Source organism: Carlito syrichta, unplaced genomic scaffold (assembly GCF_000164805.1).
Source record: "Carlito syrichta isolate Samal-C Ts95f unplaced genomic scaffold, Tarsius_syrichta-2.0.1 Scaffold120683, whole genome shotgun sequence".
In the NCBI taxonomy this organism is placed as follows: domain Eukaryota; kingdom Metazoa; phylum Chordata; class Mammalia; order Primates; family Tarsiidae; genus Carlito; species Carlito syrichta.
In genome coordinates this window covers 1-56,648 of record NW_007064779.1, presented here as the reverse complement: position 1 = coordinate 56,648, position 56,648 = coordinate 1, and the positions used below count along the sequence as shown (strand labels likewise).

General features: G+C 36.0%; 1 protein-coding gene across 1 annotated transcript; it reads right to left on the bottom strand.

The window, feature by feature from the left end:
- Positions 1–12,857: 12,857 nt before the first annotated feature.
- On the bottom strand, positions 12,858–46,717 carry LOC103249533 (serine/threonine-protein kinase 3-like; the record flags this gene model as incomplete). The annotated part of the gene is made up of 3 exons (XM_008048160.1): positions 12,858–13,050; positions 39,226–39,351; positions 46,580–46,717. Coding segments are annotated over 3 exons (457 nt in total), but the record flags the coding sequence as incomplete, so codon positions are not given.
- Positions 46,718–56,648: the final 9,931 nt, after the last annotated feature.

Sequence of the window (56,648 nt, the reverse complement as noted above, 5' to 3'; positions counted from 1 at the left end):
TGACTTTGCAGAAACTTGTCAGTTTAATGAGGTCCCACTTGTCTATCTTATCTCTTATGGTCCATGCATTTTGGGTTTTGCTCAGGAATTGGAAGCCAGTTCCAACTTCCATAAGGGTGTGCCCTGCATTTTCTAAAGTTCTTATGTTTTGAGGTTTTACATTTAGGTCTCTGATCCATTTAGAGTTAATTTTTGTGTACGGGGATAGATAGGGGTCTTGTTTGAATCTTCTGCATGTGGTCAGTTTTCCTAGCACCATTGTTGAGAACTGAATAGGTTCTCCTCTCCCCAGTGGTGGGTGGTGGAGGCTTTGTCGAAGATGAGTTGGTTGAGAAATTGAGGTTTTGCTTCTGGAATCTCAATTCTATTCCATTGGTCTATATGCCTGTTTTTGTACCAATACCAAGCTGTTTTGATTATTGTAGCTTTATAGTAAAGTTTAAAGTCTGGTATTGTGATACCTCCTGCTTTGTTTTTTTTTTTGCTGAGGATTGTTCTGGCTATTCTTGGTCATTTGTGTTTCCATATGAATTCCTGTATTGTTTTTTCTAGATCTCAGAAGAATGTTGCTGGTAATTTGATGGGTATTGCGTTAAATCTGTAGATTGCCTTAGGTAAGATGGACATCTTCACAATGCTGATTCTTCCAATCTATGGGATATTTTTCCACTTGTTTGTGTCATCTTTGATTTCTTTGAGCAGTGTTTTGTAGTTTTCATTATAAAGGTCTTTCATGTCTCTGGTTAGGAAGATGCCAAGGTATTTCATTTTTTGGTGGCTATTGTGAATGGGATTGTGCTTTTTTGGGGGTTTCTGTTTATTATTGGTGTAAAGAAATGTGATTGTCATTTGCACATTTATTTTATACCCTGAGACTTTGCCAAAGTCCTTTATCAGTGCAAGGAGGCTTTTGACAGATTCTCTTGGGTTTTCAAGGTACACAATCATGTTGTCTACAAAGAGAGATAACTTGACTTCCTCTTTTCCTATTTGGATACCCGTGATTGCCTTCTCTTCTCTGATTGCTCTAGCTAGGTTTCCAAAACTATGTTGAACATGAGGGGTAAGAGTGGACATCCCTGTCTTGTTCCAGTTTTCAGGGGAAATGTTTCCAATTTCTGTCTGTTTAGCAGTATGCTGGCTACGGGTTTCTCATAGATGGCGCTTACTATTTTGAGGTATATTCCATCTGTGCCTAGATGTTTGAGAGCTTTTATCAAGAAGGGTGCTGAATTTTATCAAAAGCTTTTTCTGCATCTAATGATATAGTCATGTGGTTTTTGTTTTACATTTGTTGATGTATTTAATTACGTTTATTGTCTTATGAATGTTGAACCAGCCTTGCATCCCAGGGATGAAGCCTACTTGGTCATGGTGAATGATTTTTGAGATGTGTTGTTGAATCCAGTTTGCTAGGATCTTGTTGAGGATTTTAGCATCTATTTTCATCAAGTATATAGCCTGTAGTTCTCTTTCTTTGTTAAGTCTTTACCAGACTTGGGTATCAATGTGATGTTAGCTTCATAAAATGATTTGGGGATAGTTCCATCTTTCTCAATCACCTGAAATACTTTCAATAGGATTGGTATTATATATATTCAGTAGGATTGGTATTATATTGGTATTATATTCAATAGGATTGATATATATACTTTCAATAGGATTTCAATAGTATAGGTTTGTTTTAAAAGTTAATGGGAGGGGGCAGCTACAAATGACCAGTAATATTTAAACTACACAACATGGAGCAACCCCTCGGGTCCCCTCCCACTCTGGGAGTTTTTCTGTCCTCTCAATAAATCCTACTTTAAAAATTAAAAAAATAAAAATAAAAACCCTATACAATATGAAACACATGCTTCAGTGTGCAGTTGTCCCTCCAGGGGAATATATACAGGAATGGGACAGAAAAGATGATGCTTCTGACTTATAATTAAAAGGAAAAAAAGAAATACTGGGCTCTTCAATGAGAAAATAAAGTAGAAAACTCAAGACAGTGACCACCGTCATATGTGATTATGGTTGCTATGGGAAATACTTTTTTTAAGCACAGAAAAAACAATCACATAAAATTGACATCAATTTCTCCAGTTGCAGCTGAATTCTGACCATAGCTTACAAGAATATATTTTATTTTAATGATAAACTTAATGTTTAAAATAACCTAGTTCCTCAGTTTTGGCCCCAATTCCTTCAACTACTTGCTCATGGAACTAAAAACTCATTAGCAATAAAGAATAAAATAACCACCACTCATTTCCTTTGTGCATATGAAATTTTAAATAAGGTAACAACCATCTCTTTCATGCATTCCTCAAAACATTTACAAGGAAACTAAATTGTGAGAATTATAATGCCTTAGAAAATATGACAGTCTACCCACAATTATTCATTAACTTTCCTAATTTGCACATGTATTTTAAACAGGTTAAAAATTCTCATGAAAATCTAAATATAAGCCGGGCTCGGTGGCTCAGCCTATAATCCCGTGACTTTGGGAGGCTGAGGTGAGTGGATTGCCTGAGCCTGCGGGTTCGAGACCCGCCTGGGCAGCAAGACCTCATCTCTACAATAAATCAAAAAATCAGCCGGGCGTGGTAGCGCATGCCTGTAATTCCGGCTACTTGGAAGGCTGAGGCGGAAGGATCGCTGGAGCCCAGCAGGTTGAGGCTGCAGTGGCCAGGAGCGGCCACTGCACTCCCAGTCTGGGCGACAGAGTGAGACTCCAACTTAAAAAAAAAAAAAGAAAATCTAAATAAATATAGAATTTTTAAAATACTTTTAAAAATGTAATTTGCTTAATTTTTAATTTATTAGCATGATTATGACAAAGACACACTAAGTGTAGAGAATGAAATAATAATCGATCATAACTTTAGCAAAGTATGTGTCAACATCAAAGGGATTTATGAAGATTGCCTAATTTGTTCTTCTAAAATATTTTAAAATATGGATGTTCCACCCGATTAATGACTTTGGGAATCTGTCCTTTAATTTGTTGCCAAAAGTACAGTGAATATATGTAAAAACCAGGATGTTAATACAGAAGCTACTGATACAAGTTTTTTCCTTAACTTCATTATACTGTATTTTAAAATATAGGAGGATACACAAAACATGGAGAAGGCCCAGGGACTATTCATAAAAGAGATTAAAGGCTCACAAAATAATACCTGCACAAAGGTTAAAGGGACTGAAACTGTTCAGCTAGGAAAAGAAAAGTCTGAGGGAGAATTTAGGAAGTATCTAAGTATATATGAAGGGTTCTTGCACAGAAATAGTGACCAGCTGTTTTCCATCACCAATGAGGGCAGAACAGAAGGAAACAGACAAATTGAAGTCCAAAGATTTTAGTTAAATATAAGGAAGGATTTCCTGCGTGAGTAATGAATATTGCAATGGCCACTGTGTGTGTCTATGAAAACCTTTCTCCAGAGGCTTTTACATGAAAGAGATTTTCATTTGTGCAAGAATGGCTAACATTAACATGCCTGTGCTTTGCACTAATAACTGGTATCCTACAACCAAAATGCATATACCAATAGGTCTGGGCTGTGTCATACTTCATTAAACATCCCACAGACCTAAAAGTACACAGAAGAGCAGACCATATTCAGTATGCACAGGGAACTCCAAACCACTATAGCCACACCTTAGGTGGATACCTACTACTTGTTCAGGTAAAAAGGGTTTCTAGTTGCCAGGAAATATGGGTATTTGCATCATGCTGCAAAAGCAACCTGTAGTTTAATGTTGTCACCTTTACTGCCACGTCCTGGGCAAGATTAACCTTACCTGTTAAAGAGGAATACAACCATGAAAGAATCTCTGGTGAAGAGGGAAAGTCACTATACATTCTTCTACCCTTGTTAATTATTTCTTGGCATCTGAAATTCCATCCTTAGTGATTTAGTCCTTCTTTGGCTCAAGGCTTTGTAAAATGGGGGAAATGTATTTCATAAACGTTAAACATTATTAGGCATGTTACTCCTGTGCATCTGATCCTTTTCTAGAGCAGGTTTTAGGAGAAAGAAAGAGAGAAAGGATATGAATCAGAACTTAGAGAAAGATGTTACTAAGCAAAGAATGGGGCATGGAAGTGGATGCTCAGAGCAAACAGTTTCATACTTACAATCTTGTCTAGGGATGATGGATGAACCAGGGACTGGGGAAACCTAATGTTCAGTCTCCCTTTCTTGGTATCCCTCCTAAACCTTTTCTAAATCAATCTAGTTCTGTTTCTAGGATAAACTCCTAAAAATCTAAAGCAGAACCTCATCTGCTTTCTCTTACTAATTAAGTAAAACTGCATATATGTGCTGTCCAACATAAACTGTAATATATTTTTCAAAATCATTATATACTATAAGCATATACAAAGAAGAAATTTTTAAAATATATATTCAAATAATATTTAACCTGGCATTTAATAATTGATAAACAGTTATAAAAGGGTAATATAAGTAAATAATATAAAACCTAAACATGATCAATTTTTCTCCACCCATTCTTAATACAACACAGTCTCTACTTATGTCATCAGATCCAGCTGCCTCTCTACTGAATGTGCTTCAGTGTGTCTCTATCTTCCTTAAATACTCCCAGTAAATTGTAAACATAATATTCTAGATGAGTTCTGGCCCCTGACAGTAAAGCTGTTTATTTCCTTGTTCTACAAAGTGGTTATTAGTCCTAGCTGCACTTTGAAAACACAGAGTTTAAAAGGTGTTTTAAAATATAATTTTTATATGCTGCTATCTTCAACTGGTTCTGAAACACATCAAAAAAACAAGATGGACAGACATGTGATGAGGCAAATACAGTAATCTATCTATTGCAGAATGTAAGTAGTGAATTAATAGGTGTTCACTGCAATTTTTCCCACCATTTCTATATGTTTCAACTGTTTTATAATACAATGCTAGGATAAAAAAGGGCCCTTTCCCACCACCACATTTCCTGGTATGAAATGGACGAGGGGGCTACTGATGCGCATGCCCCAGGTGGTCTCTAAGCCAGTTCCTGCCTTGGTGGTCAGCTCCAAACAAAGCATCCTGGATGGATGGCCTACTGTGCTGCAGGTGTATCTGATAAGAGTCTAGCAGCTGATGGAGTAGAGCAAAAGGATGTCTCAACAAATGAAACACTCAGTGAGATATCTGAGCCCCCGAGAGGGTTTTATGTGGAAACCATTGTCACATATCGAGAAGATTTTGCTCTAGTTACTGAAAAGATCCTCAACTATTTGAATTCATGACTAGTGGCCCTGGTGCAGAATCATGGTTGACAACTGAATTCTGAAAACCAGGAATTTGGTTCAGCATTTAAATTCGATATATGCCTTGATTTCCATTTTATCTTGTGAAAGGTATGTATTTAATTTTGCTGTAAAATAATATCACTGATAATATGCAATAAATATTTTCTTGAAGGAAAAAAATATATATATATAATTTTTAGGCCAGGCATGGTGGTTGATACCTGTAATCCCAGCTCTTTGGCAGGCTGAGGGAGGGCAACACAGATCCCACCTCTACAAAATGACATAAATACATATTTTTTAAAAAAATAGAGATGTCCAAGCCCTGATCAAGCCTGTAGAACCAGCATCTCTGAAGAGCTACTGCTATGATGTATACTTATAAGGTTATATGAACCCCAAAGCAGGGCATATACTATAAATCAAACCCACTAATCCAGTCTGTAGAGATCTGTTAAGATCTTGATTCTATCTCAGAATGTATTTTTATTTTGTTACACTTCACATATTTGTAATTCTGATGCATTTTCACTCTATAGCTGCACCCAGTTTCTATGAAAAATGAGCTAGTAGTGTTGAGGCCTAAATCCTATATCACATAATGAGAAATCTTCTTGGTAAAACAACAATTTATTATTCAGCAACCACTGCCACCTGACTCTGGTGAGCCTTTGTATCATAGAGGTTGGAGAGCTAAACACACTGTTTCCCAAAACTCCTTGCAACTAGAGTTCCAGATAAGTGCATTCTTTCATGAGTGGCTAAAAGAAAAAATAAGCAAAGGCCATGTACCTGCTACTTTAGTCACTTCTTTATGGCAAGAACAGTCATCATGGAGAACTGAAGGATGCTTACAGCAGCATTCTAGCAAAGTCACCAGTTTCACAGGTGCTGAGGAGTGGTTATAGTAATATTAGTGGCTTTTAAACTCTGAATAGCAATGAAGCTTGATTTCAATCTGTATGACTAAACTCAACAGTGCCAATCACAGTCTCAGGATTGCTGTTCCTGAATGTGGCAGTAGCAGTAGCTCTGTACATGCTCACTTTTGTGTTGTGAGAGTCACTCCTGGAGGCCTAGTCTAGGCAACCTTCTATTCTGGCCTTTCCACTGATTTTGTTAACATCTACATCTCTGACTTAAATTATTTGTATTTAAAATACCTGGAGTATTTCTGTTTCTTCCAATAAACTCTTATTGATGTAATTACATTTGGGTGTAACTATTCCACCCTCATAACAGGACTATTGGCTAGGTCATACAGGGTCTGTATGTCTACTAGTGTCTACAGGGATATCATTAAAGACCTAATCAAATTCTTTTCCAACATTCTAAGATATGACACCTAATCCTTGCGTTTTCTCTGATCTAGAAGTTTAGCAATGCTGTCCAAAAAAGGAAATCATATTATTCTGACACGATTTGTTCCTAGTAACCTATGCCGACTTTTAATGATCCTGATCTTTACTAAAGGACTCACAGGTGTTCTAGAATCCTGCCCAAGAGAGCCATTGAGCTCACCAGTCCCAGAATAGTGATATGATTTTGGTGTCAAACCTGGGTCTGTATCATTTACTTGCCATGAAATTTTGGACAACATTCCCAAGTCTTATTTTCCGTATGGTAAATGTTAGTGAAGTGCTATTTTATGTGCTATTTTTTTGAGGAATAAATAAGATAATATAAACAAAGTCCTGAGCACAATGTCTGCCCCTCGGTAAGACCTCAATTAATGACAGCTATAACCTGAGAAATTTGTCTTTTTCTTCTTTTCTGAAAATAAAAACAATAAAGTGAAATTTAAATTTACTTTCATGTTTCCATGACACTTGCTGCATTTACTCAAAGACATATCAAATTTCACAAATAGTGAGAAACAGTTCTCTCATCTCAAGTTATCTCCACATGCATTAGCAAACATACTCCTGGTCAGAAGATGCTAGATCAGCTAAGTACTCCCTCAGGATTTGCTTATCTTTTCATTTAAGTCCCTCTTATTCATGCTCATGCTACCCAGTTCATTTTGGAGATCGTCACTCTCTACAGAAGCTCCTCTGTCTATCTTATTGAATAAAGAGAGATGGAACAAGGTCTAGGATGAGGCAGGGAAAGATGGAAGCAAGAACTTACTGTGGGAAGGAAAAGAATAGAGCTAGAAATTGGTTCAGTATCCCTGGTCCCAGGCACATCAGGCCTTCCTCGATGCATGGGAAGCAGGCTGGGCAAAACCCAAGGCTCTCCATGGGTTCTAGCTTCCCAGACTGTTGAAAGGACAAACTAATAAAAAGGACAGATGGAGACTGCACTTTACTAATTATCTACTATTTATAACACTTACTAGAGACTTGTTGAATTACCTAAATTAATATATACACATGTACAAACACAAAGGCAAATATACATCACTGAATTTCAGAAAAAATTAAGTAACATAATTAATGAATGGTCTGACTTCAGATTCCATACACTCTTCACTACACCACATCATTTGTTTAGAGCATATTTACTACAGTCTTCCTATGTGCTAGGTACTGTATTAGATATTGGAAACACAATGGGCAATAAATAGAAGCAAGTATTTATAATACAGTGTGACAAGTGCAATACAAGTAAAAGTTTAGGGTGAGACAGGAGCATATGGGAAGGGCACCCTGCCCTAACCTGGGGTCAGTAGAGGGAGCAACCTCTTAACTGAGTCAGAGCAGATGAATATGATTTAGCAGAGAAAGCAGGAATCCAAACAGAAGGATCTGGGCTGTGCAAATGCCCAAAGGGAAGAAAGAGCATTGTAAGGGCTGTGGAGCTGTATAAGAATGAAGAGGGTATAGTGAGCCATGAGAGCAGAAAGGTAAGCAGGGACCCAAACACAGACCACCTTTCAGCCCATGTTGAGCTTTAGCCTAAGAGCAATAGGGAGCCACTGTGAAGCCATACGCAGAAGAATGAAGTGCTGAAATATGTATAGAGGGTAGGGGACCAACACTGGAGGCAGAGAACCAATTAGGAAGAAGTCTTACAAGTGAGAAACTATGAGGACTTGCAATAGAGTAATGCATGCAGAGATCGTAAGAAGAGGACAGAAATATTTGGGGACAGAATTGATAAGATATGCCAACACCATGAAGGGTGAAGCAAAAGAAGTTAAGAATGACTCCAATGTTTCTATCTTATGCCAAAAGACCATGTTTGAAACACCTATGCAGCTCCTCTGGATTCTTGCATGATAACATTTAATTTTTTTTTCTATGAATTTGGAAGTAAGGTCATCTACTGAAACTGAGATGGAAGTTAGCAGGAAGACATTTAGTGAAGGTCAAAAACAGCCTAAGAAAGTGCTAAGCAGAGAAACAGAGGCCTCCAAGGAAAGTTCTGAGGACCCAAATAGTGCTAAGGGCCTTGAACTCTTAAGGGTAGCTCTTACCTGTGCAGATAGATGTAGGATTTTCTCCAGCAACACTCAGCAGCCAGGGTGGCAATGCAGAGAAGCTTGACAAATGGACTGATCCACAGTTAGTGTTTTCCAGGAGAGGCAGAAAAGACATTAGGAGTTAAGGAAGTATGTAACAGAGTGGCTGGAGTGATGAAAACACAGTCTTTAAGCTGAATACAGAAGTAAAGAGTAGATGTGCTAATAAAAAAAAAGCAGACTAGGAACTAGGGTCAAGAAACTGGAGGGCTCTCACGACAACACTTCCCAAGTTGTGTTTCTCAGACACTAGTAAAATAGGATGTTCATCACTGATATGTTCCTCATTAAAAGCTTTTACTGGTCACACAAGTTAAGGAAAGCCTGGCTAATGTAACTTTCCTTCCTATACTACTTGCAGAGCATTTAGTAAGCTAATAATAAATACTGTAGTTCTTGAATAATTTGTCTCCAGGATAAATATGCATTTCCCAAACACTTGTGATTATTATATATTGTCTTCTATTTTTATCAGAGAATTCCACTGAATGCATATCTCAAGGAACACATTTTCAGAAGGTCTGCTCTGTGAAATGAAAGTAGGGATGGTAGAACACTTGAAAAGAAAGTAGCTTACTAAGGCATGAGTTTTACCTGATAGCTCTGTAATTAGTATTCATTCATAAAACTAAAATTCTAAGAACATCTATTATTATATGGCATAATAGATGTATACAGCATTCTTCCCAGAACAAACCTCACGGCTTGTATGCGCACACATACATATGTCAAATAAAAACCTTGGAGAGTATTCCTCTTCCTCAGATAAGATTTAGTTTTCCTTCAAGGCAACTATAGCTACCAACCCATCCTCAGCTCTGAAAGACCAGAAAGTTCCTCCAGAGACAGAGCTAACTGAGTAGATATGAGCTGAACAAGGTAAAAAAGCTACTGCACTCCCGCCTTACCCACAATGAAATAATCTCTACTATGCCATAAATCTGATGACAATAGATTCTTGACTTTTGTTCTAATCTCCTTCAGGATAACAAGTCCTAAAAGTTGATTTCCTTAAATGACAACCAACCTGCTTATCCATTGGATTCAAAAATCCAATTGACCTGAATTAGCATGGACAAAGCATAAAACATAAGGAAGAAGTAGAGATTCACATGTAAATATTGGCTGGTGCCAGGTTGTGAAGGATCTTGATTTTACGGCTGAAGCCCAGACATTACATGAGTAATGAGGAGGAACCAGAGATATGTGAATAGGAGGAGTGGAAGTGGGAAGGTAAATGTAATATCATCATGATTAAAAACAGATTTGAGAAGTTCATGGGACATTCACACAAGGTCCATGTCCATTTTTTAAAAAACAGATCAAATTTTGAAATATTTCTTTTCATTTTTCTCCACTTCCCTTCAAAAGGTCTTTAAATAATTTTGCTTCCTAGAGGTAAGGAAAACAGGTCTATAATTTCTAGCATCATGGCTAAAGGTATAAAAGAGAAAAGTGTACACATAATTTAAACTGACAACAATGTTAAATCAGGCAACTCACTTGAAACTCCAATAGTAAAGGAGATGGAAATCAGAATCTTCAGTATACATTCTAGAGACTTTAGAAACCAAAAATAACAGACTGCTATGCTCTTTAAAGAACAAAACGCTTGACACATTAGCAAATGAGGCGGTGACAGAAGTAACAAAAGCTGAGACCTCATACCAACTAATCTAATAAAAGAAAATTTAGATCATGAGGAAAAACAAAACTAAAAATACATGGTTTCAGGAGAAGTCTTCCCTTAATAACTTCTTCACATTCTACACGCCTGCTACACTACAGCATGACAATCCCCATGGGTTATACCAACACCACTTAATTAGATTTTGGGGAACATCAAAGTCCCACATTACAGAATGATGTCTAATTTGCAGAAACTTAAAATACACAGAAAGTTGGCTCATGGAATTTAAAACTTACTGAGGCAGACAGCGGTCTATATATAGACCGCTATCTGCCCAACTTAAAAATAGGTTTTCTCACCTACTGGGTACCATGCTCACTATTTGAGTGACGAGTTCAACAGAAACCCAAACATCACCATCATGCAATATGCCCATGTAACAAACCTGATATGTGTCCCCTGAATCTAAAATTAAAAATAAAGCACAGAATTTTTAAAAAATGGGCTTTCAATAAAATTTCTGTAACAAAGTCTTATACGTATAACTTGTTATAAGAAAAGTACATATATTGATTTTTGTGGTTGTCAAAGTAAAAGTCACTACAAAAAGTATGTGGAAATCTGTGGTGTAATTTTAAAGTATGATGCTTGATAAACCATCATTACTCTCTCTTCCTTGAAATGTAATATCCCGCAATCTACCACGAATTAAATGACATAAAGACTCATTTTTGGACCACTGTTTATATGCTGATGTTCAACTGTATGATTGCATAAAAAAGTTGTTTATAGTTTCATAGGTGCTCAGTAGCTCACTAAAGATACAACAAAGCACTCAATGATCTTCTAACTGATCTGTTAAGAGTCATAAAATTGAGTAAAAGATTTTTTATCAGCTGTGGAAATGTGATGTACATACAGATGGGAAATGTGTTAACCATTTTAGCACAGGGTCTTTTTAATCTACAGGGCATATAAATTAAATGATCTAACACTACCTGGCTTTGGAGGCCATAAGACTACCCTATGCAGTTGAGTAAGGCATGCTGTAAGTTCAAAAAATCTATTCCAGTCAGAAGCCCAGCTAGGAATTTCAGGAAATCCAAGATTTAGGCTGCTTTCCAGGACAAAGGCTGAGGAGGCCCACCAGTGGAAGGAGATAGAAAATTCATACCTCACCCCAAGGAGAAATGAGATAGCAATCTGTTTGCATTTTGTGCTTCATGACACTGCCTTTTCAAAGTAACCATGATGGGCTACATAGTATAAGGAAATGTGAAGAAAGCAGCACTAGTGAGCCAAGGAACTTGAAGCTAGGTGGTAAGACTTCACAGTGGGAGTCTCCAAAAAAAAATGTCAGAGAGGAAATTCTGATATTCACTTTGCAGCACCATCAAATCACTTGAATATTTACAACTTTCTAGGTTTTACAATGGTGGAAGTCATGTAATCCTGCTTTTCTGCCATTTAGAAGGTATACTGTGTCATGAAAATAGTCCTTAGACTTTGAGATTAACTAGATAGGACTATGGCAGTAGCAGGAAGGGAAGAGAAAGGTCAGTGATATGAAAGATAATTAATTCATTTTTGCCTATCACTGTGAAATCACAAGTTCTACAATGTTAACTGTAGTATCTTAAACAAAAAAAAGACTAAAAAAAAGAAATGCTAGTATGTGAAAGTATTCCTATAGTTATCACTCTGTAAGCAACAGGAATGAGAGAGAATATCTTAATCGTCATTTTAGCCCCTTCAGCATCCTGGCACTGTGCCTTACACATGATTAGCATCAGTAAATACGAATGAAACAGAACCTTCTACGTGAGTATCCCTGCCTCTTAATCCCTCTCTCTAGTGTTTCTTTTTCCCACCTCAGCCCTTATGTCTTCCCATAGCTTGCATCACTGTCTCTTAGGCTTAACTGATAATTTGGATGACATAAAATAATATTATGTTATGAACACTAGAACAGAATTTTGGGTTCACTTTTGTAATTGGGAAAGTAAATGTTAGAACAACTATCTTTTTCTAAAATACTTTACAAATTAAAGTTATGGGTTAGCAGTCTTCAACAGAAAAAAAGTTTTGTAACTCTAAGTTGAAGATATGCTACTTTCTAGTCTATTAAACTAAAAATTTTTTTTAAATGTGAAAGGGATTGGCCATAGTGGGACACTGTCAGAGGAGGGGATTGGGTACACAATATCAATAAGGGTAACTGATCTCAAACCAGGAGAAGTGGGGACCAAAGGGAGGTCCAAACTTGACCTGTATGATGACGACTTGTACACCTAATCCTGAATTGTACCCCACGTCTTTAAAAAAAAATTTTTTTTAATTTACTTGTGCTATACTCTTTCTCTGCTGTTACATAAAGCCAAGAAACAAAATTTTCTACAAATGGCTACATTAAATGACACAAAACTCACCTGTGAAGAACTCTCTATAGAGAAATACTTTCAAAATAGAAAACTAATGTTCAATGGAAAAAAGCCACATACTTTTCATAGTTCCATCTTCTTCTTCCTCATCCTCACTGTTTATAACCATGGTCCCCAAGTCGGATTCTAACATCGTGCTATTATGTTCAATCATGGTCTGGGCCCCTTCACTCATTGTGCTTGTGGCCCGCATTGTGCCCACACTCTCCGAACTAGTCTTCACCATTGTGTGGGAATCCAGCTCATCTTCATCCTGCAAGCAAAATACTGCAATGAAGGAAGATTTTTCTAAGACAGCTGGATATCTTAATTCTTAACAATAATATGGCTATATTATACTTTAAATAGTGATAAAAATACACTATTACTACTCATTTTAATATAAGGACACACATACACGTGTTATCATAAGAGTCAAAATTATCCAAAATAGCCTTTAAGTAATTAAAGATAGAGCAACTGAAACCATTTGATGAACCAGAAGGCTGCTACTTGCTTTTAAAATAAAGATAAGTAAATTATTAATGCATAACAAGGGATATAGTGACAAAATAATTAAACATACAAAAAAGAACAACTTTAAGATAGAACATGTTGGTTCTACTTTTCATTATAACAGGCATAACAATGTTTACAACCTGTACAACAGTCATTAGCTTATACACAACAAAATTTACCATTTTAATCATGTTTAAGTGTATAGTTCTGTGGCATTAAGTACATTCATAAAGTTGTGCGACCAGCAACACTACACATTTCTAGAACTTTTCCATCACCCCAAAAACAAATTCTGTACCCAATAAACAATAACTCCTCTCCTTCTCCCCAGCCCCTGGTAATCTCTAGTCTACTTACTATGTTATTATGAATTTGTTTATTCTAGGTACCTCATGTTAAGAGGAATCACATAATATATGGTCTTTTGTATCTGGTTTATTTCACTTAGCATAATGCTTTCAAGGTTCATCCATGTTGTAGTATGTATTGAAATTCCATTTCTTTTTAAGGCTGAATTTTTCATTTTACAATGATATTTTACATTTTACAATGATATTCCATTGTATGTATACATTTTGTTTTTCCATTCATTTATTGGCAGACATTTGGGTCATTCATACTTTTTGGCTATTATGAATAATACTGCTGTGAATGCTGACCTACAAGTATCTGAATCCCTGCTTTCAATTTTTAGGGGTATATATCTAGGAGTGCTATTGCTAGATCACATACTCTATGTTTAATTTTTTGAGTTCCTAAACTGTTTTCACAGTAGCTATACCATTTTACATTCCTACCAGTAATACACAGGACACCAATTTCCACATCCTTAGCAATACTTATTTTCTACTTTTAAAAATAATAGTCACCTTAATAAATATAAAGTAGCATCTAATTGTGGTTTGATTTGCATTTCCCTAATGACTAGTGATGTTGAACCATCCTTTCATATGCTTATTGGCCATTGTTTATCTTCTTTGGAGAAATATCTATTTGGCCATTTTGTAATGGGTATTTTTTGTTGTTGTTGTCATTGAGTTGTTAGGCATTCTGGATAATAATCCCTTATCAGATATAAGGTTTGCAAATATTTTCTCCCATTCTGTAGGTTGTGTTTTCACTCTGTTGACACTGTCTTTCAATGTACAAAAGTTTTTAATTTTGATGAAAATTTATTTTTTTCTTCTGCTATTTTTTTCTTCTGCTGCCTGTATTTTGCTGTCATATCTCAGCTTTCAAATTTTTCACAGAATAATCAAGTCAGTAATATAAATACAAATAGAAAATGCTCTTAGAACATTCACTAAAAGAGGTACTGGAATAAAGTAATAAAAATAAACCAGCAGCTGGGTGTGGTGGCTCAAGCCTGTAATCCCAGCACTCTGGGAGGCCGAGGCAAGAGGATTGCCTGAGCCCAGGGGTTCAAGACCAGCCTGGGCAATTTGGTGAGACCTCATCTCTACAATATATCAAAAAATTAGCTGGTGTGGTAGCACACGCCTGTAATTCCGGCTACATGAAAGGCAGAGGTGGAAGGATCACCTGAGCCCAGTGGGTTGATGCTGGGGGTGGGGAGACGGTGGCTGTGAGCATGTCGCTGCACACCATTCAGCCTGGGCGACAAAGTGAAGTTCTGACTCAAATAAATAAATACATAAATAAACTAATCCTATTTAAAAGACCAAAGAATTTGCTATTTAGAAAAATTTGATCATGCAGTGAAATTCATTTACAACTATTTCACTTTCAGTAGAAACATATAAGCAAAATCTAGTTCAGCCAGAAGTCAAATGCAAACTGAAGAATAGGAACATCAACGCTGTATCTCAGCAACTTAGGGGGTTTGACATAATAGTTGGACAGCTATTTTGACACTTCTTCTAAACCTACATGATGAGCTTTGACACTGTATCTCAAAGCCGCGGCTCTTCTTTTCATGACCCTCACCTCAAGGCTGTATTCTCATGCCTTCAACTATCTATTGAGGACTCCTAAATCCAGGTATCTTCCTATTTCTTTACTTCTTAGATGCTCAAGGACATCTAAAACTTGACAGTCCTAAATAGATATTATTTCACCCATCTCTCTAGTTAGGGGTCCTCAAACTTTTAAAACAGGGGGCCAGTTCACTGTCCCTCAGACCGTTGGAGGGGCGGACTATAGTTTAAAAAACCATTTGCATTAGCACTGAGCACTGACTATTTGCGTTATCACTGTGATGCAACCCCCCTAGAAACCACCCCCAACCAACTAACCAACTTCAAAAAAAAAGGCTCTCCTATCTCCAAAAAAAAAATAGACCTCCTAACTTCAGAAAAAAAAGGCCCCCCTTAACCGCAAAAAAAGGCCCTACTAACCGCAAAATTAAAAAAAAAAAAACAGACCTCCTAACTTCCAAAAAAAAAAAAATCCTAATTTGTTCTTACCTCGGTCCTCAGGCAGCAGCAGGCTCTGCACTGGCAAGCTTGTGACTCGCCCGATCACACCCGAGACTGAGAGGAGTCGAGAGACAGAGAAGGAGGGGAGTCGGGGAGTGCGATGCACATTCCACACATGCGCACTGCGGGCCGGACAGTCGGCTGCTAGGCAGGACAGGCAGCGGAGGCAAAAATACTCGGTGGGCCGGATAAATGTCCTCGGCGGGCCGCATGTGGCCCGCGGGCCGTAGTTTGAGGACCCCTGCTCTAGTCCCTCCTGTCTGCCTCAATCCCCAAGAACCAGCACAAAGCACAGTAATCTTCACTAGCTAGCTACCCAGGGAGAAGCTTCAGTGTCTTCTTACATTTATTTTCTCTTTCATTTCCCAGATATTATTGGTCAACAAGTTCTTTAAAAAACAAACAAACAGAAAACTCTCTTAGCTTCACCTCTTCTTTTTCATTCCCACCACTACTGGGTATATTCCTCATTATCTTAAACCTGGGTTACTGCATGCAATGCTCCTGATTGAAGACGCTAGCATCTAGCCTTCTGGAATCACACAAATGTTATTGGTAAAAATCCTGGCTCAAATCACTTACTAGGCATAAGACCCTTAGCAACCTATTTAAACTCTCCAAATTTTAGTACTTGCCATTGGTGTTAGGATGATTAAATGAGTAAAGGTATGCACAATGCCTACATGCTACCTAGAACAAGGTGGTTTCACACCTTACTCAAAGTACATAGCACTACACTAATCATCCTTAAATACTATTTGTAACACATTATTCTTCTACTGAAGAATCTACAGTGTCTTCTAGTTCTTGCCTATGTTAAAGCTAAACATCTCTGCCTAAATTTTAATGTCTTCTATGGGTCAATCCTATTTTCCCATTATTCACATATCCTTCAATGCAGGCAAGCTGTCTTAACTTAATCTCTCTCTGCTATAATGCCATATGATAATTCCATATAATACTATGCTCTTCTTTTTTTTAAGTTGGAGTTTCACTCTGTCACCCAGACTGGAATGCAGCGGCTGCTCCCGGCCACCACAGCCTTGACCTGCTGGGCTCCGGCGATCCTTCCGCCTCAGCCTTCCAAGTAGCTGGAATTACAGGCACGTGCTACCACACCCGACTGATTTTTGATTTATTGTAGAGATGAGCTCTGGCCAAGTTGCCCAGGCGGGTCTCGAACCCGCAGGCTCAGGCAATTCACTCACCTCAGCCTCCCAAAGGCGCGGGATTACAGGCTGAGCCACCGAGCCTGGCTATTCTTAAGACTTTCTCTTTGCTCACATCTTCTTCTCTACCCAGAGTGCCCTCTCCTTCTATTCATTTATCTAAATCCTACCTAGTCCCAAATCAGGTATCTATTATATTCATGGCTAATTCTATCTTTGCTAATTGTCCTCTTTTCCAAACCTCCACAGAATTTACAACCTGTGTCATGTACTTCTGCATTAAATTTATGATCTCATATTGTAAGCAATTGTTTTGTAAAATATTTTATAAATTGAAGTACCTCATCTCCCAGTGATATGCTAAAAAATAAATAAATAAATAAATGTAAGTACCTTATGGACAAGAACGTATTAGAGTACTTCTAAATCACAGAAGTGTTTACTTCAGTATTCAAAATATAGTAAGCATTTGTGAAAGTTGTCAGAACCAAACTGGAGTTGGGGAAGGTCATGAAGAGAGGGTTCTCATGCATAAATGTGTGATAACAAAAGCTATTACAAAAGATTCTGCAAAAATCACAACCTTCTACTAAGGTTATCACAATCTTACACAAAAAATACTTCTGCAAGGTCATCTGTCCAGCAACTGCCTGTACAGCCTCAGAATGGTGCCACCTTTGTTACCAAATCTTGTAGTCAAAGATACTTATCTCAAAACAATTATGTAAACCTCCCAGTTTTTCTTTTAAAATCCTTTGCCCTCCTTTACCTCCCTGAATGTATATAGTGTACTACAATACCTATATTCCCAAATAAATATCCTTTTCTTTCAAAGAGCCCTCTCTTTGTCTGTTATTTAGGTTGACACATTCAATACATACTAACTTTTTCATGGAATTATAAAATTACAGACCTTCACAGTTAGAAAGAAACTAATTCAATCCCTCATTTTATATGCGAAAACACTGAAGTTCACAAAAAATGAGAGACTTCCCTAAAATCACACACCTACTTAAAAGCAAAGCTGGGACTAAGAAACAAGTTCTTTTATTTCTTAGCCCATTATTTCACTACATATATTTACCTTTGAATTTTTTATCTACTTAAGTTCTTATGTTTGAGGTATAGGCTTACAATTTTTTTTTTTTTTTTTTTTTTTTGAGTCAGAGTCTCTGTCACCCAGGCTGGAGTGCAGTGGCATACTCACAGCCACCACAGTCTCAACCAGTTGGGCTCAGGTGATCCTTCTGCCTCAGGCTTCCAGGAAGCTGGAACTACAGATGTGTACTACCACGCCCAGCTAATTTTTCTTGATTTATTGTAGAGACAAGGTCTCACCAATTTGCCTAGGCTGGTCTCAAATCCCTGAGCTCAGGCAATCCTCTCGCCTCGGCCTCCCAAAATTACAGGCTTGAGCCACCACGCCCGGCCCAAACTTATAATTTTAAAAGCTTATATCACCAGTTCCTGTTCCCAAAGAGTCCTATACAAATTATTTGGTCCATTCCACTCTATACCATCTTCTCTCACTTGGGCTATTAAAACAGCCTACAACGGTTTTCACTGTTTCCATTCTTACCCCTTTTAATCTCACACACACAGACAGATTGATCCTCTCAAAAGATAAATCACATGTTACTCCGACTGAAAACTCTGTATTTGGCCTCTTATCACACTTAGAATAAAATCCAACACCTTTATCATGGCCATATGTGATCTGGTTTAGTAATGTCTGCCCATCTCATCTCTTATCACATTCCTTCTTGCTCACCAAGCTCTATCTAGCCTGGCTGGCCTCCCTTGCTGTTTCTAGAGCATTCTAAGCATGTTCTTCCTTGAGCCTTTAAACTAGCTGATCTCTAAGACTGAATGCTGTTTCACAAGCCAGATGGGCCATTTTTTTAAACTCAGGGCTCTACTTAGATGTCACCTCCTTAGTGAGGCTTCTTCTGACCACCAATCTGGATGGAAGACTCCACCATTCTCTATTCTCCTGCATTCTTTATAGCCTGCACCTGGCCTTCTCCACCACTAGAAAGTAAACTGGATGAAGGCAAGAGACTTCTTTTTAACTTCTGAATCTCTACTGCTACAACACCTGGCACATAGTAGATGCCTGATAAATATTTATCTAATAAGTGAATCAATGTGTGTTTCCATTTATTAATTCATTCAACAAACAATTATTGTACTTTTGTAATATGTTAAGTAGTGGACCAGGCATTGGAGATACAAAGATGAATAAGACATAGCTTCATTCCATTTTGTTTCTTAGGGAGTTTGAGGTCTAGGAGAAATCTTCTGATATTTGAACAATAAGGTACAAGACAATCTGTTAAGTGCTATGAGAGTGTTGATAGTACAACGGGAATACCAGAAGCAGTCTCTAACTCTGTCTTTAACAAGTGAAGAAGGCCTCAGAGGGAAGGCTACCCTGAGTTAGATCTTAAAGGATAAGTACAATATATATGTAACACAGATACATAAATTTACATCAGGTGCCTTCTATTACAATTTCTTTTTACATCAGAACTATACTCGGACATATCCCTTCTCAGCTCAGACACCACAAGATTGAATTAGGTGTTGTGTCTCTGTATTCCCACAGCACCTTATGCTTATGCTGATTGTATACTTATTATACAATACTGTAATTGTCTGTATACTTGCCTTGTCTAAATTGCTAAAATCTGTAAGTTCAGTAAGCAGATCTTGTTAACAGTTATAGTCCTGGTATCTGGTACAAAGCATTGTTCTTATGATGTAATCTACTGTACGAATGTTAAATCCCCCATTATGAGGTAATGCCAAATAACAGAACTAAGGATAGTGTTATGTGAGGTTCTAATAACACAATGATATTATAAAACATAGAATGGCTATTGAAGACACCTTGAAATGGGAAAAAAATGCTATTAACTGTTCAGTTGGTCTTTCACCTAGTAATGAAAAGATAGTTCTCATCAACGAGTTGGAAGCACTATGCTAAGGTTTTTTGGTTTGTTTTTTCTGAGTTGGAGTCTCACTCCATTGCCCAGGCTGGAGTGTAGTGGCATGCTCATGGCCACCCCAGCATCAATCTGCTGGGCTCAGGTGATCCTTCCACCTCAGCCTTCCAAGTTGCCAGAACTACAGGCACACGTTACCACGCCTGGCTAATTTTTTGATTTATTGTAGAGATGAGGACTTGCCAAGTTGCCCAGGCTCTCCTTGAACCTGTGGGCTCAGACAATCCTCTCACCTCAGCCTCCCAAAGGAGGGATTACAAACTTGGGATTACAAGCTTGAACCCCTGCACCTGGCCAAGGTTTTTGTTTGCTTGTTTATTTGTTTGTTTTATCATTTCATCCTCTTATTAACTGTCAGAGGTGTTATTAACCTTCTTGTGCAAAGGAACCTGAAGCTTGTATAACTTTAATAATTTGTCCAAGGTCATATAATGAATAAGTAAAGAAGTAAGAATTCTAACCAGGTCTATCTGATTCTTAAACTTCAAGACCTAAGCATTTCTCAAGTCCACTTTCACTTATACTACAAGTTCACTAGAGCATGTTCCATTTCACTAAGTTAAGAGATAAAGAAAATAACATACTCATAAACAGACAGATTTGCACTTGAACAAAAGCAAATTTTTTAACGTTGGGATTTATTCTGTCTAATAGGCCCCACTGAGGATGGAGAGAAAAGTTGCTTTCCTATCAGTTTCTTTCTAAAATCTGCTAGTTGAATATCTTTTATCATGGTTGCAACCAGTTTATTCCCAAAACATCAAATCTATTTTTATATATGTGAGTCATTTGTCTCCTATCCTTGTAAGATTCAATGCTGTGATCATTAAATTTAATGAGAAACATAACATCTGGCTGGTATAAAACAGCACTTTTAGCCTTTCTATATTCTATATTGGAGTTGAACCTACAAAGAGATAATGAGATTTGCACCTCTGGATTCACACAATTGGCTTAGACAGTCTATAAAATTGTAAAAACACTGAAGCAAGTTAGGAAGGGATTGGTCTCACTGCATAATATTTTTACTTACACAGTCAATTTGCTGAAGAATGCTAATCTAATTTGCAAATTGACAGTAGAAAAAAAACAATAAAATATAGCATGAACACTCAATTCACTAATGAGAGGGTGACACTCAAACAGAAATTAACAAAGTACAGATGGAATGAGAATGAGTTTATATTAAATTAGAAAACTCAAACACTTACTATTTGGTAATGGTGTTGAAAACTTTTCAACACAGTTTTTGCTTTTTAAAAATCATTAACTATAAACTTATTCTTGATATTTTAGATTGGTATTAAAATTTCATTTGATACTTTTTTACATTTGTATAATGAAACAATTGTTTATAATGTTTTTTTCAAAGTTACACTTCACTTACATATACTGTTACTCCTCACAAAAGCAGAAGAAAAACATGTTGATACTTTATAGAAAAAGGTCTGCAGAACAGATGCTTCCCCACTGTAGAAAGCAGCCAATTCCAGTAAGGAATACAATAGCATTTTCAATCAGTGGCCATCATGTGCCAGGAATGCAAAACAGAGTACTGATAATAACCAGTTCATGAATCATAAAATCCACATGGAATACAAATATTTGAAAACATTATTAGGAAATCTGAACTCCAATGGTAAGACATATTTATACTAAAACAGTCTGAGAAATAATCAGAGGTTTTGCATTAAGTATCATTATACTGGCAATATCTACTATCTTAAAATTTTTTCTAAATATTCAGTTAATAATGAAATGATTTTAAGGATACCTATGGAAACATTTTAGAAAGTATTTATCACTTGTAACACTCATGAGATAGACCACACTTTAGTTAAATAGGTGTCCTAACTGGGATATATTATAATTTTATTTCTCTTCATAAAGTGATATTAAACACCCTTTATTGCAAAGGCATTCATATAATAGTACAGTATCAGTATAAGCACAGTGACTTTAATGGTGTTCATTCAACTAGACAATTCTAATGAGTACGCATTCTGCTATAATATGAAAAAATTATTTTTCAGGAAAAAAATGAATGTGTAAGACATATAATTGAACCAAATATACAAAAAGCTGCAATATTACAGTGGTCTAGATATTTTTATAACCTCCTTAAGATGCTAATGAAATAGCAAACAGTAAACATAACAAACATACCACAAGTGCATAGCTGAGCTTTCAATATTGTAAGGGAAATCCCCAGCGGCCCAAAACAGAGCACAATAATAAGCTAACTCTGACTTTCAGCCTGTCCTACAGGTATGTGATGATGAAGGTGGGGGATTAGTGGTTAAATAAGGTTTATATTTAGTGAACAGGAGGAAAAAGAGAAGTCTTTGGGTTCTCTGAAGTAGAATTAAATCTCTGCATAAAAGTGGGAATCTTGAAGGTCTACATCCTCAGTGTAAGAGTAGACAAGAATAAATATACCCACAGGCAAAGGAGATAACAAGTCTCACCTGGGCTATAGGTAAGGGGGCCAGGGATTGGAAAGCCTCCTTTTAGGTTTATAACCATGGATTTAGCTTTCAATTTCACATTACCCACATGGTCCAGGAAAACTTATACAGAGAAATTAACCTAATACAATCCTAGTATGGTAGCCCCTAGATGACTGATGTAAACAAATGCAAATTCATCCTAGGAGGACTCATATTCAACCTTCAACTCACATCCTCTAAAAGATAAAACCAGCTAAACATGAACTCAAAGTCCCAAAGATAAACACATGAATAAACAAGCTACTGAGAATGGGTAGAAACAACAAACAATTAGAATTAAGATGCCCTCGCTCCCTAAAATTAAGGTAGTCCCCTAAGAAAGCTGGATCTTAGCATAAAAATTAGGAAAGATTAGACAGTGGCATTCTAGATTGGGGGAAAAAACACAAAAAGAAATATTCTGGCTAGAACAGAAAGCAGTGAGTGAGTCTGACTGCATTAAGGGAGGTTCTACAGCTATGGAATGCTTTGAACACTGGGAGCTAGCATAAGTGGCTTGGCAAGGAGTGATAGGAACCCGTGAAACTAAGTGATGAATTGGAGAAGGGCAAGAGCACAGAAAGACTAGAATCAGAAGGTTATTACTGCATAAACCAAAAATAAAATTCCACACCCCTAGCCAGCTGAACAGACCCCTTCTGGGACACGGGAAATCTGAAAAACTAAATTTCAGGTTATGATGGAAAAGGAGACTGGACACAAGCCTCTTTACAACCCCTCCCTTGTAGAGTTTAGGTACAACCCTAGTGCTAAGATTGACAAAACAGATTCAGTGGTCATAAGATACCAAATCCCAACCTGACTCTCATAGAGCACGACATTTCAGAGAACAGGCACAAAAGGAAATAAAAATATTATACTCCAGATATGTTTCTTTGACATAGGAAATAACCCAGCAAAGCCATCTCCTAGAGAAATTTGCATCCTTAGAGAACCTCTTTCTGAAGGAAAAGTCAGACACCTTTTAATGCACTTACCGCCTATTCTCTCTGAAGTCAGCTACTTTTGTTGTTGTTGAGTCAGGGTCTTGCTCTGTTGCTTAGGCTAGAGTGCAGTGATATGATCATGATTGTGGCTTACTACAGCCTCAACTTTCTCAGGTGATCCTTCTGCTCCAGCCTCCCAAGAAGCTGCAACTACACACATGCACCACCATGCTCAGCATTTTTTTTTTTTTTGTAGTGATGAGGTCTGGCTATGTTGCCTAGGCTGGTCTCCAACTCCTGAGCTCAAGCAATCCTTTTGCCATGTCCTCCCCAAGTGCGAGGATTATAGGCGTGAAGCCTGCTACCTAAAGGTTTCAGCTACATAATATGAACCTTGATTTCCACAACCTTCCTTATCCTAACTCGAGCATTTCTTTCTACTATTTCAAATTCTTTAGTCACAGTTTAACACTTTGAACCAAAATCTTTGAATCCACCTATGACCTATAACCCCTGACTCCCTTCAAAATGTCCCACCTTTCATGGCCAAACCAATGTAAACCTCACAGGTACTGATTTATGTCCTTGCCTGTAAACTTCTGTCTTCCTAAATGTATAAAGCCAAGCATAACCCAACTACTTTGGTCATGTGTTCTCAGGATCTCTTAGGACTATGCCTTGGGCATATTTGGCTCAGAATAAACCTCTTTCAATATTTTACAGAATTTCACCTTTTGTCAACACTAGAATCCAGACTGGAAGATAATTAGAGCCTGTACTAAAATTTCTACAGTAACAGAAATGACAAGTTGAATCTGAGAAAAATCAAAGAAAAACCAACGTTTTCTAGAACTTTCTGGGCAAATATAATAGATAAACAATAACTCCAATATTCTGACCCTAAAGAGATCAAACTAACTCTAAAAATAAGGTTGTGAAGGATACCAATTTGAATAAATGAAGGTGGAAAACAAAGTAGATAATGCCATTTATTTGTAACCAAAAAGTGACTGAATGGACTTTGCACATGTCAGCACATAACAAAGGAACTGAACTGAAACCTATTTATTTATTTGTGGTGAAAGAGTCAAATACGAAATCAACAAGGCATCTACCTGTAGTACAACTTCAAGAAGATGAGCATAAAACTGGGGAAAACTGTGGCGGGAATCTTGCACTTCTCTTTCTGTGCATAATTGAATTCAGGGACTGATGCTAACATGCTAATCTCTGTCAATAAATTTTAATCATCTGTTGAGTTAAAAAAGGCAAAAAAAATCAAAGGGTATTGTTGTACATTTGTTTGGATGTCTCAAATCACCTAAGTCCTACTAAACTAAACATAATCTCTCCTATAGCAAGGTGAAACTATTTATGTGATCTAATAGAGAATTATCTTTAAATTGCACTTCCAAATGTGATAAAGGATAGCATTTATCCCACTGTCCCTGTTATCAATACACAAGGTTGTTTATGCCTGTTTGTTGTTTCAGTGAAGTGAAATGACCCATGGTAGGTCAACTGGTTAGGTCTAGCCTCATTGTTCATGTTCAACCCAACTGAGTTAAGAATTCTTTTTTTTTTTTTTTTGAGTTGGAGTCTCACTCTGTCTCCCAGACTGGAGTGCAGTGGCTGCTCCTGGCCACCGCAGCCTCAACCTGCTGGGCTCCGGCGATCCTTCCACCTCAGCCTTCCAAGTAGCTGAAACTACAGGCGCGCGCTACCACGCCTGGATAATTTTTTGATTTATTGTAGAGATGAGGTCTCGCCAAGTTGCCCGGGCAGGTCTCGAACCCACGGGTTTAGGCATTCCACTCACCTCAGTATTCTCCTTATATAGCTGCCCTTAAGCACTACTTCAATACCTGATAGGCTAAAAAAAAATTAATAAATTGGTATTTGCCCATTAAAAATTACTAAGATTTGTAGTATTTGAAAATTTGTGCAAAGAATTAACTTTCTTACTATTGCTATTAGTAGGTGGTCCTTGTCTTTCAGTACAAAACCAGCATAATAGCTTATACAGCTGCTGTCTTTGACATACCCGTCTTTAGCAAACAGAAACTTCACGGATCCTAACTTTTTGCATGTTCACAGGCATGTTTTAAAGTTACATCAAAGCTTTCAGGATCTCCAAAAGTCATAAAAGACTTGTTCATCAGTACAACACGCCTAAATGGTGAAAAGGCGTGTGGGCAGGACTTCAGAGGCTCCATGATGCAAGACTGCACAAGTTTTTGGCATTATATGAGAAGTTTCCAAACAAAAGATTATCTTACATCCCCTGTGCACAATACTGATATACAATAGAGTAAATTAAAAAATAAAAGCAACTTTAACCATGACTTTTCTTTTTCTCTCACAGCCAAAGGCATGTCAAAAGATTAACAAAATAAAAAGCTTATAAAACCAAATATTTTAAAATAAGAATAACACCTTTAAAAACTGTGTTCTTACAAGGAGTTTATAAAGAATCCACAAGAGGGCACCAAAGACAAAAGACTAAAATTCCATTAATGGGAAATGTACACAAATACAGTCATAAAATAGATTACTACATCTACTAATATACTATCAATATCTTTCAGAAATAGACCCATGGCCCCCTAAATTTTTAAAAACTGAGCTATTTAAAAATATATACCAACCGTCATGTCATTATATTTTTATATCAGTATTGTTTAAGTTCCTTAAAGACAGTGATGTTTTTTCCACATCTAATAATCTCCACAATAAGTTGCATATAATAGTGGGAACTCAATGAACAATTGTTGATTTCACAAAATTAATTCTGAAGTATACAAAAGGAAATAACCAACATTCAAATTGTCATTTCATTCTAAATTGCTTTTATGTAAAAAGATTGATGATTGTATATCCCATGTTCCTAAAACAAATTAAATAAGAGTAATAGGTCTTTGGAAATAATTTCTTATTTTTATCATTCTTTTCTTCTTTTATTCCTTTTCTCTTCCATTATGACAATATTTAAGAGCAAACAGAAATTTTAGCACACATTTAACACTAGAAATATTACTTACATAAACTTAGAAATAGGCAGGGTGTGATGGCTCATACCTATAATCCAAACACTTTGGGAAACGGAGGCAAGAGAACTGCCTGAGCTCAGGGTTTCAACACCAGCATGGGCAACTTGACAAGACCTCATTCCCACAATTAATTAAAAAGTTAGCCAGTCATGGTGGTGCACACCTGTGGTTCCACCTACTTGGAAGGTTTAGGCAGAAGGATCACCTGAGCCTAGCAGGTTGAGGTTGTGGTGGCCATGAGTGTGCCACTGCACTCCAGCCAGGAAAACAGTGGGACTCTGACTCAAAACAAAAACAAAGGCAAAAAACTTAAAAATAATAATATTATAAAATGACTTTAAGAAATCAACTTCCAAAACACAATTCAAAAGAAGACTACTTGAAACACACTAGAGTAACAATATTGATTTAACCATTTGGTACATTACTGAAACTTCTGATTCAATTAAAAATTCTGGGGCAGAAGAACGTCAGGGCAGCAAAAATAATCTCCCCTTCAACCCAAATATTTATTACATGTTTCACTTAAGCAGAGCCAAAGAAATACTGCACATACTAGTGTACACCTCATTAATTTTTAAACGCAAATATTTTGTGTTAATAATAATCTTATAGCACTAAACAAAAAGGAGTAAAAGCCAGGTGAATCCTATTATAAAGCAGGTTTATACACATACTTCTTGATTCAATAAGTGTTTACCAATTAAATAATTATATAATACTCAGTACTAGAAAGTGTGCTAAGCTATAACCTCTGTCCTTGAGAAATACCGTTTACTGGAGTGTTGGAAATTGACCAATACAGTGAAATAAATATTCTCATAGAGCTAAACACAGTGTACCAGGGGAACATATAGGAGCATTTGCCTAACTGAAGCCTGGAGGAACATCATGAAAGTTTCCCTCTTTCTGGAGGAAGCAATGGCTAAGATGTCTAGGCGACAGCAGCAACCTGTGTTTTTCTTTAAATACTTTTTGAGCAATCTCATCTATGCTCATAGTTTAACTACCAACTGTAAAATTTGTTAATTCCCTAATTGCCTGAGTTGTCCCTTGGGATTCAAACCTGCTTATCCAACTGCCTGCCACACAAAATGACTTGGATGACTCATAGACACCTCAAATTAAATAAGTGCTAAAGTGATGTCATTTTACACAGAAAGATACCTTGGAGAAAGTACTGCTGGAGAATATTTCAGCCACATTTTAAGGGATGGAGAGAGTGTAGGCAAGGCAAAAAAAACCCCAAAAAAACAAAGATTCTGACTGTTCTATTAAGAAGTCTGATTGTAAATGATTTGTTGTTGTTTTTTCCTTATTTTTGTAAATAGTCAAAAGAGAACTGTGTTTTTAGAATGAGGAGAAAGCACCCAGAAAAAAAGGAAGAAGCAAGCAGAAAAATGGTTTTTGAAGAAAAGTGAAAAGTTAGAAAACCTAGGGCAATGAAACAATTACTATTCTTCCTGCAGATCAATCACAGTACTTGTCATCCTGCTTTATGATCAGCCATCAATTTACTTGCTGGCTCATTCACTAGATTACAATCTTCTTGTAGGCAAATACCATGCCTTATTTTTCTTCTATACCAATATTTATGAGTGAAAAAAAGAAACATCCTCTGAATCAGGAAGACAAAGAAGCATAGTAAGAATACAGAAACATATTTAAAATGAAAGGAAAACTGAGGTCTTGTTAGTACAGTAAGAAAAAAATAAAGTTTATAAAGATTAGAAAGGTATTTTTATTTGTAGATGACATAATTATCTGTGTTGAAAATTTCACAGCTTCTACAAAAATTTCCTAGAACTAATAAGTGGGTATGGCAAGGTCACAGGTTACAAGGGCAATATACAAAAGTTCATTACTTTCCTGCATACTAGCAATAAACAACTGAAATTTGAAATAAAAAAAATTGTATTCAGTAGTACCAGAAAAAAAGAAACACTTAGGTCTAACATATTAAAATATATAAAGGATCTGTGCACACTGATGCAAGAAATAAAAGATTTAAATAAATAGAGACATTTCATGGATTAGAAGATTCAATACTGTTATAAAATGTCATTTCTTCTGAACTTGACATAGAAATTTGATTCAATCTCAATAAGAATTCCAGCAAGCTAATTGTTGACAAAATGATCCCTTATATAGAAAGGTAAAAGGCCTAGAACAGTCAACAAAATACTGAATAAGAAAAATAAAGTTGGAGGATGTATACTATCCAATTTTAAAACTTCTATACCACTACAGTAATCAAAAGATAGCATACTAGCAATAGACTACACACAGTATATCAATTAAACAGAATAGAGCTCAGAAACAGACTCACACCAATGCAGTCAGCAACTCAATGGGAAAAAGGACAGTCTCTTAAAAAAAAAAAAAAGGAACTAGACACAGGCCTCTTTACAACTTTCAAAAATTAACTCAAAATGCATCAGAGACCTTACTATAACATGCAAAATCAGAAAACCTCTACAAGAAAACACAGGAGAAAAATCTGTATGACTTGAGTTTGGTAGTAAATTCACAGACACCAAGAGCATGATCTATTCTTTTTTTAAGTGGAATAAGGTGATATTAAAACTAAAAACTTATGCTCTTACACACATACAATAAAAAGAACCTCAGAAGGGGAGAAGAAAATACTTGTAAAATATACACCTTATAAAGAACTTACAAAAAGAACTCCTAAAAATCAATAATGGGAAAAATAACACAACCCAATTTAAGAATAGAGACAAGCACTGAACATTTTACTAAAGAAGACATATGTATAAGTGGCAAACAAGCACATAAAAAGATGTCCAACACCTTTGTCATTAAAGAACTGCAAATTAGTGAGATGCCACTAAACACTGATTAAAATGACTAAAATGCAAAAAACAAAACAAAAAAACACCTGACAGTACAAATTACTGGTACATAGCAACAGCAATTCTCATTCATTGTTGGTAGGAATGCAAGATAGTACAACTTTGGAAGAGAGTTTGGCAGTTTCTTACAAAGCTAAACACATATTAAGATTTAGTAATTGGAATCGTAGGTATCACCCAACAGACTTGAAAACTTATATCCATACAAAAGCTTGTATGTGAATGTATACAGCAGCTTTACTTATTCATAACTAGCCCAATTTTGTAAGTAACCAGGATGTCCTTCAATAGGTAAATGGATAGACAAACTGTGGTATATCCATGAATGCAATCTTATTTGGTGATAAAAACGAGCTATTAAACCACAAAAAGACAAGAATGACTCTTAAAAGCATACTGCTAAGTTAAAAAAAAAAGTCTGAAAAGGCTATTGAGTTCATGATTACAATTATATGATATTTTGGAAAAGGCAAAACTATTGATGGTAAACAGATCAGCAGTTCCAAGGGGGATGGGGAGAACTGAATAGGTGATGCACAGGGATTTTCTTCCTTAGAGTGATGAAACTACTCTGTTTACATGTAATGGCAGATAAATAATACAACTAATTTGTCAAAATACTGAACCTAATGTATGCAAATTTTAAAAAATCATTTAGGAGGTCAGGGGATACTAGGATGGACTGAAAAAAGTGGAGAAAAAAAAAAACTAACCATATTAAAAACATAGGAAAGAACTTCACCAAATAGGGTAAGGAGAAAAGGTACTAACCTAAGTAACTTTGGAGTGAGTAAATTCTGTTAGACTCAAAACAAAAGGCACTATAGACAATAAGTTGTTTCCCATAAGGATATGGGTTAACAATTCTGAAACTACTATATTTGTACACTGGAACTGAACAACTTAGTAAAATAAAGCTACAGATATCTGTGTACATATCTCCTTGTAAGATGAACGCATACAGAAGAGCAACATCTTGCAATAGCAGCAAACACACCTGGAACCCAAGCTTAGTTTCCAATACCACTCTCCAGTAAAAGGCATTAAGCTCCTTATTCTAGTATTGGAACAGGAAATATACAGGATGATCCTGAAATATCTTATAATGTCAGAGAGTAGGGAAGTGTTAAAAACAAAACAAAACCCCACAATAAAGGGGACATGGCACAGAAACACAGGAGCAAAAGAAAGAGCTCTCAATGGCCAAAGCTAGAACAATGTATCCAAAAAAGTAAAATAGTATTGGATTATAATACAAAATGTAAATAACCATGAGTCAATGTTGATATAAATGATTACATAAATAAATAAATAAGGAGAACAGACAAATCTCTGTAGAAGAATTCCAAATTACTTATACCAAATAACTTATTCCAGATACCATGCCCTTAAGAAAGTGGAGAATAATTCCCCACTCCCTAAGTGTGGCCTGTGTATTGTGACTTCCTTCCAAAGAGTACAGTATGAAAGGAGGGAAAGAATAATTTTAATGTAAAGAAACATGACAAATGCTTCTTCAGTTAGGTGATCATGGCTAGTTTCAACAGTGGTAAGTCTTGTTGAATGTACTCTTGATATGATGTGATAAGACTAGCATTTATCTCTGGACCTTCCTCCCAAAACGAATAACTCTAGTCTCATCATAAGAAAAAACATTAAATAAATCCCAACTGAAGAACATTCTACAAAATATCTAATCAGTATACCTCTAAACGCTGAAGGTTATCAAAAACAAAGACATTCTGATAAACTGTGACATCAAGTCTTTTTGTGCCTGGCTTATGTCACTTCACACAATATCTTCCAAGTACATCCATGTTGCTACAAATGACAAAATTTCATTCTTTTTCATGGCTATTCCATTGTGTGTATATATACCATGTGAAATAAGCCAAGCACAAAAAGACAAATACCACATGATCTCACTCACGTGGAATCTACTAAAGAAGTTGATCTTATAGAAATAGAGAGTAGAATGGTAGTTCCAGAGGGTGGAGAGGGTTAAGTGGTGAAGGGATAGGGAGAGATGGCCAACAGATACAAAATTTCAGTTAGATAGGAGGAATAAGTTATGGTGCTCTTTGCACAATAAGGTAACTATGGTTAACGATATTGTATTGCATATTTTTTAAAAGGTAGAAGAGACCATTTTTTAAATACTACTCACAACACTACTTAAGTATTGCTTGATAACAAAATGTTGTATTGCACAGAAAGAGTAACTGTGTTAATACATGCTCTTTAAAAGATGGACCTGTCATAGACATTTCAAATATTTACTGTAAATATGAACAAACATAGATATGTTATTTGATCAACTCATCTTCCATTAATATCCAAAAAACAAATTCTTACTATGTAATACAGTTGACCTATCTCAGAAAATTTATATCACCTGTCAGAAATGCCAAAAGAAGATCTTTGTCATACTTAACAATGCTTAAACCAACACAAAGACTTTGATATTGGGATTAACCTACTACAGAAATCTCTGTTTGCAATTTGCTTAATTTTATAAATCTATACAATTACCTCAGCCCCTATCAAAACATGTCAATTTGTCAAGATATATTCTCATCAGACAAACTTTTTCTGTAATAGGTATAAAAATCAAATTCATAAGGCACTATCTCCAATCATGTTCCATACTTTTCTTGAATCAAAAGTATGTAAAAAGGTTTGTTTATTATAGTTACCCAAAGCACAGGTGTGCAGCACTAAAATTTTTAAAAACAACATATCCTGTAATGGTTATCATATACTATTTCCTTTTCAAAAGCCACACTGTGAGTTGATGGAAATGTCAACTTAATTTGAGGCCACTAATTTTTTCCCAACTGTCCTAAGTCAACCTGTATAGAAGTAAATTAAATTTTAAAAAATCTTAAGTTGATATTGTCATAACCCATAAACTCCCTGAAAATTATGCTCACTCAGAATGGAAAAGCAGGATCCACAACAGACCCAAGTAATGAATTTCACAGTTCTGAAATTTTGCAATCAGGGAAAGAATTTGATCTACATTATCTCAAAATTTAACTTTATGAAACTTTTCAATGATCCAATGCCAAACTGGCTCTGAGTTATATTAGTCCAGTCACTGGATGAGGACCAATCTTGGGTCTAAACTAGAAATAGCTACAATAAAGGCTGCCAGAGAATAAAGGTCCTCTAGGCTAAAAATAAATGCAGAAGCAAAGCTGCCAATACAGATCTCCCACCCTGCTGAAAACACCTTTCATCTTTGAAATAATCAAAAAGAGGAAAAAAAGAATGAAGAAAAATCTCACTGTAAACAACCAGGATACCAAAACATCCATTAAAAACCTTCTGCCGTATCCTAGAAGAGAGCCAGTGCCCAGTATCATAACTAATCAGGTATTGGCCAAATGAATCTACCAAATTGAAGCAAGTTAAAAAAAAAAAAAAAAAAAAGAACTAGCAAGTTTCATGACTCAAAGGCAATGAAGGTGAGCTGCGAACACAATAAGAGGTTGCAAGGTAACAACCCTGACTTCATAGATACAGAGGTTTAGTCAAGCACAGTTCCAATTAGATAAGGAGGGTCTAATTCTATGCCTTTGGCTCTACCACCTAGGGAAAATTATTTTGTAAAAGACCCAACTTCAGAAAAAGAGAAATATCATTTACTTCTACTCTAATCAACTATAAATTTGGTATAACTTGCCTTAACTGCCCTGATATCTTGCTACCTTATAGAAGTTTTCCCTTCCCTGCTTGGATCACTTTGATTTACAACTCATCCAGAACAAACCAGAATTGAACAGACTATAATTTTTCTTTAAATTGTGCTAATTTATGGGTATTAAAGGAGTTTTTTTTAAATACATGAAGTATTTTATAAATGAATTTATGAAGATACCATATTACAAACCCAATATCTAAAGTTATCATTTTTAGAACAGGCAAGAAATCATACATGGTAGGAGCATCCATTAAAATGGAGGGTAGAACATACATTTATGCCTATCCCTCCTTAAACCCTTCCAAAATTACAATAAAGCTACAGAAAAGGATGAACCAATAAAGACAAACACTGCATAGGAAAGAAGACAACAGTATATAGAAAACATCAAAAAATCTGGAAGCTAGGACAAAATTTTGGAAGTTAAGAAGCAGATAAATATATAAGTAGCTAACTCACCAGGCCAAAAACACTTAAGTTTGCAGAAGAAAAGTTACAAGAAGCAAGCAAATTCAGAATGGTGTTAAGAAGTCTGATAGTCTTTAAGGTTTCAGGAAAATAAGGCAAATGCTAGGAAGATGGAGAAAAGGAGATTCTTAATATGCATTGGCCAAAAATTTTAAAACACGGTCAACTGCAATAACCAGAAAAGTAACAGCGTAAGTAAAAAATGTACCTAACAAACTGGGTGGCCTAGCTAAAGAGATTTCCAGGCAGAGTGTTTAAGGTACTGCCTGGTTTCTTCTTGCTTCTAAATAACTAAATACAAAAGGAGAGAGATAAGCTTATGAAAGGTCAATTAAGCAAAAAAGGAACCAGAACTTACTGATTCTGTAAACCCCCAGACTCTACAGACAATGCTATAATTATGAAATTGCTTTCAAGCAAATTCCAAATACAAAGTATATTTAGGAAAGCATTATCTAATAATCAAGCTGCAGCAGTGACTATAAAATCCTTTGCTAGGATTTCAGAAAGATATACATCAGTATCTCAGTAAAACCAGGTTCCTAAAAAGCTCTTTGGGAGGCTGAAGCTACAGGATTGCCTGAGCCCAGGTGTCTGAGACCAACCTGGGCAACTTGGTGAGCTCAAGGACACTGTCCCTCAGCATTCTCAGCAGGAGCCCAAGGTTAGAGAAGCAATTATCTCCACATAACTTATGGGGAAAGTCTGTTCTAATGGAGGGAACTGCAATGAAATTTATAGAAGACCTACAAAGTTTTTTTGCAGAAACACTACCAGCATGAACTAAATAGGGTAGAGATGCAAAAAAATGACAAGGGAACTTTGGATCTCTAAATTTCTGAAGGCAGAAAGCAGGCTGAGAAAACTATTTGGCTTGAAACATAGGCTACCTTCACAAAAGGAAGGACTCAAGAGAGCAGAACCAAGAACTTGGCATAAAAAAGAGCTATGGATAATTATCCTGAGGGAGGACCAGATCCTGAAGAAGCAAGTTCTAACACTCACTTAGCTGGATTCCAAAACTTCTATAGACTAGTAACTCTTGTGTGCCTCCAGTCTTCCCCATTCTTTGAACAGAACTGTCTATAGTGATATAATGTTATGCCTATTATGAACCATCACTGTATGTTTGATACATGAGGGGGAGATCATTTTTAACTCCGCAGTTCACAGGTCTTCAGATTGAGAGAAACTAAACTCAAGGAACATGAAATCTATCTGTGACTTAGAAGATGAAATACTGAATTCTGAGCTAATATTGTAAAGGAATAGTATTTGGGATGGAAATGGGAAGACACTTTTTTTTTGAGTTGGAATCTTACTCTGTCTCCCATGCTGGAGTGCTGTGGTACACTCACAGCCACTGCAGCGTCGACCTGCTGGGCTCCAGTGATCCTTCTGCCTCAGCCTTCCAAGCAGCCAGAGTTACAGGCACATGCTACCACGTCTCAGTCATTTTAAAAATTTATTGTAGAGACAAGGTCTCGCCAAGTTGCCCGGGCAGGTCTCAAACCACGCTGGCTCAGGCAATCCACTCCCCTCGGCCTCCCAAAGTGCTGGGATTACAGGCTGAGCCACTGAGCTCAGCCAGAAAGACACTTCTTAAGAGACAGTGGGTGTATTTTGCCTTGGCAAAGGATGTAAATAATTTGTAGCCAGAAGATACTCTCTGCTAGTTTTAAAACATATCTATACATTCTTTGGAAATTCTCCCCTCAAAAGATGGAGTTTAATTCTATTTCCTTGAGTGTTGACCAAACTTAGTGATTTGTTTTTAACTTTTAAACTTAACATACATAAAATGAACCTTTTTTTTTTTTTTTTTTTAGTTGGAGTCTCGCTGTCTCGCCCAGGCTGGAGTGCAGTGGCATGCTTGCAGCCAGCCCAGCATCGACTTGCTGGGCTCAGGCGATCTTTTGGCCTCAGTCTTCTAAGTAGCCAGAACTAAAAGCACATGCTATCACGCCTGGCTAATTTTGTATTTATTGTAGAGATGAGGTCTCGGCAAGATGCCCCGGCTGTTCGCAAATGTGCGGGCTCAGGCAATCCACTTGCCTCAGTCTCTCAAAGTGCTGGGATTGCAGGCTGAGCTACCGAGTTTGGTCAAAATTAACCATTTTAAAGTGTATAATTCAGTAGCATTTAGTACATTCACAATGTGAAATCATCACCTCTCTCTAGTATCACATTTTCATCACCCCAAAAGGAAACATTGTACCCATTAAGAAGTCACTCTCTATCCTTCCCCCTCCTCCAATCTCTGGCAGCTACCAATAGGCCTATTGTTCAATTAGGTTTATGTTTTTGTTGTTGAGTTGTAAGACTTCTTTAGATATTTTGGATACTAGACCCTTATCAGACATATGATTTGTAAAAAATTACCTCATTCTACAGGCTACCTTTCACTTCTTGATAATACTCTCTGATGTACAATTTTAAAAAAATTTTGATCAAGTTCAACTTATCTATTTCTAATTTTGTTACTTGTGCTTTGGTGTCATTATCTAAGAATTCATGGCCAAATCCAAAGTCATAAAGATTAATTCTATGTCTTCTAAGACTTTTAAAGTTTCAGCTCTTATGTTGAGGTCACTGAGTCACCCCATTAGACCTTATATCATAAAGGTTGCTTATTATGATGGGAGGTAGGAGTTCAAATACACTCTTTTTCATGTGGCTTTTCAGGTCCCAGCACCATTTGTTGAAGAGACTGCTCTTTTCCCATTGAATGGTCTCAGAAACTTTGTTACACATTGGTAGACCACAGATTTATAGGTTAATTTTCCATGTATTTTGTCTATTTTGGGCCCCTTGTAATTTCATATGAATCTGGGGACTGGTTTTTCCTCTTTTGAAAAAAAGACCATTGGGATTTGATAGGAACTGGACTAATCCTTAAATTGCTTTGGGGAGTACTGCCATTTTACCAAGATTGTGTCTTCCAATCCCTGAACACAGAGGATGTTTTTCTATTGATTTAGGTATTCTTTAATTTCTTTTAGCAGTGTTTTGTGCTTTCACTAAACAAGCTTTTCACCTCCTTGGCTGAATTTAATCCTTAGGTATTTCATTCTTTTGGTGTTACTATAAATAGAATTGTTTGCTTAATTTTCTTTTTACATTTTTTATTGCTGGTGCACAGAAGTACAATCGAGTTTTATGTATTGATTTCATATCCTGAAACTGCTGAATCTGCATACTAGTTCTAGCAGAACTAGATATTTTTGACAGACAACACCCAAGAAACTCAAGGGGGCTGAAACAAAGATATCTGCACTAGCCCTCAGGGAACCACTAGACAAGTCAAAATGTAAAAATCACACTTTTTTGGGAATAAGGTTCTCACTGTCCCCCTCCTGGCACCAGCAACCCGCACCAGGAATATGAGCCACTGTCCCCACAGCTGTTGATATACTAGAAAACAGGAGATGATGTAAGCAAAATTGTCACAATGCTTTCTTATCAAAATTTAGTAGCTTCTTTCTTCATGAAGTAGTTTCTGGTTGCTGTTTTATATTGGATTCCAGAGTTTAAAAAGTTGATCTGTCAGTTTTGTCAGCTTATGTGTTGCTTCTGTGAAGGCACTGATTTTTGGAGCTTCTAGTCCCCTAGTTCCTGTGATAGTTGACTTGCTTTTAACAAAGAGAATGTGGCAGATGTGACAGTATATAACTCCTGAGACTACATCATAAAAGGCACTGGGATTTCCTCTTTGGTCTCTCTCGGATCACTTACTCTGAGAGAAGTCTGCTGCCACGCTGTGAAGACGTTAAAGCAGCCTTATGGAGAGGTCCACATGCCAAAGAACTGAGGCAACCTGCCAACAGTCATTGGAGGAGTCTCCTTAGAAGTCAATCCTCCAGCCCTTGTCAAGACTTCAGATGACTGCAGCTTTGACTAACACTTAGACTACAGCCTCATGAGGGACCCTGAGCCTGAATCACCCAACTAAGCTATTCTTGAAATACTGAGCTACAAAATACCATGAGAGAATAAATGTGTGTTGATTTAAGTGCTAAGATTTAGGGTGCATAATCTTTAAAGCTGATACCCAAAAGAAAAGAACCTAGAGCCATTCCATAAGGGAAGAAGAGTTTTACGAGCACAGGGCATAGCACATGCAAAGACCTTGAGTAAAGACAGACCTTAGGCATGTTAAAAAAAATTAAACATCTGAAAGAAAGACCTACAGCTCGGTGAAGGAGAGAAAATAGTGAAGAAAGATCACCAAAGTAGCAGAAAGTAATCAAAGTGACAGTAGCAACAATAAAAACTATGTAAATTCTAGACTAGTCAACAATTCCCTACCCATCAAAACTGGAAACCTGCCCACAATTAAGTACAGAAATATAAGAGCAAAGCAAAAATAATCATCTTCCCATTAATAGCTGACTAAAGGCAGTTCACTAGCCCAGCACACATAAGAAATCTGCATGAAGCAAAGGAAAGGCAAATGGGTACCATGACAGAGGAGCAAAAATAGGCTTTTTTGGAGAACATAAACATATCAGAAATGGTGTAATTCTGATAAGTCAATGTTGCTTATTTTAAGAAGCATTAATACGTATTTTACTGAAAATGATTAGCCAGGCATGGTGGTATATGCCTGTTATACCAGCTACTCAGGAGGCTGAGGCGGAAGGATCACTCGAGTCCAGGAATTCAAGGTTATAGTGAGCTATGATAGCAATACTGTATTCCAGCCAAGGCAACAGATAAATCTTTTCTCAAAAAGAAAAAGGAAAATGAGCATAAAGTACTAGTGAAGAAGCATGGAAGCTTAAAAGCAGAAAACCTAGTTTTAGTCTTAGTTCTGTACAAGCTTTGTGAACTGTGCTATATCACTTCTCTCCTAACAAATTTCACTAACCTGTAAAATAGGATGATGATAAAAAACATGCCTGATCTTACTTTTAAAAAAACTATAGGCGGTGCTCGGTAGCTCAGCCTGTAATCCCAGCACTTTGGGAAGCTGAGACGAGTAGATTGCCTGAGCCAGCGGTTTGAGACCAGCCCAGGCAACTTGGTGAGACCTCGTCTCTACAATAAATCAGAAATTAACCGGGTATGGTAGTGCATGCCTGTAGTTCCAGCTACTTGGAAGGCTGAGGCGGAAGGATTACCAGAGCCCAGCAGATTGACTCTAGGGTGGCCGTGAGTGTGCCACGACACTCCAGTCTGGGCAACAAAGTGAGACTCCAACTCAAAATAAAGCAAAACAAAACTATAATTTGAAACACAAAGCAAAAAATGATTAACAAAGGACAGAAATATTAGACATTGCAAAATATGATAAAAAATGCTATCATTCTGTTATTTAAATGCAGTGGCACATCAATTTAAAGTAAATAAAACAAACTGGTTTAGTATGCTAGGTCCTCATGTGTGCCTTCTGCTTTCTCTAGTAGTCCCTGTTCTACTGTGGTACTCTGGCCATAGTAAAGATAGCAGTGACCAGTTAAAAGAAAGTTTCAGAAGACAGGACTCAATACTGTCCAAATTCAAGACAACACTTATTCAACAAACTCAGTGTTAGTATTAACTAGATACTAGTTATTGTGCAAGACTTCCATATCAATGTTACATTTCACTAATCACTAATAATTAAGACATATGAAAAAGATAGCAAAGCACTTAATATAAACAAAATATGTTTTGAGATTTAACAAACAAATATACCTCCATTTGTGCAATACAACAGTAAGTTCTATCACTATATTTAAAGAAAAATAAAATTATAGAAATATGACTCAGGAACTTTTTGAAGATAATTACAAACCGAATTTTCTTCCTCCTCTTCCAATTCTCGCTGCTGTTCTTCATGTCTTTTAGCTTTGATCTCCATAGCTTCTGTGATCAAGTCTCTTAATATCGATACAGGTTTTGCATTCTTGATAAAAGGATGCTAGAAAAATAAAATTCAATGATATAAATTCAACTAGCTCTTCTGAATTATAGCTAACAACTGTTAACAAGGATTACAGGCCTCAATGATTGTTTTTTAATATAGAAATAAGAAAAGAGAATATGTTGGCAACTTTGAAATAAAGATTTTGCTTTTGGGCTTACTTTTTTTTTTTTCTTTTTTTTTTTCAGTTGGGGTCTCACTCTGTCGCCCAGACTGGAGTGCAGTGGCCACTCCCGGCCACCGCAGTCTCGACCTGCTGGGCTCCGGCGATCCTTCCACCTCAGTCTTCCAAGTAGCTGGAACTACTGGCGCACGCTACCACACCCGGCTAATTTTTTGATTTATTGTAGAGATGAGGTCTCACCAAGTTGCCCAGGCGAGTCTCAAACCTGCGGGCTCAGGCAATCCACTCACCTCAGCCTCCCGAGGCACAGGATTACAGGCTGAGCCACCGAGCCCAGCTTGGGCTTACTTTTTAAAAAAAGGTAAAACACACACAAAAATGCAATCCTATTAATAAAATTAAATTATTTTTAAAGACATAATTGTCCAAAGGAAGTGTACATTAGGTGGTAAAAAAGAGAAAAAATTTAAAATACAGATTAGTGATTATATTACATATAAAAATAAACTTACTGTGGTATTGAGTTACAGAATTTAATTAATCTAAATAAGCTGACAGCAAAAATCAGTGGTCAAAGGAGGGCAACTATTTTGTTACTTTTTTTCATATTCTCTATTTTACTATATTTTCTATTTTAATCTTTACAATGAAGACAGAAAGATATTTTCCAGAAAATAAATACTATATCATTTCTATATTTAAAACAACTTGTCACTTTCTTTTTTAAAAAAGTATCATCTGAATCTAGCTAAAATAACTGAATTCTCTATAATTCTAATAAAAAGAAGAGAATAGACCTAAGTTTTTAAACTGCTTTTTTATTGAGAAAGAGGGGGCATGAGAAAAAAGAAAAATGTTATAAGTATAATTGGGGATAGATACCCTTATTTGGGGGCAGCAATTAGCTTCAAAATGTAATTTTCATAATTATACAACAGTAGATTGTGTCAGGTAAAAGCAACCTGAGTTAATTTAATAAACATCAATAGAACTCAAAACTATACTCAAAAGCAAAAAAAAAAAGTTAAAGAATAAATTATAGACATTTTCAAGAGACTTTCAAATGATAAGCATATCATTTGAAAAACTATAAGAAAGAATTTTTCCAGGGTACAGAAATACTAAGATCAACTGTAAATAATCAATAAATTATTTTGTAACAGTTATAGATTAATCACCAGTTAAATTAAGTTCTAGTAACATGTTTGTGGTGGAGATTCCTGGTCATACACTAGAACATAGTTGTGGTTAGACCGGTTAAATCCTGTATTTCTCAACTTCCCTTTCAGTTGGTTGTAACTATGTGACTAAGTTCTCACTAACCAAACATGAGTGCCAGTGTTGTACTCCACAATCTATCCCTTTGTGCTAAGTTGGTACTTGAGACACAACTTCAAACAAATAAAAAGACAAAGAGTGCTTAGAGGTTGATAGAGCCAAAAAGAATGAAAGAAGCCCTGTCCTACTCCAAAAATTCTTAACACTAATAAAAAGGTCACACACTCACCACAAAAAACTGAAGATACGTTTTTTGAAGAATAAGACAAATATACATTCAAAAATTACAATATGACACAGAAGTTACATCCATGATGGTTTAGCAAAATTTATTTGATCAAATGTAAAAGTAGCCAGGCTCGGTGGCTCAGCCTGTAATCCCGCGCCTTTGGGAGGCTGAGGTGAGAGGACTGCCTGAGCCCGCAGGTTTGAGACCCGCCTGGGCAGCGAGACCTCATCTCTACAATAAATAAAAAAAATCAGCCAGGTGTGGTAGCGCATGCCTGTAATTCCGGCTACTTGGAAGGCTGAGGCGGAAGGATCGCCGGAGCCCAGCAGGTCGAGGCTGCAGTGGCCGGGAGTGGCTACTACACTCCAGTCTGGGCGATAGAGTGAGACTCCAACTCAAAAATTAAAAAAAGAAATGTAAAAGTAGAAGAACAGATAAGGTAATCACAGATGACTCGTACAAAAGAAACAGATCATTTTAGGGAGGAGAAACAGTTTTAACACTATGAATAAGAACACACAAATAGGAAATTTATGTATTTTATAACACAGCAAGAGGAAACGCCTTTTAGGGAAATAATTTGTAAGTTTAGACACAGAGAACACTGAGGCAAGAAGGGTAAATGCTTTGGATGAGATGCCTGAATATTGTCTGAGAGCCACTTTAATTACATATATACCCAAGAAAATAATGTAAGGAAAAGAATGTCTTTGGTAGCTTAATCTTGCAGCAGAGTTTGGAAATGAAACAGAGTGGGTAGAAACTGTAATAATACAGGTGTGAATTATTAAGACCTGAGTTTTTTAAAAAAATACTGTAAAAATAGAGAGGAAATAGTAACTCTGATACAAGAATGAGAAGGATTTAGTGACTGATTATATATTAACAGAAGTGGGAGAAGACCAACACTGTAAAAACTGAGAACCAGTAGAATTAGCATATGCTTACATACTAAAGTAAATAAAAGGGTTAAATTTTTATTTATTAAATCATATTTTAGTCAAGAACTGAAAGACAAGGTTCACTTAATTCATAAGATAACTGCATACTTTCTACATGAGCTATATAAAATCCAACTCATGTTTCTATATGAAGCATACTTAAAAGAACTTGAGCTAATAGTTGAAGACAGGCAATGAAATATTAATAAAACATAAAAAGTTATCATAAATAACATAAAAAAGCAAAACTGAAAGCAGAAAACAGTAAATGAGGAGTCATTTAATATTAATAAAGAACATAATATAAAGGAAGATACAGTTACAAACTTGGTATATTAATATGGAATTACTTATTCAGTTAAAAATTATCTGAATAATATCCTGATCAATTTTACAGAAAAACACAACTTTACACCCAATAAATAGAAGCTACATCTTTTTGTTAAATGCCTAGAAAAGCATATGGTACCAGCAGGAGGCAGAACAATGAAGCAGAATAAAATTCCCAGAAACCGAATATAATATACAAACAAAACTGGCATTTCCAATCAGTGAGGGAAAAACAATTTAAAACAAAACTGGTGCTGAGATGTCTGCCTCCCTTTGGTGGAGTGGAGAAGTTAACCTAGATCTTTACCACAAGAACACCAAAATAAATTCCATATAGATCAAGGTATTAAATGTTAAAAAAAGAAAAGAAAAGAAAAGAAACAAGAACTAGAAGGTAATATAGGAGAATATTTACATATTCAATCCAATGCAATAAAGGAAAAAAAAAAGGAAGTAAAAATTAAACTAAAAGAAGGTGAGGATTCTTAAATCACCTAAATTAATGAAAAGATAAAATTACCCCAAATCCACCTAACACATTACATACTTCCTACCAGGCAGTGTATAAGGAACCCCAGAACTTTTAGGAGTGTTGAAGTGGAATAAAAGGCAGTCTGGTGAAGGATCAGAATTTTAACAACCAATCAGCTTAAATGAGGTTACGCCCCATGGAGCCATTGGAGATTATTGAGGGAACCTGAGCTCTAACCTGAATCCATTAGTAACACAGAGCTCTTTCTACCCTAAATGTCAAAAGAGACCAAGTGAGGAACCTGGATTTCTATACCTAGCTAGCACGAATAAGATAACACTCCTCAGCCGGGCTCGGTGGTTCAGCCTGTAATCCTGCACCTTTGGGAGGCTGAGGTGAGTGAATTGCCTGAGCCTGAGGGTTCGAGACCCGCCTGGGCAGCGAGACCTCATCTCTACAATAAATCAAAAAATCAGCTGGGCGTGGTAGCGCATGCCTGTAATTCCGGCTACTCGGAAGGCTGAGGTGGAAGGATCGCTGGAGCCCAGCAGGTGGAGGCTGCGGTGGCCGGGAGCGGCCACTGCACTCCAGTCTGGGTGACAGTGAGACTCCAACTCAAAAAAAAAAAAAAAAAAGATAGCACCCTCTATCCCACTGGAGCAGTGACAGAGGAGGCCTGTTATAAAAGAAGTTTTAAGTAAGATCCAGAGTATCATAATACTCAAAATGTCCAGGTTTCAACTGAAAATCACTCAACACAGCTAGAACCAGGAAAATCTCAACTTAAATAGGAAGAAGACTAAGTCTGATAACAGGATGACACATATGTTAGAATTATCTGATAAGAATTTTCAAGTAGCCATCATAAAAAAATGCTGCAACGAGCAATTACAAATTTGCTTGTAAACAAATACAAAATAAAAATGTCTCAGTAAAGAAACAGAAGACAAAAAAGGAAGATTTTAGAAGTGAAAAATACAATAATTGAAATATAAACTCAAAGGACAGGCTTAACAGCAAAATAGGGGCAGAGGAAAGAATCAGGGAATTGGAAGATAAAACAATAAAAAATATACAATGTGGGAGCTGTGAGACTAAAACAAAAGATCTAATATTTGTATTACTGGAGTCCAAGAAAGAGAGAAGAAAGAAGATGGAGCTAAAAAAGACAAATCCAAACAAGTATATACAAAGATATATCATACTTAAATTTCTGGAAACTAAAGACAAAGAAAAAAGTATTAAAAAGAGGTAAAACAATTTACATAACAGATTTCTCATAGGAAACCATGGAGGCTAAAAAGATGTGCCACGACATTTTTCAAGTGCTGTAAGAAAAAGAACCATCAACCCAGAATACAACAACCAGTGAAAATTTCCTTCATGAATGATGAAGAAATCAAGACATCAAATAAAGAAAAACTAAGAGAATTTGTTGCCATAGATCTACCCCAAAAGAACGGCTAAAGAGGTTCTCTAGCCAGAAAGTCAAAGATACAAGGAACCTCTTGGAACATCAGGAAAAACAACAACAGAAAGAACCAAAAAAAAAAGGGTAAATACAATAGATTTCTCTTCTTCTCTTGAGTTTCCTCAAATATGTTTTAAGGTTAAAGCAATATTGACAATGTTCTCAATGTATGTGACAATGTTCTCAATGTATGTAAGGGAAGTATTTAAGACAACTATATTATAAATGGGAGACAAAAAGGGAGGTAAAGTTTCTACACCTCACTTGAACTGGTAAAAGAGAGAAAGTCACATGCCACAAGAGTTCACAAAATGACTCATGACACCATCTGTTCCAGCCAAGGCCTGGAGTTGATTTAAATAATGGCAGAGTTCAGTCAACCTAACAGTCTCATAGGAGATTCCCTGGGCCAGGAGCTGGCTATAACATCTTGGCTGCCCACCAGCAGGTATAAGGATCATCTTCAGATCAGGAACACTAGTGCTATAAGACTGATACTGAACTTTGTCCTGTAATATCTCTGAGGTTTCAATTTCCTCTTGTTTAAAAACTACTAAGACTTCAGCTCAATAATCTCAAAGGATCACTCCAGTCTATGATTCTTTTAAATTTATACAATAATCTATATGTGTCACAGGAAATCAATCACTGTTTTAAAAATCCATCATGAAATTCTTTTTATAAATTGTCTATTGGGCTCTCAAAATCAATGTGGTACAATCTGTACATGTAAGCTACAGATATGTGTCTACTAAAATTTGGTAATAAGATTGTCCACTGAGAGTTAAACTATAACTTAAATTATAATAGATAAGACATATACAAAACTCCTTAAAGAAACAGAATGATTTCTATGTTTTCAGTATAACAAGACTCTAATAAGGCCAAAGATAACCATCCTACCAAGAAAAAAAAAAAAGAAAAAAAAGAAATGTAAGTCAGAAGTTTGTTATGTTAAATAAACACATATTAAGTGTAATACACATGTATTAAGTACTGGATGATACAGGAGTGCAAAAGCAGTCCCCCTGGACTATTTAAAAAGATACTCTAAAGGATTGCTAACAATATTTCAAAAATAAATTAATTTTAATTAATCTTTTCCATTTTTATTGTAGAACATAAACATAACATAAAATTTACTATCTTAACCATTAATTAATTTCTGAAAGATAATATTTTCACATAACTCAAATCCCAAAGACTCATAAAGAGTATTCAATGAAAAGTCAGTCTCCATCCTGCTCCTGGCCCTTATCCCTACAGCTGAGTTACCTTCTCTGGAGGCCAGATTCTAGCTTATTTTTCCAGAGCTACTCCATTACAAGCATTGATGTGTGTGTGTTTTTTCCAACCATTCCTCTTCATGGACCTTAGATAAATTCCAATCTGTTGATATATTTAGGTTCTTTCTAATTTTGAACTATCATAATGTTCTATTAATATTTTAACACATATGTTATTGCACACATGGTTAAATTTTTCTGTAAAATAAATTCCTCGAAGTGTAGTTGCTGGGTCAAAGAATATGTGAATTTTTATTTTACACAGATATTGCTAAGTTGGCTTTCATGGTAATTGAGCACTAAGTTAAATTTTCATAATAATAAACATTATCCCTCAACAAATCCTTTTTTTAAAAAATGGCACCTTGGGAAGTCACTTTTTACAAGAATCACGTTTTGAATCCTTCTGTTTCTTAACAGTAGGACTCATTTTGCAGATATCACGTTTTGTTAATGTGAGGCATGCTTATTATTAGCTGAGGGTTCTAAGGCAATTTTATTGGGAAAATAAAGGTTCATAAATACCTATTATAAATATTAAATTATTTCTGTTTGCATTACATTTAAGGCAGACTAAAAAAACCACCTGACATTCTGGATACAAAGTCTACTTACAGCAAGGATAGTCAAACTCTTCATTTAGGTAATCCTGTAACTAGTATTTACAACATGTGATAATCTTTTCAAGGAGTTCAGGGATCTTATACTTACATAACTTATAGTGGAGCAAAAAGGAGAAATTCTGATTAAAGGAGTATAAGAAAAAACATGGGAAATAGTAACTATGGAGACAAGAACTTATTTCTGAAACGAGAACCCTTTGAAAAGTTTTGTTTTCAAACATTAGAGGAAGGAGTTCATAAAAGGAAAAAGAGAAAAGAAAGAAAAATGAAAAAAGTAGATTAAACGTGAGAAACAGAAAATAAGGGAAAGAGAACATACAGAAGAATGGTATGTGTGTCTTATTAGTCCATATTTCCTGGGGAGGTTTGCATCTTTAGAAACCAGTTATGAAATTCACAGCATTCTGGCCAATATTAGAAAGTTAAAAGGTATGAAGAAAATGTCCTTCCCTTGAAGGCACAAGCACTGACCTGTAAAAGTTGTGTTGCAGTAGCTCTCTGCTCTGGATTCTTCACTAAGCACTTTTTAACAAAATCAGTGAAATCATCAGACCAAAGTTCTGGCTTCCTGAATGTCGGTGGTGGATTTGTGGGAATCATAAAAATAGCCTAGTACAAATGAAATATCCAAGAGACAGTAAGAACCACAATTGCACAACCAAAAAAACAAATCTCTTTATCTTTTTATCAGACTCTAATCTGAAAAACAAATTGAAGCTGTTCTAGGATTTCCAGTAAGATTGCAATTCAGGAAATAAGTCCATCTGCTACTAATGTATCATTTCCTTTAAATTTCTTTTATTTGAATTGTAGCTCATTGAGCACATCATTCTTTATTTTATCTATTATTTTTAATCAGTCTCCAAAGAAGGCAACATTTCTGACCCTTTATACCAGCAGTACTGCTGCTCAAACTGGCTAGTAGCAGTCCAATTTGCTTCTTAAATTCAGAATATTTAAGCATAAATGACATTGCTACTGTGACTTTAAATGATACTTGATAGAGCCAATACTTTTATTTTTTTTTAAATACGATTCAGAATTCCAAATGAAAAGTCTTAGAAGCAATACACTACTTTATTACTAATGATTTAGGACTAATAACTTAGTAGTAATGATAACATATTCAGATAGTTCAAAAAATTTGATAGATATCCCTGTGCTCCTAGTCAGTCAATCTTTTCAACTAAGAGAATTAATCCATACTATTCTTAGGAAATCACTGTATGTAATGAATTAACTCCTCTCCTGGGCATCTGGAATAGTCCCTGATAAAATATTATCACTAAAACATCATTTTCTTTGCAAAGATATGAAAATAAAATGGAAAGAAATGTATCAAGCACTCAGTGGTAATACTACAAACTACAAACTCAGTAAAATACTGGCTATTATCATTTTTATTTCCACATTTTAAAAAAGAGGTAAACACAGCAACTGACAAAGACTTTAATAAGTAAAATGAATTAAGCCATGTTATAACTAACTATAATTTAATAAGTAAGTTTATATAATTACACAATCAACACAACAGGTGAGATGAGGGGAAAAATGGCTTTCTGATCATCTTAATCAACATATATATGCACATGTACCATACAATCACAGACCTCTCATATATATATCCAAGGGTTTAGCACTCAAAAAACTCCCTTTCTAGGCTGCAGAATTCAAGAGTTTTCCAGAAAAAAGGTGTCCTCTCACTTTTTCACCTATCTTTTGGTGATCTTTTCTTTATATGTGCAAAAAAATTTAATGTACATAATTTACAACCATTCTCCTTAATGACTAAAGACGATAAAGGTGGTAATACTACAAACTGCAATAATACTTGGAAATTAAGGGCTTTTGTTTGTTTTTTTACCACTGAAAGAGACTAATCATAGCTATGTTTAAAACTTCTGTTCAAAGTCCAAGCGCGGTGGCTCAGCCTGTAATCCCAGCAATCTGGGAGGCCGGGGTGAGAGAATTGCCTGAGCCCAGGGGTTCAAGACCAGCCTAGGCAACTTGGTGAGACCTCGTCTCTACAAAAATTGGCTGGGCTTGGTGGCATGCAACTGTAGTTCCAGCTACTTGGAAGGCTGAGGCAGAAGGATCACCTAAGCCCAGCAGGTCAAGGTTGTAGTAGCCCGGTGAGCATGCCATTGTACTCCAGCCTGGGTGACAAGAGACTCCAACTCAAAAAAACAAAATAAAAAACTTTTGTTCATATATGGAGAAAACACAAATGCTACATAAAAATAAAGATAATCAGGCGATATCAATTTTAATGTATTATTTACAATATATGAAATTATTCTACTCTTAACTTTTTAGTTACTGATTAAAAGCTATTCATAAGTATCTTAGAATCGTAGAATTTCCACAGTTAAAGACACACAACAAATCATCTAATTTAATCCTCTCAGTTTTACAGAAAAGAAATCTAGAGTCTAGAAATGTTAAGAGACTTAAAAACAAAATTTCCAACCTACAAAAGACCCTTCATTTAAAAGATTAGCAAAGTATTCTAATGCTTCTACTATGTTTCAGAAAACAAGAATGTAAAGTATAAACTGAAGATTATTAAATCTAAACAAACATCCAGTAAAAGGACAGAAAAGATGATAATTGATGATTCTATTTTAATGGTTTTTAATATAAGACAGTGATAGGAAAGATCTTTAAAAACTTGTAATAGTCAATAAAGTTGAAAGTCATTTGACCAAATATGAATGAAGGAAAGAATCATTCCATATATATCATTTAATGAAATCCACATGCAAAAAAGTAATAATGAAGTTGGATGTTTACTTTACAACATATATAAAAATTAACTCAAAATTATCAAAGGCCTAATTATAAAAGCTGAAACTACAAATCTCTTAGAAGAAAACATAGGAAAGCTTCAAGACACTGCATTTAGTGATAATTTCTTGGATATTACAACAAAAGTCCAGGCAATAAAAGGAAAAAAAGATAAACTGGGCTTAATCAAAATTTAAAATTTTTGTGTAACAAAGGACACAAAAGAATGAATAGGCAACCCACAGGATGGAAAAAATATCTGCAAATCACATCTGATAAGCAGTTAATTTCTAAAGTAATAAACCTCCATATCTCAACAAAAACACAAGCAACCCAAATTTTAAAAATGAGCAAAAGACTCAAACACCTATTTTTGGTCTATAAGCACATGAAAAGGGAAACTCAACATCACTAATCACCAGGGGAATGTACACCAAAACCACACTTCACACCCATTAGGTAGAAGGAATGAATAGAGGAAGGGAAGGATGAGGAGAGAAGGAAGAAAGAGGAAGAGAAGGAAGAAAGAAAGGTAGGGAGGCAAGGAAGGAGGAAAGGGAGGGAGGGAGGGAGGAAGGAAGAAAGAAAGGAGGGGAGGGAGAGAGGGAGCGAGGAAGCAATTAAGTGTTGGTGGGGATGTGAAGCAATTGGATCCCTCGTGCACAGCTGGTAGAAAAGTAAAATAGTATAGTTACTATGGAAAACAGTATGGTGATTTATCAAAACAAACAAAATTATCATATGATTCAAAATTCCACTTCTGGGTATATACCCCCCAAAATTAAAAACAGATATTTGTATACCCATGTTTATAACAGCACTATTCACAATAGTCAAAAGGTGAAAGTAATCCACGTGCTCACTGGCATATAAATAAACAAAATGTAGTATATATATAAGCAGCAGTACTTATATACAACTGAAATGAGAAGTAAATCGGGCATGCAGTAGCAAAATTTGGTAATACATCTGTTTCACCAGAGGAATGTCCCTAGTTTGGTAATGGGTCAGAAATGGAGTCTTCTTTGGAGATTGATTAAACGTAATAGATAAAATAAAGAATGATGTGCTCAATGAGCTACAATTCAAATAAAGGAAATTTAAAGGGAAATGATTACATTAGTAGCAGACAGACTTGCTTCCTGAGTATGTGTGTGAGTATTATAATGGCATATTATTCAACCTTAAAAAGGAAGAAAATTTTAATACACACTACAATGTAAATGAACCTTGAAGACATTATGTTGAGTGAAAGAAGTCAGTCACAAAAAGACAAATATTGTATGATTCCTCTTCTATGAGGACCTAGAGTAGTCAAATTCATGGAGACAAAGAGTAGAATAACGGTTGCCAGGAGTCAGGGAAAGGGAGAATGGAGTTTCATCTGGAAAAGATGAAAAAGTTCCAGAGATAAATGGTGGTAATTGTTGCACAGAAGCATGAATGCACTTGATTCCACAGAATTCTACACTTAAAACCAGTTAATACAGGAAATTTTACATTGTGCAAATTTTACTACAATAGAAAATATAAATGAAGAAAAATATAAAGCAACAATCAGGTTCAGAAATATTTGCTGAGTGCCTACCACACACTAAGCATGGTATTAGGCCATGCTCAAAGACAAACAGGAAACAAAATCACCGGCCTTAAGAAACTTCTCGACTAGGTATGGTCACTCATTCCTATAATCCCACCACTTTGGGAGACCAAAACAGAAGGTTTGCTTGAGGCCAGGCACTGGAGATCAGCCTGGACAACACAGGAAGACCCCATCTCCTCAACAAAATAAGAACAAAAAAATTAGCCAGGCATGATGGCACACACCTGTAGTCTTAGCTATCTGGGAGGCTGAGATAGAGGGACTGCATGAACCCAGGAGGTCATGGTTATGTTAGCTATGATCACCACTATACTCCAGCATGTGCTACAAAGTAAGACTCTGTCAGTAATAATAATAATAATAATACAAAACTTCTAATCCAGTCTAGTTATTAAAGAATATAAAAGATTTCCTAAATAGGACAAAAATAGAAAAAGTAATATGAGGCATAAAGAAGAAAGTTCATTCCTTTCTTCTATTAGAAGAAATAGCATATGGAAAGGCAAGAGAGAGAAATCAGGCCATTGAGAAAAGTAGAGAGCAAGCAGATTTATTCTGTAAGGGACCAGGAAAACACAGGATGAGAAAGATAATGGAGACTGTGGAATTCCATGCTAGAGAGTTTGGTCTGACAACAAGGTGCACAACAACTGAAAATTTTCTGGTATGTGTGTGCTTTTGGTTTGGCTTTTGATCAGAGTGTTTATGACCCAAGAAGTAGATGAAAAACCAAAAACAAAATCCGGAGACATTCTAAATAAGGAACAAAAAAGTCAGTTCAAGGGTTAGCACAAATGTCCCAATGTGAATAATAAAAAGTTCAAACTAGGATGGTATCTATAGGAATGAAATGGAAGAAATGAGGCATGAGATACTTCAAAGGAAGAACCAAAAGTACATGTTAACAATACTGTTTAGGAAGGAAAGAAAACGAAAGAATGATAAATTACTCCAGAATTCAAGAGATAAAAAAGAGACACCTTAATTGCAAGGTACCTGGATATTTTAATAATTCACCATATCATTGTCCTGAATGCCTTCAGAAAATGCAGTCATCATAATTGGTTTCTAACTTGGAAAATGAACCAAAGGACTTTCTGTGGACACAGCAATGAATACTCAATACCCAAGCCTGTTGATTCTAGGTTAAAAGTTAATCTCTTTAACAGCATATGCATCTTATTTCAAAAAGGGAAAATTCTTTAATAGCTGAGAATATTTTTATACATCTTATATCACACTATACAACTTACATCTAAAGTAGCCCTTCAAAAGCAGTATAGCCAGTTATGAAACAATAAACATCTTTCAATCATGTAAGTATTTATAAAGCATTTTGTGTGTTCAGAACGATGATATAATTTAGAGGTAGTAAACAGGTCACAAGCCAAATAGCATCAGTGGACATATTCTGCTCAAACAACATCAAGCTCACATTCCTACAAGGTAAGAATCTGCTATAATTGACTAATTTAAACTGGGATTATGTTCTTCCTTTTGCATGCCCCTTTTAGCTTGGCTCAATTATCAACTTTTGTGATAAGCTCTTTAAGTATCTTACTTTGTAAGCCCTGCTGTTACAGATTTTAAAATAGTATGTGTATCTTAGACCCACAGAGTTCACTTTGGGTCACAGAATTAACTTGGAGGGGGGCAATAACAAACACATATGAAACAAATAGCAAACAATGGAGTGCCAGGCAATTAAATTCTGTCTGTAAATAACCTACTTAATCTCAACTCCATAATTGAGACAAAACCTGATACGGCTTTTTAAAATGGGGTTAAAAGTAGCTGCTGGAAAAGGCACTTTATTATCTGCTACTTCAAAATAGAGAATAAAAATAAATGTGAACTCTCATCTCTGCAAAACAGTTCAAAGGGCCTACATAAGCCCCTATATAGACTGACCTCAGATTGCAAGTAAATGATACTAGATTGTCTAGATAAATATTGTTCATCTGCACTTCTGTTACAAATTGGTGGATAACAACTCAGTGATTTATGTCCTTGAAACCAATGCTCTCCTTTGAACTTTGAGCCAATGAGTCGCAGTCTTATCTTCAGATAATCTTAACATATAAGGCTCACTTCAGCAGTAGCTATTAGAAACCTAAGGATAAAAAGCTTAACTCTATCCCTTATTTACTCAGTACTATCATAAAGTGAACCTAAAATGTCACAATCTACTCTCATACTAGCACTAAACAAGCATGAACACTATGCATACAGTTAAAATAAGTCTCAATATATGATCTATCAAAATGTCTCCAGGAAAACCAATTTATTTCTTTTTCTTTTATTTCTTTTCTTTAAAATTAGATAATTAATTACTAATAAATTTTCTCACAGGCTTTACTGTGTTCAACTAATTTAACCTAATCATGAATCACAGAGGATCCTCTTAAGAATCTCCAGGTTTTGCCTGAGTTGATTAGGTAATAGGCCCCTGCTGTAGAAAGTTTTGGCAATCAGTGGCTAGCCTTAGACTAACAATTCACTCTCCTGCCACCAACCAAATCACAGGGACACACATTACAGCCATATAATTTATCTTATCTCTAACACCATTTTGATTGAAGAATGTTAGTACAATAAATGATATGATTATCCTTGTGTTTGTTTCTGCACAATGTGTTCCTTAACTACATACTGAACCTCTGATTAAGTTTTAAAAAGAACTACGCCGACCACAAATAGTCTTAAGAAGCTAAGAACAACAAGTGCTTCAAAATAATTATTTTTTCATGCCTGGAATTTCATGTCTTAGATTCCAGGAGTACTGAAAAGATGTAAATAGGGCTGGAAATGAGAAGTTACAATGCCTAAACTTTATAATTTTAGTGAAATGAATTAACACATATTTGAAGCTAAGGCAGCAAGATTTATGAATGCATAGAAGTGATAGGCATGACGGAATAACAAAAAAATCCATGTCACTGCTTAAGGAACCCCAATATATGGGCAAAAGGCAATCTTCTCAACAAATAAAAAAGATAAAGGATGAGAAAGCACTTTATGGAAACTACAAAGAACTAAAGAAATCTGTTTCCTAACAGCAAGCATAGGTAGCAAACTACTATATCAAATTTTAAAATAGTAATTTCTGAAAAGGAAATATGGTAGTCATACTAATTTATAAAAGACCAATAGAAGTAAGACAGCAAACAGTATAATGAGATGAAGCCAACACCAGACCTCATAGTAGACATGAGTTCTAAATCATGCCCTGATTGCACAGTCTTAGTTTTGTTTTTTCCACAGTAATTGAGGAGGTTGGACAAGTTGTTTATCAGGTACTTCTTTGGGTCTAAAAAAAAAACCTCTGGCACTCTGACTACCTAGGTATCTAGAAGTAAAATTCTACTAAACAAATATTAAATTGAGAGTTAGAAAGTGATGGAGAAGAAGAGAGAGGCAAGGATCGCAAAAAGGCTTTTCCAGATATTAATATAAAATACAAATCTACATTTTTACCATCACTGCCTCAAAAGAAAATATTAAAAACATACAAATTTTGAAGACAATAGTAAAATCTAAAGTGAACCCTGATCCTAGAATATCGTTTCTACAGTAAGCACAGAGTTAAAGTATTGAGAGCATGAATTCACAATTCACTCCCGTTCCAGTTGGAGAAACTTCAGTAATTCAGTAATCATGAATCTGGCCAAAAGGACCAATTTGCCAGACTGCAAACCAAATTAAGGAAGATGATGCAACTGGTGCTCTGGCAGTGCAAAATGAATACGAGAACCAGCTCTAGATAGCACTGGATACAATAACAGCACAATTATTAGTAGCTATCTGACCTATTTAATTACTCTATACCTCTGTTCCTACATCTTCATTTGGGAATATTAAGACTGTTCTGAATTTTAAATGGGATAATTCAGGGAAAATACTTAGAACAGTACCTGCTGCAACTGTAAATGCTCAATAATGTAAGCTATTATTAACCTAATTTCACAACTGAGGTTCATAAGATTCAGCTAGCATATTCAAGATCACACAGCTAATAAAGTAACTGTCAAAATCAGAGATCAGGACAAAATTAGAAATCTGACCGTTTAGCATATGCTACCTCACAATATCTCCATGTTTCCATTAATCTCTGTCATATATTCTGTAATTCTATTATAAGATAAAGGTTCTGTTACATACATTCAATCTCCAGAAAAGAAAATGGAAAAGTATTTGTATAAAGGTGATTATAGTTTTACTGTCTATAACAGTGAACACTAAAAACAAAAAATGCCAAACAATTAGGAATGGCTAAGTAAACTACTATGTGTCAGTAAAACTGAGTAATATGTTGCCATAAAAAGTGACAAATATGTGAATTACAAAACCACAAAGATTTTAAAAAGTGAAAATGAAGAGTAAAACAATAAAGAATAATTACCTCCACATAAAAAATAAGTATTCAGCAATAAAGAATGAAAGATGGTGTAGAATCTCAAAAATTCAAGCTATCAATTCATAGTAGTAACAATTTACAAGACTGATAAGTTCTTTTAATTTTTTTTACTGTAATAGCTTTCAATTTTTTAAACTTTTAAAATTGTATTTGTGAGCTGGGCTCGGTGGCTCAGCCTGTAATCCCGCGCCTTTGGGAGGCTGAGGTGAGTGGATTGCCTGAGCCCGCAGGTTCGGGACCCGCCTGGGCAGCGAGACCTCATCTCTACAATAAATCAAAAAATCAGCTGGGCATGGTAGCGCGCGCCTGTAATTCCGGCTACTCGGAAGGCTGAGGCGGAAGGATCGCCGGAGTCCAGCAGCTCAAGGCTGCGGTGGCCGGGAGTGGCCACTGCACTCCAGTCTGGGCGACAGAGTGAGATTCCAATTAAAAAAAAAAAAAATTGTATTTGTGATTGTAAAGGCCCTTACGTTGTCACCTATTTTAGTCTGATCCTACAACCACCTCTCACATATGCACAATTTAAATCCCAATACTACTCTCAATTGCTTCCACTTAAGTCCTAACCTTCTTTCAAGACTGAAATATAATATCCCTTAACACAATTCAATAATATTTATAAAACATGGCCATAGAGAAAATAAAAAGTGAACAAGAGCCAACACTTAAGGAATTTTATCGTAAATTCCACTCTTTCAGATCCCCCAAATTAGAAGCCCTATGATCAGTTCAACTAACTTTTTACAATATATCAAATGTATCCATATCTGCAATATAAGAATTTCTTTAAAAAAATTAGATTTTAATGGGATAAGGAAATGTATATCGGATCATTTCAATAAAACAGTGTACATGCTCAAATAGATATCGGCAATGGGCAATATAAAATGACTCACTTCAAATGAGTATTTAAGGTAAATATGAGATTTTCAGCTGAGTCCTAAAGAATGAGTGAGTTAGTGAAGGACAGAAAAGACACCAGCATGCTCAAAGGTGTGAAGTCTGAAATATCTTGGGGTCATGAGGAAAACTGACTTATTTCATGTGTACACAGGCAAAAAATTACAAGGTGAGTCTTATTGCCCATAGAGAAAGAAATCACTCAGAACAACTGGATCATATCAAAAGAAGTTCAGAACTTAGTTCCATCTATAAAAGATGCGGACTTAATTGATCTGGGGTGAGGGTCAGGTACAATATCTTCTTTTTTATTCTTTTTTTTTTTTTAGTATTTTTTATTATGGTTTTGTGGGGTACAGTTAAGGGTTAGGTGTACAATGACGTTTCATTCAGGCACCCTGTAGATAAGAAGTGTTTTCCCATCCCCCGACAGATATTTGCTACTGTTAATCCCATCCCCCTCCCCCCCATAGTTTCCCAGTACCATCCGTCATTTTCTCATAGTATTGCATTGGATGTTCAAGGTCCATTATATGAGTGAGAACATGTGATATTCGGATTTTTGTTTTTGTGAGAGGTCACTCAGTATTATAGACTCTAGTTCCATCCAGGTTGCAGCGAAATTCATGATTTTGTTCTTTTTTATGGCTGCGTAGTATTCCATCGTGTATATGTACCACATTTTTTTTTAATCCAGTCCTCTTTTGATGGGCAGCATGGTTGTTTCCAGGTTCTTGCTATTGTGAACAATGCTGCGATAAACATACGTGTGCAGGTATCTTTTTTATAGAGTGATTTGTGTTCTTCAGGGTATATTCCCAGTAGGGGGATTG